The sequence below is a fragment of the Urtica dioica genome, chromosome 1 (genome assembly GCF_054948205.1).
Source record: "Urtica dioica subsp. dioica isolate 48M chromosome 1, U.dioica_male_clone48M_v1_H2, whole genome shotgun sequence".
NCBI lineage: Eukaryota > Viridiplantae > Streptophyta > Magnoliopsida > Rosales > Urticaceae > Urtica > Urtica dioica.
Genome location: NC_142756.1, coordinates 6,298,353 through 6,367,621, shown reverse-complemented (window position 1 = coordinate 6,367,621; position 69,269 = coordinate 6,298,353). Strand labels below are relative to the sequence as shown.

The following is a 69,269-nucleotide window of genomic DNA, read 5'->3' as shown; positions in this document are numbered from 1 at the left end:
AAATATTTTTTAATATTATATTTTTGGTTGGGAAGTACCTGTAACAAGCTAAGTTGAAAACACTCATCATCATAACTCGCTGAAAGAGAAAGGCATCACAATCAGATTGAATTTGTTCTAATCAAGTCTTCCAATTCCATCCACAGCCAAGCCAAAGACTCTTCTCTCAACTCCTCAGAAATCTGATGTCAGTCTCATGCGGCGTGGAATGCGTGTTGATTCTCGGCTGCCTCCGATGGGCGTGGAAGCGCTGTACGTACATCGGCTCCGACGACAGCAAAAACTGGCCCTTCGCCACCGCCGACGAAGTCTCTCCGATCCCCCGCCTCTGCCGCATCATCCTCGCCGTCAACGAGCCCGATCTCCGGCGTCCTCTCTACCCTCCCCTCGGCGGCTACCGGCTCAACCCCGACTTCGTCGTCAAGCGCGTCACCTACGAGCAAGCCGACGGCCGATCGCCGCCGTACCTGATCTACGCAGACCACGACAACCGCGAGATCGTCCTCGCGATCCGAGGCCTCAACCTCGTCAAGGAAAGCGATTACAAGCTCCTCCTCAACAACCGTCTAGGGAGGCAGATGTTCGACGGAGGTTACGTCCATCACGGTCTGCTCAAGTCCGCCATTTGGCTGCTCAACCAGGAGTCTGATCTTCTCCGGCGGCTCTGGACGGAGGCTGGATGCCAGTACCGGATGGTCTTTGCCGGTCACTCTCTTGGCTCCGGCGTTGCTGCTTTGCTTGCTGTCATTGCTGTTAACCATGGCGATAGGCTTGGTGGAATCCCGAGGAGCCTTGTCCGGTGCTACGCGGTGGCTCCGGCGAGGTGTATGTCGCTTAATTTGGCGGTTAAGTATGCCGATGTTATTCAGTCCGTTGTGTTGCAGGTATTGAAATCGGTTGGGATTGGATTGTGTGTTAGGTGTTTGTGGAATTGACCGACTGAAATTTCAGTTCGTTATGTTTTAGTTAGATTCTTTCCTTGTGCCAAAAGATGGTTCTTATTTCTCCGGATCAAATTGTTATATTATGTAGAGATAGCTGAAATGTCAAATGAATAACAAAGAAGACTGACTAGATTGTTTAGCTATTGAGTTTAACAAAATTAAAGATTTAATGAGTGTGGCTGAGGAGAGGGAAATGGTATCTGATGCGATCTTGATATGATTACCAATAGAACAAAACTAAGGTTCAGATCGAATTTATTGTTACGCGTTTGTTGAATTGACTGACTGAAAGTTTAATTCATTACGGTTCACTTAGATTTTTTGCTTGTGCTGTGATTTGTTTCTAGCTACTTGTAGTGCCAAATGTTCTTTATTTCTCCGGATCAGATTGTTATTATGTAGATTTTTTTTAATATAGGTGAAATGTCAATCGATATCGATTAGATTGTTAAGCGATCGATTTGAACAAAACAAATATTCTAATGAGTGTGGCTGAGTAGAGGGAAATGGTATCTGATGCGATCTTGCTATGATCACAGGATGATTTCCTGCCAAGAACAGCCACTCCGTTGGAAGACATTTTCCAGTCGATATTCTGGTTAATACGCTGCACTCTTATTCACTAATTTCCTCTACTCAAGAACACCACACGAGTTTTAGATTTGCGTGAGTGGACTGTTACTCTACTATTGATATCTTTTAATTCAGGCCTTGATGGTTTGGACAGCTTGCCGTGCTTGCTATTTTTGGTCTGTTTGAGGGATACATTTATACCCGAAGGTAGGAAGCTTCGAGATAAAAGGAGACTTTATGCTCCTGGGAGAATGTATCACATTGTGGAGCGTAAATTTTGCAGGTACTGAGCACTAAACTTTGATCTTTTTAAGATTTGGACCAGAGGTTGACGATGATAAGTGTTCTTTTTAAATGAAAATTCCCAGAATTTTGCTCTGTCTGTTATTTACATAATTTTATTAATACATATGATATGAGCATGCTGTAGATTTTTCGTAAAGGTACTTCCCATTGTTAGTTGGTGTTATTATGGCCATAATGTGGTCTTAGTATGCTTTATTAAAAGTAGTTCGCCGTGTTATTTGACATGCGACGTCTACGATTAGATATATAATGAACCAAGTATCCTAGTGTTAACCTTAGTTTTCCACTTCTTGATGAGTAAAAGAGTAGTCATGTAGAGAAGAAATAATCTGCAAGTGAGAGTATTGTGCTCTCTCTCTCTCTCTCTCACATTAATTGTGAGCTTGTGGTATTATTGCGAAAAGACTTACTGATCAATATCAGGCAAGAGAAAAGAGGAAATTGGTAAGAGGGAAAAACTGTCTTGGGTTTTTCCTCACTTGAAGGTAGAAAATAGCTCAGGTGCATTTGGCTTGATTGGTATATAGGACATCAATAGATAATTATTTCTCATTTCATCATAACCATGTATATTTGTGGGATGAAAATCAGATACCTTTTCTACGCTATTGGCACATCGTGTCATCTTTATAAAATAAGAATAGGAATTTCATCCCATTCACCTCCGAGAAGCTTCACACACTTAATCGCGTGCATTTGTAGTTTAAGATCCTAGAAGTACAGATGATTGGATAAACAAGTTTTTTTAGCAGCTGAACTCATGTTACCACTATTTCAAAGATACCAATCATGCTCTTTGGATACACAGATGCGGGAGATATCCTCCAGAGGTCAGAACTGCGATTCCTGTCGATGGGAGATTCGAACATATCGTCTTGTCATGCAATGCCACATCAGATCACGGCCTTCTTTGGATAGAAAGGGAAGCAGAAAAAGCTTTACAAGTAAGTCAAACCACTGAATCGATTTATGTCTCCGAACAGCTGCTTTATGAATTTGATGGGAGCTAGTTGGTATTTGGAAAGAAAAAAAAAATACAGATTTCTTGAACTCGGGTCTCTAGTTTTCAAAACCCAAATCTGTCTAATAGCTGAAAGTGATTTTCTTGCTCTTTAGATGATGAAGGAAATCCGTCCCGAGACCATAACAACTCCTCCGAAAGTACAAAAGCTTGAGAGACTGCAGACTATTGAAAGAGAGCACAAGGATGCCCTAGAAAGAGCCGTGAGTTTGAACGTACCTCATGCTTTTACTGGCGATGAAGATGAAGAACCTCTCGATGATCAACAAACCGAAGTTTCGATTAGTATTGCAGATGAGGATGCCCTGGAAAGCTCCTCGGGCTCCGATCCGGGAAGGACAAACTGGGATGAAGTGGTAAAGAAGCTTTTCAAGAAAAATAAGTCGGAAAATCTACAACCAAATGCGGATACCACTGATTCCCCAAAACAATAGCCATCTAATTCCAATCTGGTTTGGCTCTAAGGCTGGGTTTTTGTCTGAGTGTCACTTACTGGTTATAGGATACAATTATGTAAGAGTAATCATACGCAAGTACATGGATTGGAACAATGAATATAGTATCAAATTATTGATTTGAGTATTGTCCTAACGATGATTGAGTGGGAGAATAACAAATTATGTAATTATATATGTATAAATGATCCAACTTGTGTTTCACTTTTCTCTGTCTTGGATTGGTATTCTAATAAATGTTAGCAAAATTGTGTAGTAAAATAGAATTTTAAATACAAACATGTAATTTTCTCTAAATGCAGTTAAATTTATATATGTTCTTATATGCCGGTTAACTTCAGGCGTCATTAAAAAAAATAAATAAATAAAGAAAAAATAAAAAATAATTTAGCCACCGCGCTCTCTCTTCCAAAAAACAAGAATTGATTTTTCAATCTTCGGCGTTATCGCTTCCCCTGAGACACGAAGACTTCGGTGGTCTTGACCAACGGAGGACTCTCGACGTAGGGGAAGATACATTTTCTCTTTATTTTATGCCTCATGTTTTTTTTTTTTCAATTATGTTTCAATAATTCAAGTTTACTAGATATGGCTTTTATATTGGCGATTTTTAATCGGATTGTTTATTTTTTTTTTCATATCTGAATCTCGGATCTAAGATATGATTTTCTTTTGGTGCAGATCACAATTGGAAAAGACTCTTATACCCGCAATCTGCAACAGGCGAACACCGGCGTTTTCACTCGTGATTCGTGTAGTAATTTGATAATGGCTTATTACCTGTATATAGAGGGGGTAATTCACATGTTATTTTTTTGTATTTATGATTGTTTGTGATCCACTTTTCATCTTCTTTATGTAGAAGCTTTTTTGAATTTCTTTTGCTATATTCTTATAATCTAAACATTTTGGATTTTATAAATATATTCATTTGAGGAGTCATTTATCAAAAAAAAAAAACTTTTTTTAAGCTAACTTTTTTTAAGCCACTTTTAGATTAACTGCAACCCATAACATTATTTTGGTGTCAATTTCACAGAACAAATATTATGTATCACATCAATAATACTTCGATCTTTTAACTAAATTCTCTATTTTTAACTCCAACCTAATATTTTATCTATCGATTCTGTATTTGATTAACGAAGCTGATTATTATTTGCACGGCGACGAACAATTGCATCCACTTATACATCAATCTCAGTTGCAGTAGCCGCTAACAAATCAAATTTATCAATGTCAATTTGAAACTCGAGTATGAAAAATAAGAAACATCTCACATAGTGAAACTCATTTTGGAAAGTGAGAAAGAGTATGGGCTATGACCAATATTCTCTTAAAAGGGAAGAAAAACAGTGGTATAAAGGTTAAAATAAACTCATATTGTAGGCATTGGATTCCAAAATATTACAAAATACTTATTTGGCTTAGCATGTCATGTGATTCATATTCCCAACTATTGACATTCTATGACATATCACCTTATGGGGTTTTTTTTACTTGACCTAAGAAAATTTGGGAAACTGAAAACACTAACAGTTGCTAGATAAGTACTTATATGTTTGGTGAGAATCGAATTCATGACCTCTTGGAAATAAACCAACGGCCTGACTATTCGACCATAAACACTTAGATAATAGTTGTAAAACATATTATCTCACCATGTCTACAATTGCTCAATTTAATTTCTCGCTTATACAAAATAAAATTTGTTTTACACTCATATTTTTACGTTTATGAAAAAAATTGATCTTGCACTTGTATTTTTACGCTTTGCACTCTCTTTTTGCTATTTTTTCGTGTATATTAGTATAATTATTATTTGGTAGGTACTTGTATTTTTATTAGTGTAAGTTTGTTGTATTTTATGTAGTATATAATGTGTGTAGAAAATTAAGTATGCTAACTAATGTTATTTATTTATTTATTTATTTTTCTTTATTGATATCTAATTTATTTATCAAACAATAATTAGGGCCGATTTATTGATATCTAATTAACCGGGTAAACCACAAAATAAAAGGCTTGCTTAGGGGGTTTTCATGACAAATAAATACAAAATAAATTATAAATTAATATCAACATACAAAAAATGAAATTACTAATATACTCATATAGTATTTATAAATTTGAAGGAAACTACAAATATTATATTTTTTAAAAACAACTATAAATATTATCTTCAATATTTAAGTACAAAATTATCTTCAACATTTAACTTTTCACATAATAATCTAAATAGGTTTGTCTATAGAAATTTCTTTTATTATCCAATGGAAAAACAAAAATAAAACAAAAAATTAAGAAAATAGCCAACTTAAACATTTGACATTATTAAATAACTAATGTTTGGTAAATCTTAGGTAAATAGCCGTAAATAATGACATGGCCTAATATATGGAAATGACTATTTATCTCAGATTTACGTCTGTAAATACATGAAAATGGCTATATACCTAAGATTTATCAAACGTTGGCTAGCAATGTCAAACATTTAAGTTGACTATTTTCCTAATGGACCCAAAATAAAATCCTATCATATGGTTCATTATATCATTAACACATGTACTCATATTGTAGCTGCTAATTGAGAGTAATTGGAAACAGATTAACATATTAAGATTTTAAAATTAATTTAACAGGGTTAACCTCGATAAAAACAATTGAATGTATAAAAGGAGGGAATTCATTGAGGGTAAAATTGGTAGTTCAACTTTTAGTTTAAAAAATCAACAAAATCTTATAAAAAGGGGTTTTGATATGTAAACATGTTTTAAAATATACAATTGATATTAATAGGAATGTGAAGGGATACTTCTGATATTTTAGAAACTGTATGAATAAACGCAATATTTTGATTAAAAACTGGAGAGACATATGATATTTTTCCAAAATAAGACGATAACACTCCTTGCACGTTTTTATATAAGACAATCAAATTATACAAGTAATATTAATTGTAATTCATTATAATATTTTATTCCCATGGTGTAACTTATAGAATTATTACAGTATAGATTACTGCAAATGCAGAACTTAATATTGAGTTGTTGCGATATTTCCTCGCACATGCAAGTGCATGTGGTCGCAATAGTAATAAATCGCAAGTGCGAGTCGATCCCACGAGGACTAGTTAAATTTAGATTCTAGTTTTACTTATACAAAGAGAACCCAGAGGAATTGAGGAAGGGGTGTCACAAACTTTTCAACAAGCAATTAAATAAACAAATTAATAAAAGTAACAGGTTTAACGGATAGAGAGAGGCAGGACTATGGCTTCACTAGTTCAATCTTCGGTTCGAATTCAAGGGAATTCACGCACGATTATTATTATTCATACATTACTACTCATATTCACGCTAATTATATCACTAAATCTATCTCGAGCATCTAGCAACCTAAACCTATGCCAGAATTTTATCTCTCGATCTCAATCCCTAAAAAGCACGGCAAGCATTAAACAAAAGAGTATTCACACTAGTCGATAACATCCTAGATATATCTAGCCTAGGAATGTATTACCGTAATTCAAATCAAGCACACTAACAACCTAGCCTTTCTCCAGCACCAAGTGAAATTAAAGATCATGCCTAAGTTAGCTATTCTTACACAAGCAATAGCAAAGCAGTAAGAATAATAACAATTCAAAAATATATCAAAGGGAATCCATCACCGATTCATGAACTCCCTACACCATAGCCCTTGAGGGACTTAGTGCATGGTGACGAAAAGGACAGACATAAGAAATGAGGGAGAAATAATCAAGAGCAAATAAACAAACGACATAATTTTTTCTAATAAAAACTGGAGTTCAAGAGTTTACAGGAAGAAGAATAAAACTGTGATTATTGATGAACGCGGTTCTCTAATCTCTTTTCTCTCCAAAAGCTCCAAAGCAAAAGTAGAAAATAAAACTAAAAGTCAAAAGTGTTTGATTTAGGTTACAAAAAGTGTTTTTATAACTGAAAGGGCTGTTTTCGGAGTCATCTGAACCTTTCAATTAGATCCAATGGCCAAGATCTTCTAAAAAACGTCAATTTCCCATTCCAAATTTCCGAAGGCGCACGGCACGCGACACGGGGTAGCGTTTTCGGCGTATGTGCGCTCCGCGCGTAAGATTCTGTGATTTTTTGGCGCAAGTTTTGCAGTCCGCGCGGCGCGCACTCTCGAATTTTAATGTCCCTGCGGAGCGTGCGTACAACTCTGGGACTCATCGACACTTCTGCGCAGCGCGTGGGGTGGGGCTCGCAGCGCACGGTAGACAAATTATTTTCACCGTTTGTTTTGAACTCCGTATCGACCTGTTTTGTGTCCAAATTGCGTCTTCTTCCATGGAATTGAATCTGAACACTGTTGCTACTTTGAACCTGTAACTAATCGAAAAAACACTAAAAAAACATCAAAACACCCGAGGACTCGTCGGTTTTACGTCTGAAAAGTAAGAGTTTTACGCGTGATTATCGCACTATCAGTTGTCTATATGTATGTATGTTAGTCTAAGGAAATAAATAACTGTATGCTTCTTTCTTTACCATGTTGTGCTAACAGTAGACACAAGGTAAAGAAGACTCAAAGTCACATTCCAATATTAAGGTTGGTATAATAAAAACAAAAACAAAAACAAAAACAAAAACGTTGGAGTATGTTGGAGTTGGACTAGAGAATTCTCGAGTTTAGTTCACTATTGAAAAGTACCACATGGATAAAAGAGTTTAAAAAAATGGAAGTCGTACAACTACATATAAACATAAGTACTAGGGATATAGACAAGAAAATTAGTAGCTAAGAATATTTTTTACCAAAATTAAACTAATACTATAATCACGACAAAATTCATGGTAGGTTAGTACTCGAATAACACCTTAAGAGTATGTTTGGTTGGTGACTTTTTAAAGAAATGGAATGGAATGGATTCTTAAAATTTATCATTCTTTTGTTTGGTTCACCTTTAAATGGTGTAATCATCATTATATAGAATGACCATTACATTGATTTGATTCTTTGTAAAATGGGATGAATGAGTCATTCCATCTGGTAATGAAATATTATCCCCAAATTGACTTTATCTCTAATTTAACTAATATTTGTTATGACCAAGCAAAAAACCCCAGACGAAGGAATACCAACCGACTCCGCCGGGCCTTGCCATCCCCTCGCCGCGACCGCCAAATTCTTCCGTGGAACCATCACCGGCGCATCGTCCTCCTTCTCCGGCGCTTTTCTGGTTCATTGCTTCTCCGATCTTCTTGGTTTTAGGTAGTTGAGTTGGGGAAGAGGAGAGCATTTTCGTCACTTCATAATACATTTTATTTCTACTTTTATAACAATTTAAAAAATAAACCAAACAACTGAATACTTTTGTTATTACATTCCATTCTCGTTACGTTTCTTATTCCCATTCTCATTCACATTATCTTTTGCAACCAAACATGCCCTAAGACTCCACGTAGACTCGAGTGAAACTAGAGATACGATTTCGAAACGGAATTTTGACGTTTACTGATCATAATAAAAAAAATTCATGGGTCAATTCGATGAGAGAAAAGCTTGGAGGTGTGGAAGAGAAATCGGAAATCCAATTTGTGAAGGCGAGTTAAGATGATGTGTCAAATAAGACTTGTAAAGCGAACCAGAGGCGAGCTTAGAGAATGACAGTCCGATTTCTCGAATGACGAGAACGACGAGGTAGCTCAGCCAAAGAGGATAAAAGCCATTTATTGATGAGCCTGTATTTTTTTTTTTAATAATTATGTTTATCTTTATATTTATTTTTCTTTTACTTTTTATTTAGAGTTTTATAAGCAACTAGGCCACCTAAAACGTTAGGTTTGGGATCTAGCCTATGTTTGGAGTTTTTTAGGCAAATAGCCAAACGTAATAGGTGGCAAATTATGTTTTACTTTTTTGTCCTCAGTTTTTTAATTAGCATATTTTTTTTTTCCTTTTTTTGTGCGTTAATTGTTAGGCAGTTATTTTTCTTTTGAATTAGTATCCACGTTCAATATATCTCTCTCTCTCACTCTCTCTCTCTCCAGTCACTCCACAAAAAAACTCTGGGCGTTCTCTCTCTCTCTCTCTCTCTCTCTCTCTCTCTCTCTCTCTCTCTCTCTCTCTCTCTCTCTCTCCAACCCGAGCGTGGCTGCGCCCGGCGAGATCGGCACCGGGTGGCGTTGGCCTAGGAGCGCCGGGGAGAGCCGAGTCGACCGGCGTGGAGGCGTGCTCGGCGAGGCGGGCCCGGGCGAAGGTGCGCCGGCCCTCGTCGGCGCTGTCTGCGCCGGAAGCATCGCCAGAGGAGACCCAGGCGGCTCTGGGGGCGCGCGCGGCCTGGGTGGAGTCGCGCAGGTCGGGCCGGGCGCTGGGATGGGGGCGCGCGTGGCCTGGGTGGAGTCGCGCAGGTCGAGCCGGGCGCTGAGATGGTCGTGTCGGCCCTGGGCGGCGACGCCGGGACTGTTTGGCAGGCGAGCGGCGGCGATGGAGGCCCGGGCAGCCTGGGCCCGGCCTTCCCCGAGGGGAGGCGCACCTTACAATTAAGCTTCTGTAGTATATTATTTACAATTATTTCCATTTATTTCGAAACCAGATCTGAGTTTTTTTTAACCCAGATCTCAGATCTGGTTTTTAAAAAAATAGTACAGACTGTGTTGTTACAGATGATTTATTTACAGTTATTTCCATTTATTTCCATTCAAGAATGAGATAATTTCCAGTAATTTACGTTTATTATCTGTGTTGACAGGTTCTCAATAGTAACGCCAATCTTGGTGAGCCGTTCTAGATTAGCGTGCCACGTATAACTATTTTGAAATTTTCTGTTATTTTATATTATTATTGCCTATTATTTAATATAAATATATTCATTATTTCCATTTGATTAAGTAAAAGGGCAAATTAGTCTATTAATTATTGACACCTAAACAAGTTGGCTATTTCCCTAAAAGTTATGAAACATAGGCTAAAAACAAAATCTATAGTTTCAAAGTGGCTATTTTGCTACAATGCCCTTTTATTTAATTTTTATTTGTTAATTTTTTATGGGTTCATACTTCATATAGCCTTAAACATAATACAATTGTTATATAACCAAAACCTTTGGTTAATTATAATTAAATTGCCATACATTTTTATTAACATGGCCAAATTGACATAAATACCTAAATACACATAGAAAAATTATACAAAATAGCAATATAAAACTAATTAATTATCAAAATAGCAAATTTTTTGAACTTTCAGCAAAGTAGCCAAAATTACATTGTCAAATATTTTTATAGACTAAGATTAAAAATTTTGACGATTATTCTAAGCAATTTATTGCTTAAAAAAAAATAATCAGGGTCAATTTTTTTTTTTTTTTTTTTGAAATCTGGTTATTGCACATTTTGTATATTTCACTAATTTTAGATAAACTTTGGTTATTTAACAAATCTATTACATAATACACAAAAAAAAGTATACGTGGAATGCTCAAATTTTCCACGTGTGATGTCACAAAAGTTTGCTATTAGCAATTCACAAATTTATAGTGGCTTTACTTAAAAATTTGAATAAATAAAACCCAAATTCCATTAGACTACATCGTAATTAGTTCAAAAACGTCTTTTGAGTCGACTCGATGACTTCAGAACAATAAGAAATGCAATTGATTAGAATCTGTTTATATCTAAGCCTCCACTGAATAGCCAATCTCCACCTATCCATTGCTAGTTTGACTTTTGCACTCGAGAGAGGTCCAACCCCCGAGTCACCATCTCTCAGACAATGTGCTCTAAAGAAACTTCGAATCTCGTCACTAGAAGACGCCAACATTTTCCCAAGCTCGGAATCTTGTAATTTATCGATAGAATCCAAAACCAGACTGTCTTCTTCGCTTGATGTTGGCAAGCCCTTCAAGAGAGCATTGCAATTCTCGGAGATCCGTTTCGCTACGAGTATCTCGTTTTCGGGCGAGAGTTGGGATCCCGAATAAGCAAGGTGGGCGAGTGATCTCCGGAGGTTTTGTGGGGTTGTCAGTATTCGCAAAGCGGAGAGTAAGGCAAACGAAGGCTTCCCGTTTCCGTGGATATACATCGACTCCTTGGGCCATGTATTTGAGGAGTACATTTCGGGTTCCAATGGAATGAAAACCTTTTCATTTGGGTTTTCATTCAGCATGAATCCATAGTGCTCAAGAAGCTCTAAGTTAGTGTACATTCCATAAGCCAATAGTACCTGCAAAATAATAAAACAAACGAGGAATGTACTCAAACTCTCTATTTACCGGTTTTGGTTACAGTGAAATCTATTGCGCCAAAGAGATAATAGCTCTCAATGCATTGAGAGTAAACCACTATAAATATGCGTTATTTTATTCTTGGCTTTATTGATTGTTCTCTGGATAGATTGGATTAGGGGCTCTATAATCCTAAATAGTATGTCGAGATTCAATTTTACAAAGAATCCTTCTATTATTACCTGCTCTCCTTTTTTATAATGCCTCCGAGCATAGATGCAATAAGAATCGGTATCTTCCTCGAAGCCACCATCGGTGAGCCTTTGCGAATGAGAATCAGTCTGCTCCTCCATAGCATCATCATCATCGGTACCCTCATTTGAATCGGGAGCAGCGTAATTAAACAAGTCTCCGATGGGGCATAAACACCCAGCTTTGTCCCACGGTACATGTAACGTCCGCGAGGATATCTAAAACCGGAATCAAAATCAGAAAAATCGATAACAAAAAAAAAAAAAAAAAAAAAAGTAAATAATACCCAGCACAATAACACAAACTAAATTAAACCCTTGCTAGAATCAACATTACAAGAATAGTATAATGAAAGTGTCAATCCTTTCAAGATAGAAACTTTAAACACCGAAGATAAAATTTGTATACACACTATCATACGCAATTTCCACAATATCAACTCACAGTTGCAGAAGCCCAAAGCCAAGCCCTAAACCCCACAAGCCGGGGCTTAAGCTTCAACTCTTTCATCAGCGCCCGAGCTTCTTTCCACTCCGATTTGGCCTTCGAAACAGCCTTTTCCACTTCCCACACTGCCTCTTCAACCTAAGAGCCGCACAATAATTTGAACCGCATAAAAAATAAACAAACAAACAAAAAAAAAGCACGCGAAACGCTGTGTTCGAAGAATCACCAAACTTGCATAGCTCGCTTCTCGAATTCACCGAAAGTCGAAAAAACGCTGTAACTCGGCGGAAGATTCATCAGAAACGGGTACCAAAACGAACCTCTTCCTTTGCCCATTTCATACAATAAACAAACAGCCAATATCTGTGCAAAAGACACTGTAATTAATATTTTTTTTCCACCTAACGGAGAATCAAAGAGGAAAAAACAGAACACCTGAACTGGAGAGAGAGAAGAAGAGTGAGCTGTGAGAGCTTGATGAAGCCTCTGGTCTTTCGAAGCCGCGCTTTGACTGGTCAACAGAGCTGATCTTGGCACTCTTAAAATTAGCTCTCCGCGTCTCAGATCACGCTCGGCTGCCAAACCCCTTCTGCGATAATACCAAAGACGATAACTTTATTACATAAATAAATAAAAAGAGAGGGAAAATGAGGAGTGGGGTTTCTTGGGCTTACCCGCCGGCGTCGGGAAAATATGAAACGGAGAGAGAGCGGCCGAGACATGAAGAGAGATTCTGGTCGGAGTACGTTTGCGGAGAATCGGAAATTCCGTTTTCCGTAGCCCATTTCAAAAGGGTTTCTAGGTTTTCTTCTTCTTCTTCTGGCTCCATTTGTTGTTCTTTTCTTTTAGAAAATGGCTAATCACGCAAATTGTTGAATTCGAAGTGTGCAACACACTTGCAGAACCATGTATGAAAATGGAGTAAATTACAGATTAATGACCTTACGTTTTTTTTTCAAAAATATACCCACAATTTTCAATTATACAAAATAATATCCTACCATTTTAAATTTCTGCAAATAATAACCTCATTATCTAATTGTACAAATTTATACTCACATTTTTTACTTTTTAAATTTATGCATAATTGTAGCTTATTCTAATTTAACTATGTGATAATTAATACTATTTAATAAGTAATTAAGAAGCACAATAAAGTTTTTTTTCTTAAACTTACATGTATTTTTTTTTTATCATTTGCGAAGATTTATCTATCCTACTATTATTTATAATTATTTGGGTTTAATCTTAATTACTCTTCAGATAAAAATAATAGTATTAATTGTCAAATAATAATTATTAATTTTTTTAAAAATATTAAAAATAGAATTCGTATACATGCAAAATATCGTCTACTCAATGTCCATGTCCATATTAGCCAGAAACTAAAATACCACTAGATAATAATAATAATAATTAATCACGAACTATTTACACTAAAAAAATTCCATTACTCCATCATTTCAAAAAAAACGACGTTCCAGAAACGTGTAATTGAAAAAATTTAGGAGCTTTAAAGCCAACTACTTGTATTTGCATATTTGCAAAATACCCATACCCAAATTCAATCTAGGCAATAATTTGTGATTGCTTCCACGAATACTCTTTTTCTACCTTCTTTTTTACAGCATAGACAAGGAAATTTATAAACTATATTTCGCGAAATACTAGAGAATCTCAACAAGTTCATCCCGGTTTAAACCACGAAAGCGAAGAACACAACCCCAACATAAATCTCAAACCAAGACTGCTTAAAAATTCTTCGCTACACCTAACTCTCTCTAACATAGAAGAAAAAAAAAATAACAAGGCATTTCTAACCCAAAGCAAAAGGAAGAACAGCAACGAAAAAAAAAGTCGAAAGGAATATCAATCTCCGCAGCAACTTTTGTACATGCTTTAAAATACTGATCTGCGTCCACGGATTCAGTGGGGCTTTTATGTTTGCATTGCCTCAGCGTGATAGTTATCGAGATCTTTGTCGAGATCATCGGCCGACTTTTCCACAAGGTTCTTCCTTCCGCGGCCGCGACCTCCGCGACCGCGTCCACGCCCAGCCACTCCCATACTGCCACCTCTGCCTCCGCCTCCGCCTCCACCTCGGCCCCGACCTTCTCTCACTCCACCACGGCCTCTTTGACTCGCAAACCTTGCACCACTAACAAAAAAAAAAAAACAAAAAAAAACAAAACTGACTCAAAATTTATGATCCATTCAGTTTTTTAGAAACTGCCGATTGTTATGCTTTGTGATATGGACTCTTAGACAAGCCAGAAATCAGCAACTCTACAAGTGCTTTGACCAATTAACTGAAGCTGGAACGACATGATTAACTAGTCAGGTGAGCCAAATTCAAGAAGAGAATGATTTAGATCAGAAAATAAATCGTTTTATTACCCTTAATCTGGATGGGTCAATTTGGGGTTATTTCGTTGGGCTGTGGCTATAGAATGGGGCAGAGGGATTAGGGAGTCATTCGGTCAATTAGTCACGTTACCCTTTGTACTCCATTTTTATCAATACAAAGTCATTTTACTTTCATTCATCCTCTGTTATTACCAGTCAGTTATCTAAAAAGTCTATTGGCGAACACTCTTTACTTTGTTTCTTGCTTTTTTGCGTTTAACCAAGACTTTCCTTCTTAATTTATTTAATTCAGTTCTTTTCTAAAAATAAAATTATCTTTCAAGTATTCTAGGAAAAGGAAGTCTCGTGGGTATAGGTACTAACGAAAAAAATTATCTTTCGAGTATGCTGGGAAAAGGAAGTCTCATGGGTATAGGTACTAATGAGAAAGCAAAAATGAAGCATTTTAAGGAAATCTATTAGCCTCACCTAAGCAAAGTCGTCATGTTATTAGCCATCAAAAATTGAGAATCGTAAAATTATATATTCTTTTTAAGAAATAGAGCATGAGAGTTACCCAGAGCCGCGATTAACCATAGGCGGGCCACCAATGCCACCGGGTCTAGTCCTGCACAGAACCAAATAAGACCACTTATTTTCCAGCCAAATGAAGTACGTCATTTCATGTAAAGCGCAACCTCAAGTGCTTATATATTAACAATAAGTTGAGACAAAACCGGATATTACCAAACACGTAGCTACTCTCATACAAGAAATTATCTCATGGATCACTAACTCCATTTGGCTAAAGAGATAAGGTATCTAATATTTCGAGTTCAACTGTGAAAGACAGTCCTCGTGTCTATAAAGTAAAAGACCTATGCAGATAAATCCTAGTCTTGAAGAACCATTTAAGGCAAGACCGAAATTGAAACCACGACACACAGTTTACTAAGAAACCTCCAAATCTTCAGGAAGAATCCTATCTAGTATCGCATGATAACTTAAATTTAATTATAGAACCTTTAGCCTCAGCATTTGCAAAATTACAAACAGAAGTATTACTAGTTCAGAGGTATGAACAATAGATATAAAGGTAGTAAATCCTGTTAAGATTCTCACTAAAAATGATTCACCAAACAAGATAACGAAACCCGTAAATAAATTATAAAAAAAATAAAAAATCAAGCATGTCCGTGAGATTGTCATCGCATTTTCAAGAAGATGTGCAAGCAAGAAACTTATACATATCCGCCAGGTTTTTGTATAGAACAAGAAGATAAAAGTACGTACGTCATAGTCACAGTCCTCTTCCTCCTTCCATTTGTTCCAGCTACACTCACACGAGCAGAAACAGGAATTTCTGAAGTGGCACCAACAACCTCAATCTTCATTGGTTTCCCGTCTAACAGAACATTATTATACCGCTTCAGTGCTAGAAATGCATCACTTCTCCTAGTATACACCACTTCAGCTGAGCCCTGCAGGAAAAATAATTAGATTATTATCGCAATAAAATAACAATTACGATAAACAGAAGGAAAAAAAATGGAGGAAATAAACAAAACAGTAATTGGATTAAAATAAACAGACTATATGCAGAGCACATAACAAATACACCACATTACACATACACAAAAAACAATGTCCCAAACGTTAATAGTTTTGTGAATGTTAGATAGTTTATATTGACAAGTTAATGTGGTATAAAAGAATTGTAAAGGTACTCAAATAAAGTACTAGCAATGCACGATACAGTACTCGTGATTCATAACTAAGCTTATGTTATAAAAAATTAATTGAAAAACTACTCAAGTCCTGAAGAATTTTACAACAGAATATTTGGATAGAAGATTCAATGAAGTGGGTGACTGATTCAAAAATCCATACTACAAATTCAGTGATCTGCGAGTGTAAGTTTCTCAAACCTCATTACAGAATATTCAAAAAGTTAATTTAGAAACTACTAGTCTTGAAACTGTCCTTGATTTACAAACTGCTAAAGCCCTGGAATTACAAAAGAATTTTGCAGCATTAAATTCATATTGAAGATTCGATAGAATAGGTGACCAGTTTCAAAAACCAATAGCACATATTCAGTGATCTGCAAATGAGTTTCTTAACCTTGATATAAAATATCACCGACAAAAGAAACTCCATACAACTCTTTATGCAAAATTTAAGATACTTAAAACTATTACTCCAAGAGAGAAACAGAACATTTATGAAAAATATATCATATTCATACCAAACCCATAAACTGCAGATGAGAAAGAACACGTTGTCTAATTAAAAAAAATACGGAGCGAGCTTCTAAACCTTAACATCAAACTTCCATCAACATTGCCATATCAAAACGCATAAATTCAAAACCCATTCACAGATGTGATACATGAAAACAAATTATACTAAGATGTGAAAGTACTTACATTTGACCGGCCTGTTTTGTTGTAGTGAACAGCATATCTTTTAACGTCCCCGATCTCAGAGAAAAGTTCCTGAGTTGAACGTCACGTTTCAGCACAAGGTAACGACAAATTCCGTATAGAAAGCTCTAAGACGAAAATTTACGAGGCTCAAACTGTACCCTTATATCCTCATTTGTCACTCCATTTGCCAAGTTGGAAACAAACAACTTTGTTCCAATTTCAATGCCTGTTATACCAGAAGCTCTAATACTGTCCTCAAATAAATCATGCTGCAATGGGAAAGCCTTGGGTCTGCGGAAACGCTGATGAAAGAATGCAGAAAAGATTCCAGATTGGCAAAAGAAGAAACGTCAGCTTATGAACACATATCAAGATAATTCTCCACTCCTCAAAGTGCTCAGAAAAATAATCCACTAGAAAGATTAATCGCGAGGACTAGCTACACTGGACGTCCTCAGCGCTTTACTTGATGAGAGACAAATTGAGTTTTCTCCGTGGATTACACCCTCTTTGTGTTGCGTAGGGATTTCTTTTATAATATAAAAGCGTTTCAGAGTGTCTTAGCTTATCATAAAACATCTACAGTTTTGAGCTTGCCTTAGCAATGATGTGAGGTGATTGTTGAGCATTCACTGATAGTGGGCCTCTACGGCCAGAACCCATCGTTCTGCCACCAGCACCACCACTAAACGACCCGCGGGCCCCACGGCCGCGGCGGTTTTTAACCCTTTCCCTAATCCTTTCTCGGTTACCACCGCGGCTACTTTTTATAACATCATCGAGAGACATATCCAAAGGAGTAGACATCGATAGATGATTCAAGTACAGATCTTCGGATCACAGAGAAAAGCTCGTAAAACCTGCCACACATAAAGCACAAACATCAGTAAAGCACACGAGCTGTAAATGTTGAGATAAATACCCGGGAAACGAAATACGTTTTATATCAGTGTACCCCCAACCCCAAACATAAATATGATAAAGTCATGGATCAGATATGGAAGAAAAAAAAATGACTAATTTCCCTAAAACTAAAAGAAAATATGAACTTTGGGTCGAAACATCAACGGAGATTCACGGTTTTTAAGATCCAGAATATTATTTTAAGATCGACGCAACTAGATCAGCCAACAAAGCACCGAAACCCTAATAAATTCGTTTCCATAACCGTTTAAGGAACCACACAGACAATAAATAAAAAAAGCATAAATTATAATTGAACCGCAAATTTCAGATCTGAAGCTCAAAATAAAGTAAATCAAAGCCCCAATCGCAATACCACTAGTGAAAACAACAACAAAAAAGGCTTAAACTACTCAATATTGAATCGATAAAGCACTAGCAACAAGCGAATTCAGAAAGAAAACCAGTAAATTATATAAACATATCTAAAGGCTATAGAGAAGCAAAGTACCTGAGTCAAGATAAGCGAAGAAGAAAAGAGAAACGCGATAACAAAAATAATTAGGGTTTTGGAGATGGTGACGGCGGAGGAGTGGTGTAGGGCTTTTTAACTGGTTTCTTTTTCTTTCTTTTTTGCGGAGTCGGTGTTTTGAAGGGATTTTTTTTTTTTCTTTCGTTTCCTTGTTATTTATCTTGAGATATCAAAGAAGAGAGAGAGAGAGAGAGAGAGAGAGAGAGAATAAAGAGTCTTCGTCAGATTCAAACTTTAATCGCTATATTTATCTTGTTGGTGGGGTCGAGTCGAGAGACCGACGTATACGCTTTAATAAGATATTTAAGGCAGAGGTTTATTTTTTTTAATAAATTGTTTATGGTGGATACGGCTGGCATTGAAATAATCGAGCTGGATTTACCATTACACCCCTCTCCTCTCAATTATTCCAAGTATACTTTTTTTTTTTTTTGAGGAAAACATTTGTATTAAAGCTCTCTGGGAGCAAGGGCCAAGTCGGGCCATGAGAAGATCCGAAATACAGGGAGGGGGGGTATCCAGCCACATAGAGGAGTGCTGGGTTTTGGCCCCCATTGAGGCAAGTCGATCGGCCACACAGTTTCCGGTTCGCCGGATAAAATTGAAAGAAAAAATACAATGATGATTGATGGTAAAGATGTCTTCAACAATCAACCCTTCTTCTTTAGCATTTTTGGATCTGTCGCGGAGTAGCATAACAACAGCCACGGAGTCCGTCTCCAGCTCACAGGAGGAGAAGCCGTACCTGGTCGCGATGATGAGACCTTCCCGGATAGCCATCAGCTCAGCCGCAAGCACCGAGGAGGTGTGGCTGATTTGGCTACAGAAGGCAAGGCAAAAGGCGCCATCAACATCTCTGATACATCCGCCTACGCCACCGGAGCCGGAATCTTGGTTAAGCGATGCATCGGTGTTGAGCTTCCATCGCCTGGTGGTGGATGGGGACCATGTGGCTGGCCGAGTAGGGCCAGGTTGCCGAGGAGGGGATGGGTTAAAGAGCGCATAGTCCTCGGAGAGACCTACCGCTTTGTTGAAGACAGCTGCCATGTCGGGTTTTCTTTCTTCGTGGACGAGCTTGTTCCGGCAAGACCAAATCTCCCAGGCCATGATGGCCAACAGTCCCAGGTTGTCTAGGGACATGGTTTTCGTAGCGCGTGTGATCGTCTCCCAAGGGTCCTGGTCTTAGCGTTGCTCCAGGATGTTCTCGAACGGGGAGTTGACCCAAGCCGCCTCTACCAATGGGCAGAAGATGAGGCTATGGGTTGTATTCTCGGTCTCGAAGCCACAGAAGCGGCAGCTGGGATCGACCGGTATATGCCTCCTAGCCAGGTTCCCTCTTGTGGGGATGAAGTTTCGGCATGCTCGCCAGAGGAAAATCCTGATCTTGGGGGGGGGGGGGGCCTTAATCTTCCAGAGGGGCGCCCACAATGCATTTGGCGGGGCGGAGGAGGAGGCTGTAGACGTTGAGGCAATTTCCATCGCAATCCGGTAGCCATTCTTGACCGTATAGATGTCGTTCTCCTCAAAGTGCCAGATTATGGAGTCTTCACGCCATTGGAGAGACCGCGGAAGCGCAAGGATCGTCTCAGCCTCAAAGGGGAGGAAAGTCGCCCGGATTTTAGCGGCATTCCACTCGCCTGGGCCGAGAATGAGCTCTTGGACTTTGGCGTTCGCATGGAGCCCCGGTGGAGATTGGGTTGTGAAGCTTGAGGGAGAAGGCAGCCACCTGTCACCGTAAATGCCAATTTTCGAGCCCGTTCCCACTCTCCATCTCCAGCCTTTGTCGATGACACCGCGGCCCCATAATAGGCTCTGCCAGACATAAGAGGATCCATGTTTTGGGGTAGCCCGGAGTATGGAAGTATGGGGGTGGTACTTACCGGCGATAACTCGTGCCACGAGCGAGGTGGGGTTACGAGCAAGACGCCAAACCTGCTTAGCAAGAAGCGCCCGATTGAATTCCCGGAGCCTCCGGAATCCAAGACCGCCGTCACATTTCGATTGGCAAAGAAGTTCCCAACGAGCCCAGTGCATTTTCTTGGCATCTTCATTTGACCCGACCCAGAAGTCTGCACAAAGTTTCTCAATGGCCTCGGAGATGGCCACCGGAACCATAAAAGTGCCAATCGTGTAGGTGGGGATCGACTGGATGACTGCCTTGATCAAAGTCTCTCTTCCCCCGGCCGAGAAGCATCTAGACCCCCAAGTATTGAGGCGTTTCACTACTCTTGACCGAAGGAAGCCAAATTGGATGTGTTTGGCACGGAGAGTGAATGTGGGTATGCCCAGGTACAGGTCAATTCCGGGTCGGATCGGCACCCCGAGAAGGTTTTGAATCGTCCCTTGCAACGAGCTGTCGGTATTTGGGGAGAAGGTCGAGGACGACTTGTCAAAATTGACGAGCTGCCCCGAAGCTTTCGAGTATCTCTCAATGCAACCTATCAGGTTCCGACACTCGTCAGTGGTAGCTTGAAAGAAGACCAAACTGTCGTCGGCAAAGAAGAGGTGAGAGATGGTCGGGCTAGCCCGTGCGATACTGATCCCGTGAATGGCGTTCTCGTTGACTTGGTGGTGAATCAGAGACGAGAAGCCTTGGGCACAGAGGATGAAGATGTAGGGCGAGATTGGGTCGCCTTGGCGAATCCCACGGGAGGGCCGAAACTCTGTCGAAATGTTGCCGTTGACGAGCACGGAGAAGCTGACAGTAGATATACAATCCATGACCCGGGAGATCCAGCGACTCCCAAATCACATACTTTCCATGATCCGCTGGATGTAGGGCCACTCAATACGGTCATACGCCTTACTCATGTCGAGCTTGAGCGCGCAGTAGCCAAGCTGACCCTTACTTCGAGCCCGGAGCCAGTGGTTACACTCGAAGCCAAGAAGGATGTTGTCGTTGATTTGTCTCCCCGCAACAACGGCACTCTGGTTCTCGTCAACGACCTCCGCGAGGAAAGGCTTGAGGCGGTTGGCAAGAGCCTTAGAGACGATCTTGTAGATGACATTGCAGAGAGCAATCGGACGGAAGTCTTTCAAATTCTCAGCTTTCTCCACCTTCGGGATGAGGTTGATGAGTGTTTTGTTCCACTCGACGACGCTGGCTCCATCATTCAAAACCCGCAAGCACGTATCAGTGACACTCTCTCCCCTATGGTTTCCCAGTATTTCTGGAAGAATATGGCTGGCATGCCGTCCGAGCCCGGAGACTTGGTAGGGTTCATAGAGAAGACAGCCTCCTCAATCTCTTTCCTAGAGAAGTCGGCTTCAAGCAGTGACGATGAGGAGGGCGCGAGTTTTGGTAGACATCCGGGAATGCCCTCTCGGAAGTCCTCCGGGGACGGCGATGAGCTAGTAAAAAGGCTGCTGAAGAAAGCCAGAAAAGCGTTGGTGATGTCCGGGAGAGAAGTTAATCTTGTGCCCCTCATGTCAATGACCGAGTGGATCGTGTTGTTCCGTCTCCTACTGTTGGCATGGGAGTGGAAGAATTTCATGTTCTTGTCTCCATGGGCAAGCCAATTAGCCCGGGATCGTTGCTTCCAATGGATCTCCTCCGCGGAACGAAGCTTGTCTAGCTTGGCGGATAGGGACCGGATCATCGGGATATTAGCCTTGTGGGTCGTGTCTCGCCTTGCGCAGTCAATCTCCATTTGGATGGCTTTGATCTTCCGCGGGATATCTCCGAACTTATCTCTTCCCCAACAGCTGAGGGCTAGGTTGGTTTCATGGATACCCTCAACAATATGACTTGTGGAGGATCCAGACATCAATTTTCGGTTAGCCCGGATTATGTCTTCGCACCCCTTGTCATGAGTCCATTTTTCCTCAAAGAAAAGCCGCCGCTTAGTAGGTCTCGTGCCTCCGGCAAGAGTATGGTTCTCGTAGTTCGTTCGGAGAAGAATTGGTCTATGATCAGAGCGTCTATAAGGGAGGTTCAACACCTTGGTTCTAGGGAAGATGGCGAGCCACTCGTCGTTGCCACAGAATCTATCCAGGCGCTGCTGAATGAAATTGGCGGCGAGCTGCTTGTTTGCCCACGTGAAGCGTTGGCCCTCGTAGCCAAGGTCCGTCAATAGGCAGTCGGACAGGGTGAGGTTGAAGTCCGCCAGAGCCGAGAGGCTTTTAGGAGAGCCTCCCTCTTTTTCCTCATCCACCAGGACTTCGTTCCAGTCACCTCCGACGACCCAAGGAACTGCCATTATGTTCATGTTCGCGAGTTGCCGGAGAAGTTCCCACGTGAACCTTCGCTTTTCAGGCAGGGGGTTACCATAAAACCCTGTGAATCGTCAAGAGAAACCGTGTACAGTTATAAGGGAATCAATATGGCCAACAGAGTAGGATTTTATAATAACATTAGCATTTTTATTCCAAAACAAAAGTAGGCCTCCTTTCCGCCCAACGCAGTTAACTACAAAAAGTCTCTCGAAACCGAGGGTATATTTCCAGTTGGTACATTGGTGAGAACGGAGACGAGATTCAGAGACGAAGAGAACATCAGGTTGAACATCTTTCACTAGGCTGCAAAGATCCTTGAACGCGCCAGGGCTGCCCAGGCCCTGGGCGTTCTAGGCCAGGAGATTCATGGCGCCCGGCGGGTCTGGCTCGACCTGCCAGTACCCGCCGATCCCGGGGAGATGATCTCCTCCGCAAAGCTATCGTCCTTCCCCATATCAATATTCATCTCCCCGTCCATGGCCTCACAGACCATGGTCCCATCGTTGGTCGTCCCCGAGCCTTCCTCCTTCTCTTCGGCATCGCCATGGGTCGATTTTCCTTTACTCAGTGTGTCTTCAAGTAGGAGCACGGTCTGTTTAGCACGAGCTGCCTTCTTCAGCGATATGAGGTCCCGGCCCCCAGTCACCGGCAGGATCGCGAGCTCGAGAGCCTCGCCTTATTCCCCAACTGGATTGGCTTTTCTCTTTTTCCCTTGGATGGAGTCGCCGGGTTCTTCAATCGAGTCGTTGGTCGTCGTAGCTTCTGTCAAGGAGGCTGGGGGGTTTCTCGCTTGGGAACCTGGGTTTGGGTCTTTACGGGCTTGTTTGCTTTTCTTGGCAGCTGGGCGAGATTTTAGGCCCGTCTTCATTTTTAGAGGCCCATTAGGGTGTGGGCTTGCTTTCCTTTCCTCACGTGCGCCAGCTGATGTGGGTATTTGAGGGTTTCTGCTTCCCTCACGTGGGGGATAAGATGGAGCGGGTAGGTTTTGGTACTTCTCTAACACGAGTACTGGGTTGGGGAAAGTCCCAGGAATTTCGTCTGATTCGGTAAGGTCAGGATCCGGGGATTCCTCGTTAGGTGTCTGACGCGACGTGGTGGGTATGGGTTTAGGTGAGGTAGGGGTTTCTCGGGAGACGCTCTTTTCTGCACTTCCGTCAAAGCAGGGGAAGACTCGGGATTCCGCCCTAATCCACAGGCCCATGGTCTGCCTGGTTTTCCCGGCCTCATCGGATACCATCACCACATTTCTTTTGCACTCCCTCTGATCGTGGCCTAGTTTTCCACATCCATAGCACATCCCTGGCAGCTTTTTATACTTAAAGGTCACCCAGTGCTATTTTCCGGCCACCGAGATGTAGCGGCCTGAAAATATGGGGGCGTTGATGTTGATTGAAATTTTACATCTGAAGAATTCTTTGAGGACAGAGCAAAATGATCCATCCCACTTTAGCTCCACGACCTCACCTCCAGAGGAGGCCAGCCGAGAGATGTTTTTTTTTCAGTTCTGGCTTGCAATGGGATTCCATACATATGAACCCAGAGCTCTAGAGTGTCGAACTTACAGTCCCTCCACGCCTCAGATTCAGGCCAAGGTTTCAGGAGGAGCATCCCCCCGTTGATCACCCAAGGTCCTTTCTCTAGCACTCGATTACACGAGTCCTTCGTCGAAAATTCAAAGCCAATGAAAAAGGCCCCCTATTCTCTAGATAGAAGTTTCATTTTCCAGCCCTTCACGTCTCACCACATTCTCTGCACGATGGAGTTGAGGAGTTTCAAGGAGCCAATCTTTGGTACTATGGCTTTTCCGACCAGCGCTGCGATCCTTGGATTCTGCGCCGAGTCCTCGCCCTCATTTGCAAAGGCGTCTTCCCAATCATCATCGTCCACGTTGAGTGCCTCAGTGAGGTCCACCAAGGAATCAACATCATCTTCTTTTGGATATTTCGTCTCCATTCTTCATTACTGTGGGGAGGTGCGATGGAGAGTCCACGGCGTGGATGGCTCACCTAGAGAGAATGGAGCATATCAAATATTCCAAGTATACTTTTATATTGCTTCTAATATGCAATTTGATCGAATATGATAAATGTTAACCGCGTTTTTGGATTAACACTAAGAACCGTCTGTGGTTCGATCTAGGGCCGGACCCTATGACCGCACGTAGGTTGGGTTTGGTGAAATTCTTCTCTTCTTGTCCTATTCATGTTATTCAGATCTTCGGGTCTTTGATGGTGACCTTCGGTTGGAAATCCACCCCATACTCTCCAAGCTCTTGGGACCATACGGCCATTCTCGATGATGATCACTTTTGAAGGGCTTTTCGAATTGGATACTCCGTTCTCACCACAATTTGGTGTGCTTGAAAATATTGACGGAGCTTCCTAGATGCTGTTGCTAATGCCAAGGCGAGCTTCTCGATCTCGGGGTATCGAGTCTCGGCGTCTAGCAATGTCTTGCTTACGTAATAAATTGGCCATTGTACTCTTCCTTCTTCCCGTACTAAGACCGTGCTTACCGCCCTTGTAGATACCGAAAGGTATAGGTATAGCGTCTCCCTCTCCTTGGGCTTGACGAGAAAATGGGGAGATCCGAAGTAGGTCTTCAACTCTTGGAATGCACTCTCGCACTCGTCATCCCACTTAAAGTCCTTGCCGCCTTTCAAGGCTTGAAAAAATGGTTGACAGCGATCGGTTGCTTTGGAGACAAACCAGCTCAGAGCGGCGACTCGCCCCGTCAAACTCTGCACATCTTTCACCCTCCTTGGGGATTTGAACAGCTCAGAGCAGCGATCGGTTCCTCCCAAGTTCATCCGGTCGAGAGCCGTTTTGAACATGACATCAGCTGAGCTCCTGTTATCGATCAAAATTCGTCTCATCATGTTGTTGGCAACCTGGGTCTCGATGACTATCGCGTCATTGTGAGGATGCATCACCCGAACGACATCCTCCTCTGTGAAATGGATTGCCTCGCACGGGGTGGTTGGCCAATTCTCCTCAACGAGGTTGACGTGGTGAGAGAAATCAAACTTGAGTGCTGCCCGGGAGTAGTTCTTTCGGACCTTGTTAGAATCCCCCGTTTCCGGACCACCGAATATAGTTGATACAATGTTGAGTGGGGCGGTCACGGTGTTCCCTCGGGCATTGTCACGGTTGTCATTGCTGGCGGAGGTTCCTCTAACACCTCGTTGCTGGTGGTTGGCGGGTGGGGCTTGTCGGCTCGAGGAGGCGTTCCCCGTTGCTACCATGGCTAATACAAATTCTTTTAGTTTTCCATTCTGAATCAAACTTTCGATCTGTCTTCTTAAGTGGACGCAGTCGACGGTCACATGTCCATGATCTTTGTGGAATTCACAATATTTATTTTTGTCTCGCTTGGCGGGGTCATTCTTCATAGGAACTGGCTCGGTAAACTTGCTTCCATGGAGAGCGAGAATCCTATCCGGCGGGGTGTTGAGCGGGGTAAAATGCGATTGCTTTCGAAATCTCTCCACCAAATGGGATCTTCCTTCAACGAGAGGATGGACGTGTGGGATTGGAACATTTCTACTCCTCTTCTTTCGCGAGTCGTTGTTATCATGGTGATCACCTTCTCTATTCCGGTTTCCTCGTTCGCTGGTTCTTCGACTTTCGAGATACTCTTCAACAGAGATATGTTGGGCTGCGCGGGCCATGAGTTCGGTCATCGAGGATGGTCTCTCTTTGACTAAGGATATAAGGAATTCGCCTGTCCAGAGCCCGTTCATGAGGGCAACAATCGCGTCGCCGTCATCGTAATCACCCACTTTATTTGACTAATCGGTGAATCGAGTGAGATACTTCTGAAGAGATTCGTCTCTCCCTTGCTTGATTGACCACAAGTGAGATTTCTCCTTCTTTCGAACTCGCGACGCGGCAAAACGTGTGAGGAATCGGCCTTGTAGGTCTTCGAATGTGGAAACGGTTCATTTGCCAAGTCTTTGGAACCACTCAAAGGCGGTGCCTGTAAGTGTGAGACAAAACGCTTGACACATCGCCGCCGGAGACAATCTCTTCATTCTCATTGCCGTCTGGTACTGGGTTATATGGTAGGACGGGTCACTCGTTCCATCATAAAGAGGAAAATTCGGTAGGCGGAAGTCGCCCATGATTTCTTCTTCGAGTATGTTTGCGGTAAATGGGGAAGCCGTACTCTCTACTAAGTTTCGGACCGCAGGCGTGAAAGTTCGTTCCGCTCTTAGCTCCTGAACTTCATCCCTTAGCCCTTGAATCATTCTTGCCAGGTCGACATCGCAGTCGGCGTTCCTATAGGAGCGGGTCGCGCCGTGCGACCCCTTTCGTTGGATTCCTGGTTGACCAGAGCGATTTGCGGAGGAGGAGGATTTGCTATGAACGGTTCTGTCGCGTACAATGGCTCTGTGTTCACTTGCTCATTGTTGCGGCGATGGATTTCCCATTGTGCGTTGAGGTGTTGCCTCAAATCTAGGTTACGCGTGGGTGGTCTCGGAACATCTACTCGCCGTGGTTGTGAGAATCTCCGAATGTCTCCACTATCCGCCACTTCTTATCCTCGACCTAGGCGAGCGAAGACGGAGCGACGGGAAGGTTCTGCCCTAGGAGCAGACGTCGAGTGGACGCTCCGGGGTTGGTTGTGGTTTGGTCGCCTCGGCGGCTCACGAGGGCGAGCTTCCGAATGTCGGGGTGCTCGGCCTTCTTGGCGTCGGTCTTCGTCGTGGCCGTTCCTTTCGTTTCAGCGTTCGCCGCGGTCTATATCTCGGATACTTGGGTCGGGGGCATCACCTTGCGCGTCATGGTCAACGTATTGGTTTCCTTCGTACCCCTCGGCGGCCTCTTCCAGCTCTTGTCCTTCATGCTCCGGTAGGGCTTCCACCGGATCTTCGTATTCACCATAGATCTCGCCTAGGGTGTCTCCTTCTCCTCTCATCCTCGCGATCATTCCGGTCAAACGAAAGAAATTATTCTCAAGACGCTCCATTCGAGCATCTCTTTCGGGGTGGATGGGTCAAGAGGTTACACTCGCTCGGGGAGCGTCTTCGATTTGATTTTGTCGGGCTTGGAGTTGAGCCCTCGTGCGGTGAGCAACGTTTCCTCCTTGGCGGGGTGCTCCGCTCTCGGAGACGGTTACTCGGTTAAGCATCTCGTAAGGATGTCGTCTAGTATGGTCACGCGAAGTGATCTTCCGCTGGTAGTTCCGAAGCTCTACTTGTGGAGAGGAGAAATTTGTCGTTGGGAATTCGTGGTTGTACTCGAGAACCCACTCCTTCTAGCGCCAAAATGTTAACCGCGTTTTTGGATTAACACTAAGAACCGTCCGTGGTTCGATCTAGGGCCGGACCCTATGACCGCACGTAGGTTGAGTTTGGTGAAATTCTTCTCTTCTTGTCCTATTCATGTTATTCGGATCTTCGGGTCTTCGAGTTTCCGGGTCTTCGAATCTTCAAGTCTCCGGGTCTTTTGATCTTCTACGTTCTTCGTGTTCTTCACCGAGTCTTCGAATCCTTGCACCTTCACCTAACCACAAATGAATGTGAATCTAGAGGGACGCGAAGGGTTTTCCCTCGGCGCGTTCTCCGACGCTCAACATTAGTCGTGTTATAGTGTGTTTTTGATAAACGATTTGTACTTGTCTCTATGTTTTCTAGAGAGAGAAAGTGGTGGTGTGATTTTTGTAGAGTTTTGACAAGTTGAGAGAAACTTACCTTGTGTTGTGAATGAGTGGGGTATTTATAGGGACCAAGGAGTTTGGTGGAGAATGCTTGGTTGAGTGGTGGAGATGACCGGGTGGTCTTGGCCGAGTGAAGACAACCGGGTGATTTTGACCGAGTGAAGATGACCGGGTGATCTTGGCCGAATGAAGACGACCGGGTGATCTTGGCCGAGTGAAGACGACCGGGTGATCTCAGCCGAGTGAAGATGACCGGGTGATCTTGGCCGAGTGAAGACGACCGGGTGATCTTGGCCGAGTGAAGACGACCGGGTGATCTCAGCCGAGTGAAGACGACCGGGTGATCTCAGCCGAGTGAAGACGACCGGGTGATCTCAGCCGAGTGAAGACGACCGGGTGATCTTGGCCGAGTGAAGACGACCGGGTGATCTCAGCCGAGTGAAGACGACCGGGTGATCTTGGCCGAGTGAAGACGACCGGGTGGTCTTGGCCGGGCGAAGACGACCGGGTGATCTTGGCCGAGTGAAGATGACCGGGTGATTTTGACCGAGTGAAGACGACCGGGTGGTCTTGGCCGGGCGAAGACGACCGGGTGGTCTTGGCCGGGTGAAAAATGACCGGGTGGTCTTCTTTTTTGACCGACCGGGTGGTCATTCTTGTGATTTTGTCTTGAAGATTTCTCAAGGAGCCTAGTTTGAAAAAATTATTTACAAGTCTTTTGAAAGACATTTCATGAGAATTAGACTTGGGTTTCGACTTCATACGCTATGTTCATCGGTTTGGCCCTTGTGCATTGACTTGACGTGTCGTTTCTTATTTTAGGGTGTCGTTTTTACCTCGCGAAAATATCGTCGTAACAATAAATACATACACAAAACACATTGATTGTAAAATACATATGTTTAAGGCTTAATGGCTATATCTTTCGATTCAAAACATATATCTTTTACTTCTAAAAATCATTAATGGCTATATCTTTCTATTTAAAACATATATCTTTTACTTCTAACAATCATAATCCGACAACGACAGCTCACCTAGTACACTCTCATCCCTAAATAAAGAGATATGTTTGAGTAATTACAAATTTCAAATCAAAATCTATTTTTGAGCTAAGAAGTGGAGTTTGAATATATTTTGTTCTGGGGTTTAAAGTTAATGAAGCAGTTAACGAGTCTTTGACCAGAATAAGTTAACCTCAACTTTGAGCTCTCATCACTCATTGAAGATCGCCACTAACTTGCCACTGGGTAAATTACCCAATATGCATCAACCAGACCAAGAAAATAAATATTACAAAACATAAACTATGTATTAAGCTTAGTAGTCCCAAATTATATTTAAGAAAACGATTATGGTAATAATCGAACCACTCAAAAACTCACAATTTATTTCATTGTGCGCCTATATAAAGTTCAATCCACATAGTGAAACGCTTGATATTCTCACACCCTCCATTGATATTCTATTGAACTTGTTTTAAAACCTTGAATGAGAGAGACTCGGTTTGACTTGGCCATAAACAACCCTCGATTTTGTAGGTTTCACGTCGTAGTTAATCAATTCATCTTCTTACCTGTGTGATATTCTTGTTGTAAAATTTACAGGGACAACATGTTCAAATATCGTTTCAACCTTACATGCAGAGTCTTTTAATGTTTTATTTGAAGTAAGAAAAAGTGAACAAGGTGTTTGCATATTTCGAATTGTTGTGTGAAACACTAAATAAGTTGTTCACCTGAAATTCACATTTTTCATATTGATAATTTCTTATGTTCGATTTCATATTTTTTTCATATTTTTAGAGCATATATATATATATATATATATATATATATATATATATATATATATATATATATATATATGTGTGTATGTATGAAACCATCTTAACCTATCTGAAAAAAAATTTTATAATTTTTCATATTTTTAAATGGATTTTATTAGTATCAATGAACATAAATGCCCGTGCTTTGCTATTGAGAGTTTTTTTTTCATAAATAAATTTATAAATAAGCTAGTGCATGATAATATTTATATACCTAGAAAAAAAAATATGGTATATTTTATACTAATATATTATGCATTTTAAGAAAACATATGTTAGTGTACACATACGTATACACAACATGAGTTTGCTTTTGGAGACTAACAAATTTGACTCTTTATTTCGTAATCAAATAAATTATTTGCGAATTTTTTATTTTTATTTTTTTTTTTTTTACTTACTCTTCCGCCGCACCGTGATTGTATGAGTATGGATAAAAGGGAAATAAATTAATAAAAGCATGCCGATAATTTAGATAATATTTAAATTTATGATTATAACTTACATTTTGTCAATATGTTTAAATTATATTTACAAACATTTCATATATATCGTTTTGCGTATAACATAAATATGGGTATTTATGTAAATTTGGCCATACTAATAAAAAAAATTAATGATTATTTACTTATAATTAACGAACGATTGACTATATAGGAATTTTATTATGTTCATAAGGTTATATATCAAGCAAACCCATGTATTTTAATACACGTGTTATGTATTTATATGCATTTTTTATAAATGAATCTATTAGTTACTCAAAATGTCATTATATTTCCTCATATTTTTTTTTATAAAGAGACTAAACTATTACATTACTTATCTATTAATAATAATCGTCCATACACTTTTTTTTTTAGAAGTGGCATTATTGACAAAGATTACATGAAATATTAGCAGTGCAAAGCGCAGTTGACACTATTGACCAAGATTACTGTTGTCGCACGAAAATGAACAACTATTTAAAACCTCGGGCGGTTCGATCCAAGGCCGGACCAAGTGATCGCACCCGGGCCAAGAGTGTGAACTCGATAGTCTCGAGCTAGGGTTTTCTCCGATCAACCCGCCTCTCGGGAGAGGTAAGGGGTGAGGAGGAGGAGTGACCGTGCCTTAGTTGTCGGCTGCCTACGTACCCGTGCGTGGGATCAGGTCAGAACGTAGTTCAAGCATGAAAGACGCAGTATGAGGCGTAGAACCTTGGTGGAGAGGCGTGCTCGACGAAGGAGACGGGGCGCGAGGAGTCCTCTGTAGCGTCTCAGAACTTCGGAGATCGCGTACGCGTCTAGCGTGTTAGACGCGCGAGGGAAACTCTAGTCGAGAACCCTAGGGGCGTGCTTGAGCACTGGAGAACGTTCGGTCAAAGGGAGCGACGTCCGGGAAGTCCCCGTGAGTGCTTCGGAACCTTTGAGAACGGGGAAGAGAGAAGAGAGTCTGCTTCAGGCCAAATATGGCATCCAGAGAAGCATAGAAGAGTAAGAAATCGAGCGTGTCGATAGGAGATGAAGAGAATTTCTTGAATTGAATAGGATTCAATGGGATATTATGGGATGGCTTTCCCCTCAATGGGAAAGGGTTTATATAGGTGTTTGGGAGCCTTAGAAGGTCCCTTTTTCGTCCATGTGGGACTATGAACGCGCATGCCATCAAGTGGAGGCGCATGGCGCGTGCGGCGCACAAAGCGCGGCGCGCGGCGCAGGGAGAGCGGCGCGCGGGCCACCGGGCGCGGCCCAGGTCACGCGGCGCATAGAGCGCGCGGCGCGCCGTCTGCTGCACGGCTAGCCGGCGTAGCGTGTTGTGCGCGTGATGAACGGCTCGTCTTGCCGGGCTCTTGCGGGCCTTCGAATATCATTCTTCCTACGCGACATATGAAGATTTCCACTTGACGAGAGTGACTCGATTCGAGGAGCAAGGCTCAACTCGACGAGAGCGACTAGCGACTTGACTCGAGGAGCGACTCGAGAATGACTCGAGGCTCGACTCGAGGAACAATTCAAGGCTCGACTCGAGGAGCGAAGCTCGACTCGAGGGGATTGACTCGAGGCTCGACTCGAGGAGCGAAGCTCGACTTGGGGAGATTGACTCAAGGCTCGACTCGAGGAGCGAAGCTCGACTCAATGAGTCAAGAGTTGGGCGAGGGCTTGAAGACCTGCCGCTCTTCAGGACCTCCGGCCTGACCATCGGCCCTTTGAGCGACGTGCCTTCTCGGCGTCTCGGGTTTTCCGAAAACGACCGACAACATTAGCCCCCCAAGTTCGTCGCTCGGGAGGCGTCCCAGCGATGAACTTTTTGTTCTTCTAGTTGGGTGTTTGAGGAAAATATTTCCCGTGTCTTGTGACCCCGAGGAAAAAATCTTTTCCTCTCTTTTTTCTTCTTTTTTTTTTTTTTTAAGGGGGCCGCGCGGCGCGCGGTGTGTGCAGCGTGACCCGCGCGGGGCTGGTTCGCCTTGCGCGGGAGAACTCCGACTTTTTGGAGCTTTTTCTCCGATTTTGCTCCTTGTGGGAGTAGGATTTCGACTCCTACCCCCTAGAAGTCTATAAATAGGCCTCCCCCTTCTCTTTATTCATCACTTTATTTTTTCCTCTTCTCTACGTTTGTTTTCTCTTTTTTTTTTTTACGCTTGCATTATGGGTGTCCCTCCCCTTTTCTCAGCTGAGAGTCCCGAGATTGATTTCTCTCTCTTGTTTTAGGGTTCTGAACACGCAGAGGATGATCTCTTCGCGGGATTAAGGGAAGTTCCTCTGCACGTGGAAGAAAATCCAAGCGGAGTAGAGCAGTGGTTGGAGGAAGGCGAGCTGGGTGCGCCCGTGCCCGCTGCTCAGCCTCTCAAAGAGTGCGCGCCAGCTGGGCGTGATACAGGTGGGGAGCTTGATCATCTCGTGTCCGGGGAGCCTGCCCCTCGCCTCGTGATCAACTTAGTTGGCGAGGGGGTTCGTGACAAAGCCCGTCTCGACGTGCCGCAGTCCGACTTGGACTTTCAAGGCGTGCCGGGGGATGTTACGGACGCGGATGCGGTGACTCCGCTAGAGTCGGTTCTCGACGAGATAGACTGCGTGGACGACTTTGGTCCCGAGTCTGAAGATCCCGGAGGTGAGTCAGAGACATGTCCGGGGGCCGAAGGCCTCGCATCGGAGCGTCCCGAGGTACCGTCGGCAGCTGCCGCGGTCGTGTCGGAGGGCAGGGACCCTTCCGCGGAGCCAGGGGGTTCTCAGCCCGAGACCCCTGACGCAGAGGCGTTAGTATCGGCGAGGTCGCTTGCTAGGACGGAGTGGTATCCCGAGGAGGGCCTTGCTCCTCCCGAGGACTTCGATTGTTCGGGGGTCGATGCTTCGAGCTCGCTCACCTACCGGACATTCGTCGGTCTCCGGGAGGCATTCGCCATTCCGTCGTCCGTGGCGCTTCTCCGTCCTTTACAGGGCGACCGTCCTTTCCGGCCTCGTCGTGGATTTGCCGCAGTTTCAGTTGCAAGTCTCAACTGCGGGTTGCGGCTGCCGTTTCAACCCATCATTCAGCAGCTTCTCGCCCGTCTGGGGGTGCACGCATGTCAGATGAGCCCGGCATTCTACCGCATAGTGGCGATGTGCCACATGGAGTGGCATTGCCAGACTGAGCGGGTAATGACCGTGAGTGATTTTCGCAATCTCATCGCGGTCTTCCCTGCGCCCGGGCAACCCAGTTTCTTTGTGGCCCGCGATCGCCGGAATACTAAGTTGATCGTCGACTCAGAGAAGTATAATCGACGACCATGGGTGTGGGTCTCGGCGGAGGCTTTTGGCGACGCGCCGCTCCGGTTCGGCCCCTTGGCCGAGTTTTCTGCTAACGTGGGGGCCGATGACCTCGACTTTGTGAAGGAGATCCGGGGAATGTCGGAGGCTCGGAAAGCCGTCGAACGATTTCGTTCCCCTGAGCTGATGGCTTCCACCGGGTGGTTCCCGCCATTTCCACCTAGCCAGCGGACCGAGAGTGTCCTCAATGCCGCATCATCTCTCTCGAGTGGCGATTTGCGAGGTATGTCGATGTTTCACACTTCTTGCTCTTGTTTTTGGCTTAGGTTTTTGACTTTGGTTGCTTTTGTAGTCTTTTCGGCTAGGGCGAGGGCTCGAGCGCGCCTAGCGAAGGCTTCTCGGGACCCGAAGTCGTTGGCGGCGGTCCGTTGTCGGATTGCCGCTCGGAACGGTCGGGAGAAACCCGATACCGATCATCGGACGGGGAATGGTCCTTGCGCTTCTTTGAAGCGACCCTCCTCCTCGGCTTTACCCGACACGTCTTCGGACTCCAAGCGCGTAAACTCGATGGTTGACGTGGAGGTTGCGGAGGTTAGGGGGGAATGTTCCCTGGGCCTCGCTCAATCTTCGATGAAGATGTGGAAGAGCGTCGTGGCCAGCAGCGACGTGGAGTTCTTTCGTCACGGCGTTTCCGATGCACAGAGAGTAAGTTTCCCTTGCCTCGTTTGTGATGAACCTTTCTTTTGCTAAATTATCTTTTTGCCTTCTCAGGTGCTTGCTCGAGCGACCCGGGGCGAGAAGATCCTTCACGATCTCATCAGGCGGATGAGCCGTGCCCAGGAAGAGCTTGCTCAAGCGAAGTCTCAGCTGGCCCACGCCGAGCAAGGTTCTCACTCAAAGGCGGAGTTTGCGAGTCTCCGCGAGCAGCTTCAGGAGGCTCGCGTAGAATTGGGAGTTACCCGCGGCAAGTGCGACCGTGCTCAGGCGGCGGTGGCGAAGATGGCTGAGGAGCTAACGACGGAACGTCAAGCCCTTGAAGTGGCGACTCGATCGACGGAGGTCTTCCGGAGCGAAGCGCGGGACCTTCGACGTCAGTTGGAATCGCGCACAGAAGAAGTTGGCATTCTTCAGGGTCAGCTTACATCGAGTGAGGCTGCCCGTGTTCGTGCGGAGCGTAAACGCGACTCCTTGGCGGATGAGGTGGTTCGGGTCACCGAGGAGAAAGCCGCGGCGGAACAGCTTGCGTCCGACCTTCAAGACGACTTTGATGTCGGAGTCGAGGAGGCAAGACATGCGGCGGCGGTGGAGTGTCGGGACGCCACAGCTACCGAGAATGTTTCTCGGGGGGTCACCTTCCACTTCTTCGACTCGCTGTTCCCATCACTCGACGGGGCCGATCCTGTAGGCGACGCTCCCGCCGAGTGACCTTTTCCTTTCTTTATTTTTCTCGCGCAAGTGTTTAGCGCATGCTTTTTAGGTTTTTCCATTCAGCGCACCTGTCTTAGCGCTTGCTTACTAGGATTTTTCCCTTTAGCGCACTTGTCTTAGCGCACCTGTCTTTTATGAGACGTTATTCATTTATTCTTATGAATGTTTTCGCACATCCATCTTTTACGGCGTGCTTAGATGGTCAATTGTTTGTGTCAATGGTTTTGCCCATCCTTTTACTTCAGCAGGATACCTTTTCAAACACGACAGTCACTTGGATGGTTTGCGTTCTTAAGTATTTTCAACTGCGAATCAGCCATGCTACGTAAACGCCTTACGTGTGCCGGATTGTGCCAAGTGGACGTATCAGGCCGCGCTAGGTAGGCGTTTTAAGCGCGCCATGCATGCGTCTTGGATTGCGCCATGTAGGCGTCTTAGGTTGCGCCATGTAGGCGTCTTGAGTGCGCCATGTAGGCGTCTTAAGTGCGCCATGTAGGCGTCTTACAGGTTGCGCCTTTACGCGTCTTACGTGCGCCATGTAGGCGTCTTAGGTTGCGCCATGTAGGCGTCTTACGGGTTGCGCCTTTACGCGTCTTACGTGCGCCATGTAGGTGTCTTTGGTTGCGCCATGTAGGCGTCTTACGGGCTGCGCCTTTACGCGTCTTACGTGCGCCATGTAGGCGTCTTTAGTTGCGCCATGTAGGCGTCTTACGGGCTGCGCCTTTACGCGTCTTACGTGCGCCATGTAGGCGTCTTAGGTTGCGCCATGTAGGTGTCTTACGGGTTGCGCCTTTACGCGTCTTACGTGCGCCATGTAGGCGTCTTAGGTTGCGCCATGTAGGCGTCTTACGGGTTGCGCCTTTATGCGTCTTACGTGCGCCATGTAGGCGTCTTAGGTTGCGCCATGTAGGCGTCTTACGGGTTGCGCCATGTAGGCGTCTTAAGTGCGCCATGTAGGCGTCTTAGGTGCGCCATGTAGGCGTCTTACGGGCTGCGCCTTTACGCGTCTTACGTGCGCCATGTAGGCGTCTTAGGTTGCGCCATGTAGGCGTCTTACGGGCTGTGCCTTTATGCGTCTTACGTGCGCCATGTAGGCGTCTTACGGGTTGCGCCTTTACGCGTCTTACGTGTGCCATGTAGGCGTCTTACGGGCTGCGCCTTTACGTGTCTTACGTGCGCCATGTAGGCGTCTTAGGTTGCGCCATGTAGGCGTCTTACAGGCTGCGCCTTTATGCGTCTTACGTGCGCCATGTAGGCGTCTTAAGTTGCGCCATGTAGGCGTCTTACGGGTTGCGCCTTTACGCGTCTTACGGGTTGCGCCTTTACGCGTCTTACGTGCGCCATGTAGGCGTCTTAAGATTTTTTGGTGGAGCGTGTTTTTTTTAGAGTTTCCTTACCATAGCTAGCCCCCCAAGTTTTTTGGGTTATAAGTTAATTGTTGATAACCAGAAAACTTGCATATAACGGAATTTGAAACGGAGAACTCGAGTTTTATTACTTTTGCGAAAAACTTTCGAGAAAATTAAAATTCTAAAACATTGGCTCGTAGGCCTTATTGAAAATGGGAAATAAAAGCGATAAAAAATGCGGGGGACGCTTGCTACTGGTAGTACTGCCTCAAGTGTTCCGCGTTCCACGGGTGGCGAATCGGAGTTCCGTCCGTGTGCTCGATGTAGTATGTTCCGTCGTGAATGACTTTGCGGACTCTGTAAGGGCCTTCCCAGTTCGGGCCTAGGACGCCGGCGCCTTGGACTTGTGTGTTCTGGAACACTCGTCTGAGGACGAGGCTTCCGACGGCAAAGGTCCGCCTTTTGATCTTGGAGTTGTAGTACCTTTCGACCTTGCGCTTCTGTGCGGCGAGGCGTTTGAATGCTTCTGCTCTCTTTTCATCGATCAGGTCCAACTCAAGGCGCATGGCCTCGTCATTGTCCGCTTCGTCGAATGTATCGACTCGGAACGTGAGTACCTCGGTTTCAATTGGAACCACGGCCTCGACCCTATATGCAAGGGAAAATGGCGTCTCGCCGGTGGCGTTTCGCGCGGTTGTCCTATACGCCCATAGGACGAATGGCAATTCCTCGGCCCAGGCGTCTTTCTTGTCTTCGAGCTTATTTTTCAGGTTGCTTTTGATAGTCTTGTTGACTGCCTCGACTTGGCCGTTGGCCTGAGGATGACGCGGCGAGGAGAAGGTCTTGCTGATCTTCAGTTGATCGCAGATATCTCTTACTCGCGCGTTGTCAAATTGTGCTCCGTTGTCGGTCACAATCGAGGCGGGGATACCGTGCCTGCATATGATGTTTTTCCATATGAAGTTTGTCGTGTTTGCTTCAGTTATTCTGGCAAGCGGCTCGGCCTTTACCCACTTAGTGAAGTAGTCGATGGCGATAATGGCGTACTCGTATTGCCTTGGCGCTCTAGGGAGCTTGCCAATGATGTCCACGCCCCACTTAGTAAAGGGACGTGGGACAACGATGCTGCTTAATGGGGTCGGGGGCTGTCGCGGAATTTCCGCGAAGCGCTGGCATTTATCGCAACGCCTTGCCCATTCGCAAGCATCTCGCTTCATGGTAGGCCAGAAATAGCCTTGCTTAAGTGCTTTGAGCGCAAGGGAAGTTCCAACGGCGTGGTTCCCGCAGATGCCCTCATGGATTTCGCGGAGGACCTTGGTCGACTCAACGCTATCGAGGCACCGGAGCAGCGGTGTCGAGTAACCGCGCTTATAGAGTATGCCCTCACGGAGCGTGTATTTGGATGCTAAGGCCCTCAGTTTATCGGCTTCCTTGCGGTCTTCGGGGAGTTCACCTCTTCGTAAAAACTCGACAATTGAGTCCATCCAAGTGGGCTGAGATGCCATCTCTATGGTCCCGACTTCGTCTCGGGAGACGGATGGTCGTGGGAGAGATTCAATGGGTACGGTCCCCAATCCGTCTTCGTCGATGCCAGATCCGAGGCGAGCAAGCGCGTCAGCCTCCGAATTTTGTTCTCTCGGGATTTGGTGAATCTCAAACCAAGAGAAGGCATCGAGTTTGGAGTTTGTCTTAGCCAGGTACACGATCATGTTGGGTTCCTTGGCGGTGTAATCTCCTCTAACCTGGTTTACGATCAACTGCGAGTCGCAGTGTATTCGTAGGTTATGGGAGCCGAGTTTCTGTGCCAGCTCTATCCCTACAATGAGCGCTTCGTATTCAGCTTCATTGTTGGAGGCTTGGAAGCCGTAGTGAAGGGCGTATCGCAGCTTTTCCCCGTCGGGGTTAATCAGGATTATTCCGGCGCCAGCCCCCCGAGCATTAGACGCTTCGTCTACGTATAACTCCCAGATGGGACCCGTTGGGTCTACCTTCCTTTTCCGAGTTAGCTCATTGTCGCTTAGGTCGGCTTCCGCTCTTCCCATATCGGGAGCATATGAGAATTCTGCCACGAAGTCGGCTAAGGCCTGCCCCTTTATAGCCGTTCTTGGGTGGAACTCAATCCCGTACTCGCTCAATTCTTGGGACCAGATCGCCATGCGAGTCGATGTTCCCTTTTGAAGAGCTTTACCGATTGGATGCTCAGTTCGCACCGCAATTGGGTGAGCTTGGAAGTACGGTCGTAGCTTCTTTGCTGCCGTTACGAGAGCCAGAGAAAGTTTCTCAATCTCGGTGTAGCGCGTCTCCGCGTCGAGTAAGACTTTGCTTACGTAGTAGATCGGCCACTGGACCTTGTTTTCTTCGCGGACAAGGACAGCACTTACAGCTCTTTCAGAGACGGTGAGATACACGTATAGCATCTCGCCCTCTCTCGGTTTAGAGAGGAATGGTGGGGGACCCAAAGTAAGCCTTCATTTCTTGGAAGGCATTTTCGCATTCGTCCGTCCACTCAAAGCCGTCCGTCTTCTTCAGAGCTTTGAAGAACGGTTGACACTTGTCGGTGGCTTTAGACACGAAGCGTGTCAGAGCGGCAATCCGACCGGTCAGGCTTTGTACCTCTTTGACTCGTCTTGGCGACTTCATTTCAAGGAGTGCCTTGATTTTTTCCGGGTTCGCCTCTACGCCTCGTCGGCTGACGATATAACCGAGGAACTTTCCGGATTCAACCCCGAATACGCATTTGTTGGGGTTGAGCTTCATTTTATATCGGCGGAGGATTGTGAACATCTCCCTTAGGTCGCGTACGTGATTGGTTGCCAGTAGGCTTTTAACGAGCATGTCGTCCACGTACACTTCCATCGTCTTGCCGATTTGATCGGCGAAGATCCGATTTACCAAGCGTTGGTACGTTGCTCCCGCGTTCTTAAGGCCGAAAGGCATGACCTTGTAACAGTAGAGACCTCGATCGGTGACAAAGGTCGTCTTAATTTGATCGGGCTCGTGCATTCGAATTTGGTTGTAACCTGAATAGGCGTCCATGAAGCTTAGAAGTTCATGGCCGGCCGTGGCGTCCACCAGTTGTTCGATGCGCGGGAGTGGAAAACAGTCCTTAGGGTAGGCTTTGTTAAGATCTTTGTAGTCTATACAAATTCGCCACTTTCCGTTGGGCTTTTTTACCATTACCACGTTGGCGACCCACTTGGGGTACTTAGCCTCTCGAATGAAGTTTGCGGTGAAGAGTTTCTCGACCTCTTCATTTATGGCTAGGTATCGTTCTGGATTGAACGTCCGTCTAGCCTGCACCTTTTCGGCGACCTTTGGGTCGTCGTTCAATCGGTGCACTATTACCTCGGGATCGATTCCGGGCATGTCCGCATGAGTCCATGCAAAAACATCCTTGAACTCCCTAAGGAAGGCAGTAAGCTGAGTTTTGATGGCGAGTGGAAGTCGGGTGTCGACCTTTACAACCTGATCAGGCTTAGACTCGTCCAGGACGATTGGCACAAGATCATCGGAGGTTTCCACCTTGAGTCTTTCGACTTCATCACGGGGGTCAAGTTCTCCGAACTTCCTTGCATCCCTTGGGTTGCATGGGTAATCGTCTTCCAGTTGGAAGATTATGTTGACCACTTTTCCCGCGGATTTGTCATCAACTCCTTGCACGTAGCATATTCTGGCTTGGGATTGGTCTCCAGCCATAATGCCAATTCCCCATTCGGTGGGGAATTTCACCAATAGGTGATACGTGGAAGTGATTGCCCTTAGCCGATTCAACGTGGGTCGCCCGATGATTAAGTTATAAGGCGACTCCTGATCGACCACTAGGAATGGGACCATGTGAACGGCCTCGATTCCTCCAGGGGTTCCAAAGGTGACCGACAGGTCGATAATGCCCTCGGTCATAACCTTTTCCCCAGTGAACCCAAACAATGGTGTTTGGGTCGGAGTCGGGCGCAGCCCCCCGAGCTTCATGCGCTCTAGGGTAGACTTGAAAATTATATCGGCAGCGCTGCCGTTATCGATGAGAACCCTTTTCACTAAGTTATTGGCCACTTGGGCTTTGAGCACGATCGCGTCATTGTGTGGATGCACAACTCGCTTGGCCTCTTCATTGGTGAAATACATCGTCTCGTGAGGCACGGACGGAGGTTCTTCATATGTGAAGTTGACGTGCATAGCAGCGTCTTCCTGAGACACGGCCCTAAGGAATTTCTTCCGTTGTCGGGCTGAATCTCCATCTTGTGGACCTCCCAGTATGGTGGTTACCACGTGCAGTTGTGGGTTGGTGTTGGCAGTAGCCGTGGTTCGGTCGGCAGAAGCGGCTGTTCCTCCTCCTTGACCAGACTGTTGTCTGTTCGCGGTGGGGCCCGCAGCGCCAATCATGCGCAACACGAACTCCTTCAGCTCACCCCGTTGGATCAAAGCCTCGATTTGCCTTTTGAGGTTGTAGCATTCGTATTCCCAATGGAACTCACAATACCTGGATCGATCGCGAGTTGCGGGATCCTTCTTCATTGGAGCCGGGGGCGTGAACTTGTCACGTGCCAGAGCCAAGATCCTTTCCGGCGCTGTGTTCAGCGGCGTGAATGACGAGTACCCTTTGAAGTTTTCCGCAAGTCGCGGTTTCTGAGGTACATGGGGTTGGTTGCTAGGAACCTGGTTCCCATTGTTTCGCCTTTTACGAGGTTCGTTCTGCTCGCGGCTAGGTTCTTCTCGGCGGCGAGAGCTTTGATTAGTGCTCTTGCGGCTGTCGAGGTAATCTTCGACTCCCATGAAGGTCTTAGCTCGAGTCATTAACTCGGCCATGGTGGAAGGGACACGGCCGACGACAGACTTGAGGAAGTCACTTGTGCGCAAGCCTTCTATGATAGCGGCAATTGCGTCACTGTCGTCAAAGCGGTCGACCTTGTTTGACTCTTCAGTGAATCGGGCGAGGTATCGTCTAAGAGTCTCGCCACTCTCTTGCCTGATTGACCACAGGTACATCTTGGTCTTCTTTTGGACCATAGACGTAGCGAACCGTGCTAGGAACATGTCCTTCAGGTCTTTGAACGAGTGGATGCTTCCTGGCTTTAAGTTCTTGAACCACTCAAAACCGGGTCCGGCGAGGGTCAAACTAAAAGCTTGGCACATGGCACCAGGAGAAACACCCTGCATCGTCATCCAGGTTTCATAGTGCTGGATGTGGTAAGCAGGATCTGCTTTCCCATCATATGGAGCGAGGTTCGGGAGCTTGAAATTCCCCGTACAAACCTCAACCAGTATCTGAGTAGTGAAAGGTGATGAATTCTCCTCAACGACCCCATAGGCACTTCCACCTATTCCGTATTCTCGGAGATCTCGTACCTCATTTCGAAGGTTGTGGATCATAGTGACCACATCAAGACCGGTCGTTGGAGTAACCCCTTGATCGGGAGGAGTCACCTGCAGCCTCTCGTTAGACCCCTGTCCTGCGCGGCGGTTCCCGTTAGTTGGGACTGCCAGCGGGATATTGGGTCTAAAGCTTAGTCGCTCTCTCAGATCATTGCCACGCCCAATGCGTTGAGCAGTGAGGTGGTCCCTAAGATCAGGGCTGGCAGTACGGAGGCGCCGGCTTTGCTTGCGACGGTGCGCTCTCCGCGCGCCCTGACTGTCCGCAACATTCTCTCTCGGACCTAGTCGGTCGAGAGCCGAACGTCGGGAATTCCCCTCTTGAGAAGCTGCCGGCGCATCGCCTGTTCGGGGTAAGGGATTCGATGGACCGGCTTCAAACACGGCGGGGAGTCCCCCGTCCTTCGTGAGAGAAGTCTCGATATCCTCCGACTCACCAGTACCCTCGTAATCAGGGTCGCGGTCGCGGCTTTCCTCGTTGAGGTTCTCAGGATCCCCGTTGGGGATCGTCGTGCCCCGCATAGGTTGCTTCGCAGCCAGTCGGCTATGGTACCTTGCGTTCCTCGCCTTCAGTCGGCGGATACTCTCCTCTAACTCCACGATGCGGTTGTCCCTGCTATCAGGAGATGGAGATGGTGAGCGGGTCGAGCTCTCTTCGTGGAGCGACTCTTCGTCACCATGCGCTCGGGAGCGCAAGAAGTATTTCTTGGTCCCAGTGACGTTTTCGGGGTTGTTCACGCCCTCAGAACGTACGGGTGGTTGGCTACTCATCGTTTCTCAAGTTCGAGAAGGTTGAGTTCGCAGAAGAAAAGAAGAAGATGAACAGAAGGGATTTCGGACTGAATAGGTCGTGAAGTCCCCTCCTTCTAGCGCCAAAATGTTGTCGACTCAAGGCTCGACTCGAGGAGCGAAGCTCGACTCGAGGAGTCAAGAGTTGGGCGAGGGCTTGAAGACCTGCCGCTCTTCAGGACCTCCGGCCTGACCATCGGCCCTTTGAGCGACGTGCCTTTTCGGCGTCTCGGGTTTTCCGAAAACGACCGACAACAATTACATAATTTAGAATAAATCATAGGGGGCATGCCCATGGAGGCTTGAACCCATGACCTCTCCGTCGAGGTATGTGTGGGATTACCACTAGACCAAACTAACTACCACAATCGTCCATACACTTTTAAAGACACACAAAATGCATAAGCTAGTAGTACAACACCTTAGACATTGTAACACCATGACTTTAAATTAAATAAGTTCTTATAGATATTCCGTAATATTGTACACAACAATTATGATAATCAAATAATGTATATTATACTATCTTCAATTGCATCTTTCTCAATACATTTCATTGTCGATGTAATATTTAGTTAAGAAAAAAACTAGTTCGTAGATTAAATTTAAGGAAAATTAGAAAGAGAGATAAGTAACACTATTGAGTTTAAGTTTAGTTAGTAATGATATATTATACTAACTACTATATCAATCATAACCGTTAACCAAAATAATTGTGATTAGGTTAACCTAAACTAGTTGAATTCAATATACAATTGGATTTTAGAAATTTATACCTATAGTCCAAATTTATGATATCAATAAATTAATTACTATAATTCAAACATATACTTTTAATTATTTAAAATTTATTAATTTTTTTTCCATCACTTTGCAATAATTTGATATAGGCTATGTTTGGTTCAGCTTATTAAGCTTGATTTTAGTTTTTTCTAAAAATTAAATCACATTTAAGTGTTTGGTAAAATTGCTTTTTCTAAAAGCTAAAAAGTGTTTTTGAATATTTTAACTAAAAAACCAAAAGCTACAATTTGTAGCTTTTATACGTAGCTTTAGTTTTTGGATTGTAATTTCTCTCTCTTAACTTTTTTTTTCTCTTACACTAACTTTTAATTCTAATTATCTTTATATGCTTTTATCAAATAATTTTTTTGACGTCACCAAAATTTATAATTTATTTTTTACATTCTATAGACACCCACTTTGATATATTTTTTATATAACAAAATATATCTTATTATTATTATTAATTACATTTTATATAAATAATTATCACTTATAAATATTAATATATATTTTACCAAACACTAAATCAGCTTTTGTTAACAGCTACAGCTATTTTACAATAGTTTACCAAACACTCATCTGTTTTTTAAAACAACAGTTTTTTCGTACAGCTATTTTAAAATCACTTTTTTAAAAAGCAAAGCTATGCCAAACACAGCCATAATCGCATGGAGAGGTATTATTTAAGGATTATTTAAATTTTTAAATAGCTTATAACAGTTGAATTTATTGTTAACCATAATCTTTTATAAGATTTATAAGAATTTTTCAATGATGACAAATATATATATATGTCAAGAAAACATTTAGAAGCTAGTTGGCAATTATAGTGAGAACCACATTTAACATCCTTGAAAGAATTTTCTGTCAAAATTTTATATACAAAATTTCTATTAATGTTTTTATTGTTTGAACTGCTATGTGAACAAGGTAGATAGACATTAGTAATGATCTAGAGTGACTCGATATATACCGATCCAATTCCACAGTTTTATCTCTTATTAACTCATACATGCCCTCAGAAACCTGTAGCAAATGGTGGTTAATGTTGCAGACGGCACGCACTAGACTCATCAAACTCCCATAGTCGTAGTTCCTCTCTGACAAACGGTTCTTGTATTCTAGATCGAATTTCACCTTCCACTTTCTTGTAAAGACGTACTTTTTTCTTAAATCAAATGCTTTTTGTACTGACTCCTCAGCCAAATGTAGACAGTCGCTAATATATATATATATATATATATATATATATATAATTATAATCTTGATTTTTAATCCCAAAAGAATGGATGCTTTAGAATCTCCTTAGTTGTAAAACCGGTACATATATTGAGGATCAAGATTCATAAAGCGATTCACAAAGCGTCTAACAAAATCTTTTGCCTCAAAATGTTTATCGAGCATATAAAGGTTTTGGAAATTATTGGTCTTGATGTTATAGTCGCAATCACTTTAGTCACCAAAAGGGTGATTTCCCTGAGCCATATAATAGTTAAATAAACATCCAAAACTAAACTTATCGCAATCTCCACCAAAAGTATACTTGATCCTAGCCAAAATGCTCGGGCAAGAATAGTTTGCTCATTCGTTTCATTTTCATTATATATCTACATTCCTCTCTCACAATTTAGCTTATGTTTTGATGTGGGACAAATCATAGCCTCACTTTTTTACTCACAAACTTGAGACTATGATATACTTTTGAATGTTGACATAGGAATAGGCATCTGAAGGGTAGATAAGTAAAAAAAAAAAACCTCAATATCTATGCCATTTATGTTTTACCCTTTAAAACGACATGTAAATTAATGAAAAGACGCAAGCAATAATCAATCATAAAAAATTTAGTCTATCTCAAAAGAGGGAAAGTTAAACTCGATGAAAAATTGGCGAAGCTCTCGTTTCGAGATCGAATCCCTAGGTGTAACAATTTTGGTGTATTAGAGCCGATCAAGATGGGAGTTAATTAAAAATTTCTTTATTTTATTTTAACATTTAAAGTATGCAAAATGCTAAAATCCAAATTGTTTTCGGAATGAGAATAATATATGGATATTCGGTGTGAGAAATATCAACCATCTGCTTATTTCAAGTTTATTAGGACAAATTGTTAGAAAGTTGATGTTTTGTATAAAAATATTTATGAAAGAATGTCATCATTTGACATCAACTTACGGTTCTTCTTAATATTTCGTGCTGCCATAAGTGCGCTAAGAATTCATACAAGAGACTTATCTATATATAAATTGTAACAAGAAACTTCAAAGGAACCCATTATAATGTTAGCAAAAAAAAAAAAAAAAAAAAAGAACGAACCCATTATAAAATTTCAAGTACTCATTATATATCTACATTGTGATATTCTATGACTGAAGCCTAAAAATATAATCCCTAAGCTGTTAACAATACTAAAATTCCCGAGAAATTAAGAAAGTAAAGATACTTATGAAAGACAATTTTAGTAAGATGATTATTTTTTGGGAGAATTTTTTGGAAATTCCAAAGCCCCGTTATATTATATATATGCGCATAATTTATACAATTTTAAATAATCAAGATCTTAAAATTATATAATTTTTACATATCATTAGAGATCAAGAAAACTTACATCGATCCATGACAGTGGCAGAATTATCAAAATTAATTTATCTCTCTTGACCCTTTTAGACTTAGAAATTTTTGTTGATGGCAAATGAAAACTACACAATGAGTTGAAAGATGACTAATTCTTAGAATTTCTCATATTTATATAGATACATCATCAGAATAAGGATAAAAAAATTACTTTTATTTTAATTAATCAATATAATTTAATCTAATTATACATTAGACTCACTGATTGATATTACTGTTATCACACTTGGACCATATATATATATGTGGACTTTATAAAATAAAGTCTAACAATATACACAATTAAAAAAGTGCATTAATACTGTAGCATCCCATAGTAACTCTCGCCAACTATCAAAAGCCATAGTATTCTCTTCTCCAACTATCAAAAGCCACGTTGCGTTACCTTTTTTTTTTCTCTCAATGTTTAAACTTTAAATATTGAAGCTATGTGTAACCGTCTATCTGCATTGTGGGCTATAGAAAAAAAAAATTAAGTAAATTATCTAACCAAAAATAAATAAAGGGAGAAAGAAAAAAAAATATAAAAAGAAAAAAATGTTAATTACAGAGCAACCCACATCTCTTATTGGACTTTTATTTTTTTTTTTGGTTGTTCTCTTTATTTATTTATTTTTTTAGGGAAGTTCTCTTTAATTTTGGTTTTACTGTTTTTTGTTTACCTAAGAGCTAATAAACTAAGCCCAAAAAAGCGAAAACTAAAAAAAAAAAAAAAAAAGAGAAAAGAAGGCACACAAGTATATAATGCTTTAGAAAGGAACATATAGTTTTATTTAATATATATTGGTTCTTTATTATTATTAGAAAAAACTAAGACCGTAATTAATTTATATAAACATATGAACGTTTTTTTATCCCCATATTGCTGACTTTAATATATATATATATATATATATATATATATATATATTAAAAAATGTTTTGTTTAAAGTCTAACAATATGCATATTGCTGACTAATTTTATGTTTCGTTTTTTATGTATATTGTTGAAGAATATATTAATAATATATACATAGATTTTTCAATTTTTAAATGTTGAAGAATACATTAAAAACCAACTCATTTCGTTGTTTGTTTTAAAAAAAATAAAATAGACATACATAACCTAACCTCCTTTCAGGGCCGATCCAAACTCATCGGGGGCTCTAGGCGATTCAATATTTTGGGGCCCTATAATATTAATAAAAATTTAAATTTTCAGGATAAAAATGTAAATTTTTTAGAAAATTGACCAAAAGTATAAATTTTTAGGGTAAAAAATGTAAATTTTCTTAAAAATAGGTAAAAAGTGTAAAATAATTTTTTTGATGCCCAACCCAATTGGGTACCCAAGGCACAAACCTTGCCCGCCTTAGATCAGGGCCGGCCTGCCTCCTTCCCTCTTATACATTTGTTTTGTTGTTGACAAATTATCTGATAAAAAACAAAAACAAAAAATAACTAAAAAATGGTTGGTATTGTTAATATTCATATCCTTTATCTACTTCTCTTATTTCATGCTTATCTATGGCTTATTTTTAACATATATTTTCCATTTAATTATTATGCAGGAAAATCAGATGTAGTAAATACATTTTCTTCAATGTACTTAAGTGGTTAATATATAGCCGTATATCCCTTTTATATGTCTTTATTTGTTGTTGCCAAAGATCAGTATAAAACTTGATTGTAAATTAGTTTTTTTTAATACATATTTGTAATTCAATATTCTTAACTTATAAATAGTAAAGTATTTTAAAATATATTTACTATCTTTATGATTATGACCATTTTGCACTAATAGTTCCCGACCTTTGAAAACTTGAAAATCATGATCATTTTGCTTATTTTTGTCAATTTTTGGATGAAATATAAAGTGTATGATCATACGAAGTTCAATTAGCTTCGAAGATGATGGATTCGAGTGTAAAATCACACGGGCTAGCATTTTTATATAAAAAAAAAATAGTGCCACGAGATCAAATTTTCAAATGTTCAAGATACTATTGGTGCCAAAACATAAAGATTACGAGCCAATCTTTCGAATTCGTAAAGTTTATGGGCCGTGGTGCTAAAAATCTTTTTTTTTTTTTTGAGAGACAATATATATTATAGCAACCGCTGCGAGAAAGGCTAAAATCCAGACCAAGTTTTAGGCGCCATTTTTACTGTTCATATTACCCCTTTGCAATTACCTCTTTCCGACGAACAAAAAACCGAAACCTCCATTGAAATGAGAACCAGGAACGGCTCTGTGCCCCGAAACGTTCCATCACCCGGTAAACCGCTCTCTCTCTCTCTCTCAGTGTTTCTGGGATCGTTTTGGCGATGCAGAGCTAGGTTATGTTGTGTGTGTTCTGTGTAATACACGGTCTCTGTAAAAAAGACGTCGCTTTGATTCTTGCATTTTGGGGCGTAGGGTTAGAAGATCATACGTTTTGCTGTTGCCGCTCCACTTGTTTTTTTTTTTGTTTTTTGTTTGTTGGAAGCTTTGTTAAATCTTAACGAATTTGAAAAGTTTTCTGGGAGCTATATTTTGTTCTAAAGATAATCACTTTAATAATCTCGACGAGGTGAGAATCTTCGTGATTGTCGTGATCGATATTTAACTGAGTTTGTTGACAAAGTTCCAATTATATTTTAGGGATTTTCCAATTGATTTTCTATAGAAATGTAAAATATTTGTATCAGGAACGCTTGCTGAAGAGTCCCGAGAGGCTGTTAGTAAGCTTCTGAGTCGTTCCGATAAGCGCGGTTCTCGGGGACGGAAGAAAAACGATAAAAATGTTCAGCATAGCGATTCAAGTAGCGTGGTAATGTATATATACAAGTTATGCTCAAATATCAATCGTATCGTATGACTCGATTTTCTTTTTGAATTATCTCCATTCAGTGCAAAATTTATTTGCGTCGTAACGCAAACACGTCAAGTCTATGGCCACTTTTTTTCAGGCTGTGAATCAGTCAGAGAGAAACAACGAACAAGATGTAGATGTGAGGGAAGATTCAGTCAATTATGACGCTGAAGGTATCAATGGGTACGGAATAGGAGATGCGATTATGGAAGAGAAAGTTGACGAGGGAACCACTGAGAAAAGGGAAGATATGGATGATTCAGACTGGGAAGATGGAACGATTCCCATTTTAGATTCAGCCGACGTTAATCAAGTGACGATAGAATTGGGCGAGGCAGAAGATTCCCCGAAGAGGAAACCTGTTCGCCGTGCTACTGCAGAAGAAAAGGTGAATTTTTTTTATTTTTTATTATATACAAATTATATGACTGATTATTTTTCCGGCAGGAAGTTGCGGAGCTCGTTCATAAGGTTCATTTGCTTTGCTTACTTGGGCGGGGAAGAGTTGTTGATAGAGCGTGTGACGATCCTCTGATACAGGTTAATTGTGAGAAATATTCCCTTTTGCCACGCTCGGGTGGACTGTTAAAGTGACTATAAATATTCTTCCAATTTATGACATTGCTGTCATATCGGGTATGAATTCTCTGCAAAGAGATTCAAGAAATTGAATTTACCGTTCAACATGGCATTCTGTCTTCTATCTTTCTGGTCGTGGAAAAGCAAAAATGGAACGTAATTTAAATTGAATTTCGGCGAACTTTTTTTTCAGGCTGTTCTGGTTTCTCTTCTTCCGAAAGAGTTGCTTAGCTTATCAGACGTTGAAAAGCTAACAGTGAAGGATTTGCATCCTCTTCTCACTTGGGTATGCTTTCTCAAACTTTATATTCTTAGTCATGCTCAAGGTGACGAGACTTGTTCATACTCTGAAACTTTTGATGAGAACACATATCAAGACTTAAAAATAGTAATACTTTAACATGATTTAGTACTATGAAATATCAATTTAACACTAGAATGTACTTTCTATCGAGTGATGCCAAACACGTGTTGATAAGTTACAACCTTTAGCCTCTCTTCGTCAACTTTCTCGTGATTCTTTCGTGTGCAAACCTTGCAGTTTCGGGATAGTTTTCATGTCAGACCTCCAGAAATTGAAAATAGGTCTTTTCGCTCAGCTTTGGCATTCGCAGTTGAAACTCGTGAAGGCAGTGCAGATGAGGTAACTTTTGGCAAATGTCACGAGGGACTTTCTGATATAGTAATTTAAGTATCAGCTGACAGAATTATGCATTTCTCTTCCCACCCATATAATACATCTTGATAATTTAAAATTTCGATTAAGTGTACTATTCTATTGACACCGTTTGAAAGGCAACACCTGACACGAAAACTTTGAAAACTTCATTTTTCTCTTTGCAGATTGCTGCACTTTCTATCGCATTGTTTAGAGCCTTGGGACTTACAACCCGGTATGAGAATTCTTTCGTGCATTATTTGAAATATTTATACTTTATGGACGCCAAATGAATCATTATCAGGTGAGATATAGCATGACAATGAAATTTGTATATATAACTAAGACGCCATTGAGGTTTTGTATATTGCTTTGGCTTTTCCAATGCTTTTGTTTTTCTTTTCTTTTAGATTCATGGAGTTTCCTTATTAACATGTATGTGACAGATAACATGCATAGCTGTGTTTTGTACTAAACGTGGAAATCGATTCAGGTTTGTTTCCATTTTGGATGTATCCTCTTTGAAACCAGACGGAGAAAAAAATGATGGTTTCGCTCGAGATACAAGCAGCTCGATATTCAGTACTTTGACACCTATGGTGACTAAACAAAATGAGGTTTCTGAATCAGCATCTCCCAAATTTACACCCAAGGAAAGAGACCATGTTTGCGAAACTTCACGTGTGGCTTTACCCAAGAGTGAAGGGAACTTAAGAAGAAGCGCTCGACAAAAGAAATCCCCTTCAGCCTCCGAGTCGAAAGATAAACAACCATGTCCAATATTGGCCGAGGCGAATCATGACTCTTCGGAGGAAAGCGTTGCCGAGAAATCTCAAGGACCGAAGAGAAAAGGTGATATCGAGTTCGAGTTGCAGATGGCAATGGCTCTTTCTACAACAGCCCTGGAAGTTCCCGTTACTGCCGATGGTAAATCGGGACCGATTGCAAACAACTCAGACAGTAATTTATCAAACTTATCTTCGCCTCTGAAGAGAGTGAGAAGAATTGTAAGCGAAGGATCGTCATCCTCTCATGGTGTCTCCACTGCTATCGGGTCGAAAAGAGCAGGTTCTCCGCTTTATTGGGCAGAAGTGTATTGCTGTGGAGAGAACTTGACGGGAAAGTGGGTCCACGTGGATGCCGTTAATGGTGTTGTTGATGGAGAATTGAAGGTCGAAGCAGTGGCTTCTGCTTGCAAGACATCTTTGAGATACGTGGTTGCTTTTGCTGGAAATGGAGCTAAAGACATTACTCGAAGGTTTTTCCTATTTCCATTAATGTTTCCAAATATCCTTTGTTTCTTTCCCTTTCTTCGTATCTATGTTTAATCATCTTCTTACATTCACATGACATTTACTATATAAAAATATACAAAAAACGTGTTGTTGGATCTGAACGCGAGTTTAGTCAGTTGAAATATATCATTTTGATGTCCACGCTTTCATGTTTCTACTAGAGTTTCTAGAAAAGCTGATTCCGTAACTCGTGTAACTAAAATCCAACATGGTAGAATTGTACTTTTGGAAGTAATCACTTGCGATCTACAAGTAGGTTGTTAAAGATGTGAGCTTTCTCTTTTTGTGTACCCGTCAAAGTAAATAGAGATTATCAATCAGAATTTAGCAAAGGATTGGTCTCTTTGGGTCTTCCAGTTCACCCTCTTCTTGTAGTTTTCTTCCCCTTTTATGGGGCTCATCAATAATACGCTCCGTTTTTATTATGAAAAATAAATAATAAAAAATGATGGTACAGGTACTGTACACAATGGCACAAGATAGCCTCGAAACGTGTTAACCCAATTTGGTGGGATATGGTCTTAGCCCCACTGAGAGATCTCGAGTCAAGAGCAACGAGTGGTGAGCTTAACTTGGATCGCAAGATTCAGAATGACCAGAAGTCTCAAAACAAGCCTGCATTTCCAGAGAGTCCCGACCCTGAAGCCTCGAAAGTTTCTGGTAAGAAGATTTCCGAGGAGTCTTCTTCAAGAAACCTTTTGATGGCTTCAAGAAGTGCTCTGGAGGACATGGAATTGGAAACTAGAGCTTTGACTGAGCCGCTTCCGAAAAATCAACAGGTGTTGGTCTATAATTGGGGTATTGAATGAATGCAAATAAATCGAGACTACTGTCTATGAAACAACCTCTTTATTTAATTTTTTTTGTTGCAAAAAACAGGCTTATAGAACCCATCAGCTATATGCCATTGAAAAGTGGCTCACCAAGAATCAGGTCCTTTATCCTAAGGGTCCGGTTCTCGGTTTTTGTTCTGGCCACGCAGTGTATCCTCGGACATGTGTGAAAACACTCAAAACAAAAGAAAGATGGCTCCGAGAGGCATTACAAGTCAAAGAAGGCGAGCTTCCTGTAAAGGTTCGGGTCTACTAATTATCAGCTTTGTGAACATTTTTTTTTTCATTTTCTATCTTTTACATATCTTTTTTTTTTTTCATTTTAATTTTTTTTATGTGCCTCATGGTTTTTCAGGAAGTGAAACATCCTCGAAAGGTTGAGAAGGTAAAATCTTTTGAGGATGATAATAATTCTGAAGGAACTCTCAAGCTTTTCGGGAAGTGGCAACTTGAGCCATTACAGCTTCCTCATGCTGTCGATGGTAAAGTTCCGAAGGTACTTCATGTCAACTCCTTCGTTTTGTGATTCTTACAAATATCTAACGGATTGAAAAATTTACGTGTTTTTTTTTTATCTCACCGTGACTTGTAGAATGAGCGTGGCCAAGTGGATGTGTGGTCCGAGAAGTGTCTCCCTATCGGGACCGTGCATTTGCGGTTCCCGAGGGTGTTTTCCGTTGCTAAGAAGCTTGGAATCGATTACGCGCCTGCCATGGTTGGTTTTGAATACAGGAACGGTCAATCTTATCCTGTGTATGAAGGAATTGTGGTGTGCGCTGAGTTCAAAGAAGTCATACTAGAGGTAATCTCATACTTGCTATGATCTTAGAATTGTGTCTCCCTATTTCACCACAAACAATCGACATTTCATTCACCAGACAAACACCAATTCGAGGTCGTGGATTTGAGCCACAACTGAGAGAATGTTCCCCTTGAAAAGAAAAAAATAAAAACACATTTCTCCTTATTTCACACTATACTCTAATGAAAAAGATTAAGCATGCTATTGTTAAAATCTGAATACAATTTACTATTCCATACACTTGGTTCACAATTGCGAGGTGAACCGATCACTCCTCCGATTACACTACAGTGTCACTACTCTACGGCTAAAGAAAGTAAATAATTAACTCAATAACTCTTCTTATAACATTCATGACCCCTCTATTGGTTTTTTATGATTAAATAATTAAAATAAAGTTAAATTAATGAACAATTCACCCTTCCTACATTTTTACTTTATTTTGACACTGCATTATAATCCTCCAATATTTTGATTTTTTTCTTAATTAATTTTTTCTTGACACCCGTTAACTACTTTTGCTGAGTTTTAGGTTGTGCGTGTCGAAATACCCTTTTACTAAAGAATATCAATAAAAATATTTAAAAATTTTAAATATAAAAAATGAGAGATGGGAAATAGTGAATTGTTGTTATCATGATATAGCAATAAATTAATTGTGATCAAAATTAAAAAATAAATGTTGATCCTAAAATAAATTATTTCAATGATTTGCATATTCAACTAATGACTAGAAGTCTAAGACCCTATTTTTTTTTTTTAAATATTTCCAGGCTTATATAGAAGAACAAAAACAACGAGAGGCCGAGGAGAAAAAAAAGAACGAAGCACAGGCGATTAGTCGATGGTACCAACTTCTTTCGTCCATTGTGACCCGACAGAGAATAAGTAACCGTTATGGGGAAGGATCATCCACGTCCCTTGCATCAACCGTCACCAAATCAACGATGAATGAGTCAATCCCTCGAGTTACTGGAAATCATGATGATAACTCAGAATCAATCGAACCCGAGAAAGGAAACAAACTCAAAAATAAGAAGAGTGCACTGTTGACTGAGCCGGAAGGTGATCACAAACACGTTTACGTGACAGTGGACCAGTTTTCGGACGAGGATGACGGTTTAGTCCTTGTTAAAAGATGTCATTGTGGGTTCTCAATCCAAGTGGAAGATTTATGAACTGTGTTATTGGGACTTAGGTTTTGAAAACGGTGGTGATGGTGGTCGGTCGTTCATGTTGTTAGGTGGTACCGAGAGTTTTGTAGCAGACGTACTAGGACGGTTTGAGCTAGTGAGCTAAGTAATATATGAAAATGAATATAAATATAAAGAATCTTCTACATGTTGATCCTATTCGTCTAAGAAATTGTGCTTCATGCATTGAAGTACATAGGAAAAGAAAGATACCTCCACAATAATAAGTAAAAAAAATAATAAGATTCCTCAGCTGATTTACTTAAAAAAACAGAGCATATATAAGATAACATTAACTTAATTTTGCTAAGAAAAATTAGATAAACTTATTGTAAAAGATGAAAGTGGTGGAAACTGGTAAGTTATTTACTTAATTAGTGACCATATGGGATCATGCGGATCCCATTTCCCGTATTATTGATATCATATGGGAAATGAAAAAAAACTGTATTATGAGATGTGGTACCAGGATTTTTATCCCAAAACCATCAAGGAAATGGGAGGGAACTGAAATCTCCGTTTAGTACCATATTTTTAAGTTGTATTTTTTAATTAAAAATATATGATTTTTTTTAAAATGCATAATGATTAAAATAAAGTAAAAATAAATAAATATAAGAATCCTGGAACCGCGAAATATGGTACTAGGAATTCCCGGTACCGTGTAAAATGGTTCCGGGATTTCCCGGTACCATTTTTTACAGTTTCAGGAGTCCCATTTTCCATAGAATATGGGACGGGACCAGGAAATTTCATTTTCCGGATTCCATATGACCAGCTTTAATTATATTTAGTGACGATCTAGTTTTTAATATATTTGTATTTATCAGTTCTCCTCTTGTAGTACCTCAATAATAACACCTAATAATTTCTTAAATTTGTTTAATGAGAAGAATTGACTAGGTTTTGGCTGTAGGAGTTTCAAGGGAATGAAATTCCAGCGTCCTCACGTCACGAATATGGTGTCCCATGTATGTATAGAAGAATCAGAGAGCTATAATAAATAGCGTTTGCTATAATAGGAGAACTATAAATAGACTGAAGTCATTTCTCCACTCTTCTTGGCTAGATTTTGGCATATTCAAAGCCGTATTAAAGCGACACCATGTGAACACAGCGCAGTAGAGTTTACAAAGTAGCTTTCCCATTTCAGAACATTGTTTTCTCGGACGCTTTATATATAACATTAAGCTTTTACTTTAACACTGGGCCTACACAATGATCTCTATTCTATCCTCAGATCAGGTCATCATTCTTAGATCAAGAAAAACCTAATCATACACCTGTATAAAACTATATCATCAACAATGAAACCCCCGTCACTATAATAATAATAATGCCAAATAAAGACCATTACAACGAGACATTCAACAAGAGTCAAAAGTCAAAACAAATTAAACAGTGAACACAACTAACTAACTAAACTCAACTCGAGTCGTCCACTAATCTTCACCATCATTAGATTCAGACCCAACTGTCTAATTAACAACAAACAACAAATAAAAAACCCCAACAACAACTAATAGAACCCAAATCATCGCTGTCAAAGTCAAATACAACAACAACACTTACAACAAAACCAACCACCAGATTTTACAAAACACACACACACACACGCATTCACAGAGAAAAAAAAAAAGCCTACCAATCCAATCCAATCCAATCCAATCCATGGATCACTGAACGCTAACCTCGGTATTATACCGAGGCTCCTCCTTCTCCTTCGGAGGCCTCCCGCGGCCACGTGGCGGCTGCTGATTGGCGGGCCCGGCGTCCATCGCCACCTGGCCCTCCTCCTCCTCCTCGGGCCCGCCCAGCCCTCCGGCGGGGCGGGCCATCTTCCTCGGCCGGCCTCTCGGCTTTCCGCTACTCTTGACCTTGGGCGGGGCACCGGGGTCCTTCGAGGGGCGGCCCCGGGGCCGGGGTGGGCCCGAATCCGGGCCCGCATCGGGCGAGGACGATGACGACATCGTCATCGGGCCCTTGGGCTTGGGAGGCCTGCCTCGGCCGCGCCTCGGAGGGGCGTTGGGGTCGGCTTTGGTGTAGTTGTTCTTCCAGAAGACGAGCTCGCCGCTGTCTTTCATCCGAGCGAGGTGGTGAGAGAGGAGCGCCGAGTGGCCCGCCGGAACATCGCCGTACATCGACTCGATGTATTTCGAGATCGAGGATTTGTTCGACCCGTTTGGCTCGTCCAGCGCCGCGATCGCCCTCAGAATCATCTGCGTCAATCACACCAAACCCCAAACTTGTAGCCCGAACTGTGCTTTATCATCACTGGATTCTTTCTTATGCTTTTCATATGTGTATGTATATCTTTATCGTGTGTGGTTAAATTGGGAACTACAGAAACTAATTCTAAGTGTAGTTATACAAGTTGTTAGAAATGTCGTACGAATTGAGAGGTTTGAACGCAGATGGATCCGAACTTTTATCAACAGACCATTGATAAAGAACTATAATCATTCAACGAAGTGAAGGGAAACAAAAAAAATCAAGAAAGATCAATCGAGATCAAGTTTCAAATGAACACTGATATTTGAGGTTACCTCATTACTTTTTCCCTCCGATAAGAATTTCTCCGAAGAATAAAGAATCTCTGGATCTTAATAATTCTTTGATTTTTTTTTATTATTTTGAATCCGGATACGAGAGAGGCTTAAAACAAAAACAAATCTACCACGATTTCTCAAAAAGAAAAAAAGTTGGTGAAATTCGCTAATGACAAGAAAGATAATACCTCTGGATAAGGAGGGAGTGACCGAGATTTACTAACTTCTTCATTCGCCATTGAAGTCGAAGAGAGAGAATCTGAGCTCAACCAAACCCCAAGGAAAGAAAATAGAAAAAAGAAAACAATAAATTTTAAAACCTCAAAGCTTTATACGAAACGATATAGGGACTTTTCCTACTAAGTGACTTCAGTCTCACAGTCTTTGAAAGACCCCACAAACAACCCTATTCGCTTCTTTGTGCTAATTTCAGCGTTCAGAGTCTATACACTGTTCGCGGAGAGGTATGATCTAATTAAGCCAAAAAGAAAAAATTAATCGAAAATAAAAAAAATAAAAGTTATGTGCTCTCCATCTACTTTTTCATTTCTTTATTGTATAATGGACGGCTGGGAATGAAGAACAAGAAGGCAACGGACGGTAAATATCTGGCCTTACTGAGATCCCGCGGATTGATGACGTGGATTGTAATTAGCTTTTTTTTATATAAAATTTAAGAGTTGGAATGACGAGTTTATCCCCGACAGTTTGGGATGAGGTGGTGGGGTTGAAATCAGCTGGTCCCAAATCTACGAATAGAGACAGTAGGATCGAGGCAAAATCATATCTTTAATTAAAACGTACGGTCGTAATGCGTCGCAGGTTTATCCTGTCGCCTCGTACCTGCTTGTTCGCACGTGCTACTTGTTTAGATGGTCAGCTCGTTTGACATGTCACATCAATGTGTTTGCTCTAAGAATAATGGTTTAAATTAAAAAAAAAAAAAAAAACTTAATTCATTTCTGGCTTTTTTTTTTTAACATTCATTTGTGGCTCTTTTTTTTTTAAGAGAAATTGCCACATTTGTCACAAATTTCATAATATTTTTCCATTTTTCACCAAAAGATTAATTTTTCCCAAAATACCACCATCTATGTCAACAATGTTGACATCTCGGTGGCATTTTGGGAAAAATTAGTCTTTCAGTGAAAAATGAGAAAATATTATGAAATTGGTGGCAAATGGGACAATTTCTCTTTTTTTAAACATTCATTTCTGGCTTTTGAATGGTGAATTTTTTTTAGAGAAATTGTCTCATTTGTCACCAATTTCATAACATTTTCCCACTTTCCACCAAAACACTAATTTGTCCCAAAATGCCACCGAGATGTCAACATTGTTGACATTTATGTCAACAATGTTGACATCTCATAGTTAAAGGAAAAAAATAGATGTCAATATTGTTGATATGGATGGTGGCATTTTGAGACAAATTAGTGTTTTGGTGGAAATTGAGAAAATGTTATAAAATTTGTGATAAATAGGGCAATTTCTCTTTTTTTTAACACATTTACTCAAATATGAAAAAGACTTTGGACGGAGTAGAAACGGGTTAATATGTAAAAAAAAAAATGAAAAAGACATTTATAAAAATTTTAGAGTAAAAAATGATAATTTTTTATCTGTTTAAATGTAGGCAAAAAGTGTAAAGTAAAAAAAATTGAGGGGGGGTTAAAAGCCTCCACTAAACCCACTGTAGTTACGTCACTGAAAACACTGGAGTTTTATTTTGAGCCCAAATATGCACAAAGATTTCTCACTTCAAAACATTATTGAGACATAAGAAGAAAAGAAATGATATCGAGAAAGAAGAAAGATAAGGATTAGATGATGCATGAGCACTTATGAAAATTAGATCATTGGTTTACTTTCTCAAACTTGTTGGAGGAGATTTGGTTGTCTCAAAGATCAAATCAAAATTATTGGAATACTTATTCAAGCCATGTTTCGTGATAGAGGATGTGATTTTTACTTTGGTCAAGGTTTCAACATGAATTTGAGGATGCAATATCAAGTGTATGGTAAAATGGGTCATTTAGTCATCGTGTATGATATACTAAATAGAAGGCTCGTTCGTATTTAGTAGATGAAACGAATTCAAAATTATAGCACAAACTAAATTGTTAGAACTAAACTGACAAAAAAGAGCACGAATACATAAATTATTAACTATGAACATGAGAATTGGGATAAGAAGATCATCGAGTTACTATACATAAAACTTACATATAAACCAATAGCTGAAAAAACTTCTTCTACATTCTTCTTAATTTTTTAATCATTTTTTTTTTCTTGGAGTGTAGCGGCGAGAAAGACTCTTGGTGATGAAATCAATACCACGGTCTTCCACGACTTAGTTCACAATAAATTTGTAAATAATAATAGAATGCGAAACCTTTGAATTTATAATGCAAGCAAATGTTTTGCTATACTATTGTTGTATATCAATCCAACAAAGGGAGAGACTATCAATCTATATTATTTCCTCGTTGACTTTTTTTTTTTGGTGAACTATAATTATCAAATGTTTTTAAATCTTGGATTATATATATTTATACCAATTTATTAAAATAAATCAATATCACCAAGAAAACCTTACTCCCAAACCGTCCTGAATCCGAATTATATGCAAAACCCCTAAAACATGGATACAAGCAAATCGCGTCCAAATAAGAGCCAAAATACCCATTGCAAAACTAAATGGCCCCAAATATTCACAATTCTCACGATTTTCACATACTAAAATTTACTAAATAAAGTGTAATGGTGATTATTAAGCCGTTTTTCGGATGCAACACTTGTGAGCACGTGACGTGGGCGGATTTGATCACGTGTCTTGCCTCGATAGGATTATGAGTGTGTTGGTGGTTGCTCTTCGCTTAAATTCACGTCGGAAGCGAGTTTGCTCTTCTCTCGGCTCCACGTCGAGAGTGAGTGTTGCGAAATAACTCGCGCACGTGTGTCACTCAAGTAATATAGAATGTAAATTCGAGTATCGTACCCACAGAGACTAGTGAAACATCGATTTCCTAAAACTTGATGCTAATTAACTCCAAATAAAATTAAGAAGATGTTTGTAGCAATAATAATAATAAAACAAAAGCAGAGAAAAATATATGAGTTTTGCAAGATGAGAAGGTAGGGGTCGCGATTTCACCGGAGCTAACTAGGCCGGGGGTTTCGAGTTTGAACAACAAAATCTACTCCTATGGATGCTAATCTCACTCTATCAAAATTATTCACTAGCCTCTCTCGAGTGTTCTAGCAAACCTATGTAATTAACCGATTATTATCCTCTCGACATCTAATCCTATTAAAACAATCACACGCAATGAAACAAGAGTTCAAACGATTACATAAATTGCCTAGATTTTCTAACCTAGGATCAACTATGAAGACATGAACAAAAGCACGATTATTTACTCTCTCTCGAGTAGCTAAACAATCCTAGATAACAGTTCTAATGGTGATCAAGCACTAGAAAGCATAAGGAACAATTCATATCAAGCAATCCATAATAATGAAGCAAACAATAATTATCTAACCCTAACGAGCCCCCCCAACCATTATCAATCCCGGCTACATCGCAACCCCATGAGAAACTTAGCCTCTAATGGTGTTCATAGTCAACGCTAAACACAACAGAATAATTAAAAGCACTAAAATAAAGATTGAAACCAACATAGAATTCATATTAAATAAAATTGATGTTCAACAATAAATTAGAACGATGAAATAAATAAAAATAAGAAAAGAAAGAAGAACGAATGAATTCGGAGAAGGAGAACTCGTCGGATTGTCAATTCCGTTGAAGAACGCCTTTTTTCCTCTTTCAAAAGATCTCCAGAACAACCAAACGATAAAAGAAAAATTTAAACAAAAGGGAAAGATGTGTTTTTGAGAGCTTAAAGTCGTATATATAGGTCAATGGATGATTTTCGGAGTTATCTGGGCCTTCCAATTCAATCTAAGGGTCAAAAATCTTCAGAAAACGTTAATTTCCTATTCCAGTAATCCGGAGGCGAGCGGCGCGCGGTCGTCGATGCGCGGCGCGCGGACCCAGCTCCACGTTATGCGCGCTCCGCACATGACTCTGTGCGATTTCACGGTTTATGCCCCCGTATGTGCGGCGCGCGACCAGAAGCACGCGGCGCGCAGTCTCGAAGTCTGTCTTCGCGCGGCGCGCGATGGAAGGCGTGCGGGGCGCGTAGTCGCCAATTTTCTTGCTTATCGCTTTTTGACTCTATTTCGACCGTTTTGTCTCCAAATCCCACCATTTTTCCATGAAATTGACTGTAGACGCTCTATTTCTCCTCTGAACCTGAAACTACTAAAAAACCTACTAAAAACCATTAAAATACTTGAGGACTCGTCGGTTTTTTGGTTCGGGAAATAGGAGTTTTACGCGCGATTAACGCACCTATCAGTGAGTTTGCCATCGTGATTTCAGTAAGAAAATATAAAACGTGAAGTGTGTGGTGAGATATTCATCTTATTAAGTGAAGAACATGAGAATCGATTAATTTCTCAATCTCTTGAACACCTTTATAGTGTGAATATAATTTGGCTTGTTTAGCCATGGTTTGTGAGAAAAAGTGTTTGAGAGAGAGTAAATATTTGTTCTCCCATTCTATAGAGAATGAAAGTGAATTATTATTATTTGTATTTTGTCTCAAATGTTCTCGTGGGAGAAGAATCAAGAGAGAGAAGTGAGAGAGAATTTTGGCATGAGTTTATCTTAGTGAGAGAAAAGTTCGAGAGAAAATGGAGTGAATAGAGTTTTTTTAGGTATTTTGTGGGTCCCAACCAAGTTATGTGTTTTGGGCGATCAAATATCTGGGTGGGTAGATTTTTGGCATGCAATTCACTTTGGCGAGGAAAAACTCTCTTGGGCAGGAAGAAACTCACTTGGGCGAGAAGCCCATTTGATTTGAGAAGGAAATGGTCCATCAGGGCGAGAAGAAATGCTCAAGGCGGAAGCACTGGGCCATTCAGGAAGGTAACATGGGCGGAAAATGGGTGAGAGGGGCGCAAGGCGAGTATTCATCACGGGCGCGGGAAGAAGTGGCGCGGCTGGGCGGACGCGTGAGGAAGTGTGTCGCCATGTGAAGGGGAGCTGAAGCAAGCTGGCGGGTTGGTGAGCTGGGCTTCTGTGTTTTCAGAGTGGGCCTTCTCTCTAGGCTTCGAAAATTTGTGCCCAACAGTGGTAAGAAACATCTTTGATTAAAAATGAGTTTAGATGAAGAGGTGGCTTGATAACATGAAGTACAAGAATGTATTTAGCCACTCGAAATATTGTAACTATAAAATAGTTGATCTTCTAAGGTTCTTATAATAAATAGCCAAAATATGTTCAGCTGAAAATTCTATAAAATAACTTCACGATTTTAACTTTTCTTTTTTTGATTTTTGGATTTTCCTCCCCAAATATCGGTATGTTGATTTAATTATATTTTTTTTTCGTCTTCAAGAATTTGTTGTAACTAGCTACTTTTTTTAGTTCCTTTTAAGATTCTAACCAAAACTTCATTTTACTAAAAAAAAGAGTCCACAAAGCTTGCAGTAAATTAATTAACTAAAGAATAACTTAAATTTTATATTTAGTTAGTTAATTTATTTTTTAATTAATTAATTTTCTGCGAGTCTGATGAGCTACTTTTTTTTTTTTTTTTTTTTTTTTTTTTTTTTTTTAATAAAATGAAATTTGGTTTACTTTTCAAAAGAAGGGTGACTATTCGACTACTGACCTAATTGCCCTTTTATTTTTAATGACTTTCCATGTTACTTTGTATTTACTTATCCTCCAAAAATTTGAATTGATCTGAATAATACTTTTTTTTTCTTCATGTTATGGCCGTAATTGGCATCAATGGTTTTCTCCAACATCTCCAATTTCTTTGTAATACGAAACAACATGTTCACCTACATAAATCTCATTAACATCAATTAATACCAATTAACAACATAAATAAATTTACTATTTCTTCGACATCTTCAATCCCACTTCACCGTGATTCAAACAACATGTTCATAATAAAACGTCATTGACATTTATTAATACCAATTAACAAGAGAAATAAATTTAGGACAACATATTTACGTTCATCAAATAACAACTATCAAATTTGATATTAAATGAAGCCATTCAATCAAACATCTATCTATATATATATCAAATTGCGACATATAATAACCATAGCTAACATCAACTTATACACCATTAAAACTTAAATCAACAACAATAACGGTGTATGCAAAATTACAAAGATTCAATTTCACAATTGTTACTGCCGAAAAATGGATCAACACTTAATACCCACGTAATTTGATCTAAACCCGGACCTTATGACCGCACGTGAGCCGAATAGTGATGGAATTCTCTATGTTGTCGTCTTTGCCTTGTCATAAAGTGGTTTCCGAATCTCGACACTAAAAAAAAGAGAGAAAAAAGTGAACAAAGAGGATTCATAATTTTTCTCTACGCACTCTCCGACGTCCAACATTAATCTTTTGACTATATGTGAGGTGGGACGTCTCATTTCGTCTCCAGAGTTAGAGAGATATAGTATGTTTAGAGAGAGAGAGAGAACATTTTTCCAAGTCGAGAGAACTTACTTCGCGCTTGTGTGGAATTAGGTATATATTGGAGCCCAGAGGCCTAAAGTGCGCTTGAACAAACATAAAAAGCAAGTGTTTGGCCTATTGGAATCAGCGGCCTAAAGTAGTCGTCTACACTTGGGCCAAAATGGAGTCCTTGACCAAAATGGATTCCTCGACCAAATGGGAGTCGTCAGCCAAAATAGAATCGTTGATCAAATGGAGTCCTCGGAAAAAAATGGAGTACTCAACAAAAAAGGAGTCCACGGGCAAATGAGAATCTTCGGCTAAATGGAGTCCTCGGCCAAAATGGGATTCCTCGGCAAAAAGTAATCCTCATTAAAATTGAGTCATCGGCCAAAATAATGTCCCTAGACTGTCAAGTGTCATTTTTTCACGATATAAAAATGACGCTATAACATATACAAATAACGATGAACAACAATTAACCCGAATGAACATCAATAAAAGATAATTAATCAGGTAGTGCTGAACAAATAATCACATCTTAAAACTGTTAAACACATTGTTAAAACTTTTAATCCATTAAGGAACACGAGAAATCCTAATTTCAGTATTCATGGATGCGATTAACCCTAGCTAGAAACACTTGGTTTAAATCAAAATAGTACTTTATGAATAAATTCTCTTGAATTTCCTTAAAATTCTTCTCCATTTCTGTTATTTTTTTTCCTTGGGTTTGAGAGCTGGAAACGTTTGTTTCGTGTTTATTTGGATATTCATTTTTTTAAAATTTGATTTATTAGTCTGATTGGGTGTATTTCTCTTGAATGTAGAGATCTGAATTTTATACGTGTATTATGGTCTCCCTAATTATTTTTTCTTTTTGAGTTTAATTTACAATAATCAGTTAATTGCAAAGTTATTTGGTCAGGACTCAGGACTACCTTTTTTATTTTTTTTATTTTTTTATATATAAACGTACAAAAATTAAGGACTACTGATATATATACAGTTCAGTAGGGAATTGAAAATGATCCGGTATGTCAACTATCACCTTATACGGCCAAATTACCAAAAAGTGGCGCGCGAGTGAAAAAATCGTTCTGATTACATCACTCCCATCAACTCCAAAAGAACAAACTATGACCGACAGAAAAAAAAAAAAAAAAAAAAACAGCACCGTGAAATCCCCTCTACACACTCTTTCGTTTTTTTTTACATGTCGATCCACAATCCGAGTACGTTCACACCTCACACGCCGTGATGATGATCCTCCGGACCAATCTGCAAAAAGCTTTTTAAGTCATGACTGAATCGATACATAACAAGTGGACACACACACACACACATTTGACACAATATGTATATTAATTAACCTCAACTTGTTGCTCAAGAGTCCTGAGGTCCCTCAAGTTCTGCAAGATCTCCTGCAAGAGATCGACCCCTTTATCTCCTCTCTTGACGGAGCTCACGCAGTTCTTCAGAAACTCCCGGTCCGCCTCGAGCGCTTCGAGCCTCTCGTACACATGTCCGACTTCCTCCTCGATGACCGCCGTTCCCTTATCCCCGTCCTCCTCCGCCGCTTCATCGAGAAACGGAAGAAGCTTCTTCGCCATCGACCCGAGCGTAGTAATATCACCACCGTCCCCCTCGAACCCCTCGTCCCCGTCCAACCCCTCCAACTTCCCTTCCAAAGCCCTGAGCTGGTCGAGAATCGAGAGCCTCTCTTCCTCGAACTCGTTCAGCGACTCGTCCAACGCCCCGACGTGTCCCACGCACTCCATCGCCATCGCCTCCAAATCATCATCATCATCATCGTCATCGTCAATGTGTCGGTTTTGCTCCTCGTAGCGGGCGAGTTTTTCTCGGCAGAGGTCGAGGTCTCGCTCGAGTTCGCGTTTCTCGTTCTCGCGTTTGAGGATGAGGTCGTTGAGGAGGTGGAGGGCTTCTTGGTCGTACTCGGACTGCTCCTCCATCATGCGCTGGTACTGGAGGGCCTCCATCTGGACGGCGGCCTTCTCCTCCTGGAGACGGGTGATCATGGCCATCGTCTGGTTCGCCGCCACCGCCGACGCGCTCCGTTCCTCCTCAAGCTCCGCGTACACCGCCCGGAGGACCTTCCTCAGCTCCTCCGCCGACAGCTGGCACCCCTGGCTTAGGCTCTCCATCGAAGTCGGTGTGTCCGGTAGCTTCGCCTCCTCCGCGCTCTCTCTCCTCGCCTCCGTCTCCGTCTCCTTCTCTGACATTATTTTATTTATTTATTTTGTTAGATTCACGCGTTTAGCTGTTTTATCTGATTGTCAATTGATTTTGAGATGGAATATGATAATACTTTTCAGAGGGGGCTTAAGATTTTTATTTTTCTTTATATGTATATAATATCCATTAGATACATAGACTTATTTACATATCTTGTTTGTTATTTAGTCTAACGTTTAGTAAGTTTTTGGTAAATAGTCGCGAGCCGTTATTTACACGTTCAAAAAGCTTAACTGCAACAACAAAAACGAAATTAGAAATGTGTAAATACGTCAAGTCTGTGGCTATTTACCTAATATTTACTGAAAGTTAGCTAAACAACAATTTCGAAAATCTAAGTGGGTTAATAGTATAAGATTTATAAACTAGTATAAGCTAGTCTAGTCCCCTGGTAAAATACTTCACATTAGCCCTCCTTAAACTATAGGAGTCTGGCTCCGTCGGTGCTTATGAGTATGGTATCAGAGTCAACAAAGTATAAAAGAGTAGTGATAAGATTTATAAATTTGGCTGGTTATTTGATTGCCAACTGATAATGAGATGGAACAGAGTAGTACTTAAAGACTAAAGAGTATGGTATAGTGAACAAAGCATAAATTAGTATTGATATAAAAATAAGAAAAATTAGTCGATCTAAGCCACATCAAACGTTGCAATTGTAATCTAGCCAACGTTTCGTTTAATTTTCGAATCTAGCCAAATTTGATGACGTGTCATTTTTATGTAAGATGGTATTTGCTATATTAGCCTTGGTTTGGTTTCAAAAATACTAGTCCACGTTTTGAAACTTGGTTTTGTAGCCGAATTTGTTATATTCGGTTTATATTTCGAATTTTAAAAAAAATTCTATACTTGGCAAAGTTGGTTATTGAGCGTTTTTTTCTTTAATGAACATTATAGCCGTGTAAGCAAATACAGTGTAAATGTTCGTAAATTTTTGTTAAACTCCGTTGCTTTGTTAATTTCTGTTAATTATGGTAAATTTACATATGTGCAGGTAGAGCCGATTTCTTTCTTTTCCTTTAATACGCATTTAATACGGTATTTTTGTTTTCCAAATTTATTTTCTAATTTTGAATGAGATTTTATCATAATTACGTATATTCATTATCTTGTTTGACTTATTCAATCAAATAAATATTTCTTTTCCCTTTTAATTACATCACCGAATCTCATATTATGAATTCAAAAAGCTGAAATTATAGCCGTGTAAGCAAATACAGTGTAAATGTTTGTTAATCTCCGCTGATTTGTTAATTTCTGTTAATTATGGTAATTTTTTTGTGCATTTATTGCATTAAATTTTCTCTTTTAATTACATCACCGAATCTCCTATTAAATTAGCTAAATATCCAATTAAATTGCGAAAAAATATGAAATTAATTGGCTGTATACAATTCAAACCGGTCAAACGTGGGCTAGTGTTTTGATCAAGTAAGTATAAGAAAAAGGGTAGATTAGATATTTTATATCCGTAAATTTCAGTAAATGGCTAGATTGCAAAATTTACCAAACGTTGACTAGATTCCAAAAACCATGTTTCAAAATGGCTACGTTGCTAGTTTACCCTAAAAATAATGAGATCCGGCAAAAAATGAGTCAATATAAACAGTCACCATCTTGAGAGGGCATGTTCAGAGACTCGGAATCCTTAAAATAATGTGATTTAGGAATCCTAATCCTATGATAACAAGGTGTTTAAAATGATATTTTGGATTTGTGCTGGGCTTACCAGGATTCTTATAAGATTCAGAGTCACATTCGCGCAATTGATTGCTCACCAAAGTCCGTTTCTCCTCCTCGGATTCTGTCACTGGTCAGCACGTCAAACACAGTTTTACATGAATACCATCATATAAAGAAAATTACAGATTACTATAAAGAAAGAAATCGAATTTCGTACCGGGAATGTGAATGAGTTTGGTCATCACTGCTTTCTTGACATTGATCTGCAAGGCTCGAACTTCGCCGGCAGTTAGAACTTGTTCACTTCCTTTGCTCGCAAAATCCTGTTTCTTCTCTTCTTCGCTATCTCTGCATATCGCCATTTCCGCCGCTAAACTCTCACTCGACTCAATCACATTGCTCGGCGATGGTAATTTTCCGCGATCAGCGACGGTGGACGAATCAATCAACTCGACCGGGATCAACCGACGATCATCATCATCATCACCTCTCTCCGATGAGCACTCGATATCCACATCCACGATCAAGTCCTCTTTCACCGGAGGGACAAAGTCTCCGCTCCCATTATTCGACCCTGCCTTGCTGTCCTCCATCGCTTCTTTCTCGTAGCATATGAACATCGACGACGAGCTCAAATGATCTTCTTCGTCTTCTTCGTCCAAAACATCTCGAGAGTCGAAACTGCAGTGCTCTAATAACCCGACCGAGTTCGAGTTCGAGTTCAAGTTCAGTTTCTTATTATTCTCCGACACGATTTTCCTCCGAAACTCGGTTCCGGTGTTGAGCCCCAACATCAGATAAGGATCCAATCTGTCTTCTTCTCCAAAAGCGAACCTCGCGTGATTCGAGATCTCGAGGGCGTGGTTTTCGCAGAAGAGATCTGCGTAGGAGTACTTGTTGTCGATGGGCTTGTTTCCCCAGAAGTGATCGACTCTGGAGCACCAAATGCAGGGCTTTTGGAGGCCGAAATGGCCGGCAAACTTGGCGATCAAGTAACCGAAGAGAGAGTTCAAGAGAAGAAGCGCTATCAAGACCCATTCCAGGAAGGCGTGGATCAGAACTAGGACCAACTTGTGACCTCTGTTCTTATTCACCATTGTTGTTGTTTCTGTGATATCTATCTCCCTCCTCTAGAGAGAGAAGAAGAAGAAGAAGAAGAAGAAGAAAAAAGATGCTTCAAACTATTTAGTTGTATTTATGGTATTAAATTGCCATGATGTTGGTTTCATGATTATTGTTAGGTTGGAAAAAAGAAGAAGCTATGATGGAAAGTGGCGAATTGATTAATTAGGTGCTGAAAAAGAATTAATTAGAAATTATTCGTATTATACGTGAAAAAAGGAAGAAATAAAAAGAAATATAAAAAAGAAAAAGCTAATTGATAACGGTTAGTGGCGCGTACATTATTTGAAGGTGGTGGGGTCAACGAGTACTGACTTTGTGGTGGTATGAACTGTACAGTAACAATCTGGCTGTAAAGTACTAAATTTTTCTGATACCGTATTGTATAATTATTAATTATTATTACTAATATACTTAAGAAAATTGAAAAAAAAAATCGTATGATAAATGAAAGGCTACAGTTGACATGATAAACACAAACTTGATATCATCAACAAATGACAACACCAATATAACTAATTGAGTTTTTAGCCAAATTATTAATTGTGTATTATATTGTGGTCCCGTTTGACATAGCTTTGTTTTTTTTTTAAAAAGTGCTTTTAGATTCAATTTTTAAATTTTTTTTTTTTCAAAAACTGACAGGCGTTTGGTAAACTGTTTAAACAGTCGTTGCTGGTAACAAAAGCTGATTTAGCG

General features: G+C 41.3%; 7 protein-coding genes across 9 annotated transcripts; 2 read left to right on the top strand and 5 right to left on the bottom strand.

Moving 5' to 3' along the window:
* Window positions 1-8: 8 nt before the first annotated feature.
* On the top strand, window positions 9-3,552 carry LOC149406795 (alpha/beta-Hydrolases superfamily protein). Its single transcript, XM_089608842.1, has 5 exons — window positions 9-884; window positions 1,484-1,542; window positions 1,672-1,800; window positions 2,632-2,767; window positions 2,940-3,552. The coding sequence occupies exons 1-5, from the start codon at window positions 186-188 to the stop codon at window positions 3,276-3,278; spliced, it is 1,362 nt and encodes a 453-aa protein (XP_089464968.1). The 5' UTR covers window positions 9-185; the 3' UTR covers window positions 3,279-3,552.
* Window positions 3,553-10,778: 7,226 nt separating this feature from the next.
* SDG40 (SET domain group 40) lies at window positions 10,779-13,141 on the bottom strand. Of its 2 annotated transcripts, XM_089608823.1 has the most exons (6): window positions 12,882-13,140; window positions 12,643-12,796; window positions 12,439-12,570; window positions 12,205-12,345; window positions 11,751-11,978; window positions 10,779-11,507 (listed from the first exon to the last, which is right to left on the bottom strand). In XM_089608823.1, the coding sequence occupies exons 1-6, from the start codon at window positions 13,034-13,036 to the stop codon at window positions 10,881-10,883; spliced, it is 1,437 nt and encodes a 478-aa protein (XP_089464949.1). In that variant the 5' UTR covers window positions 13,037-13,140; the 3' UTR covers window positions 10,779-10,880. The 2 variants fall into 2 exon arrangements, with proteins under 2 accessions (XP_089464949.1, XP_089464941.1); XM_089608815.1 differs by having other exon boundaries at window positions 12,439-12,796; window positions 12,882-13,141.
* Window positions 13,142-13,839: 698 nt separating this feature from the next.
* LOC149406793 (THO complex subunit 4C-like) lies at window positions 13,840-18,597 on the bottom strand. The gene is made up of 7 exons (XM_089608832.1): window positions 18,397-18,597; window positions 17,580-17,842; window positions 17,141-17,284; window positions 16,983-17,051; window positions 15,847-16,034; window positions 15,131-15,181; window positions 13,840-14,365 (listed from the first exon to the last, which is right to left on the bottom strand). Exons 2-7 carry the CDS (start codon window positions 17,787-17,789, stop codon window positions 14,146-14,148), a joined length of 882 nt encoding a protein of 293 aa, XP_089464958.1. The 5' UTR covers window positions 17,790-17,842; window positions 18,397-18,597; the 3' UTR covers window positions 13,840-14,145.
* On the bottom strand, window positions 17,820-19,557 carry LOC149406792 (uncharacterized). Its single transcript, XM_089617733.1, has 2 exons — window positions 19,035-19,557; window positions 17,820-17,842 (listed from the first exon to the last, which is right to left on the bottom strand). The coding sequence occupies exons 1-2, from the start codon at window positions 19,555-19,557 to the stop codon at window positions 17,820-17,822; spliced, it is 546 nt and encodes a 181-aa protein (XP_089473859.1).
* Window positions 19,558-48,297: 28,740 nt separating this feature from the next.
* On the top strand, window positions 48,298-54,637 carry RAD4 (DNA repair protein Rad4 family). Its single transcript, XM_089608806.1, has 13 exons — window positions 48,298-48,457; window positions 48,870-48,991; window positions 49,131-49,421; window positions 49,481-49,573; window positions 49,806-49,898; window positions 50,154-50,255; window positions 50,456-50,505; window positions 50,764-51,528; window positions 52,023-52,344; window positions 52,445-52,639; window positions 52,754-52,894; window positions 52,991-53,200; window positions 53,974-54,637. The coding sequence occupies exons 1-13, from the start codon at window positions 48,412-48,414 to the stop codon at window positions 54,376-54,378; spliced, it is 2,835 nt and encodes a 944-aa protein (XP_089464932.1). The 5' UTR covers window positions 48,298-48,411; the 3' UTR covers window positions 54,379-54,637.
* Window positions 54,638-55,671: 1,034 nt separating this feature from the next.
* On the bottom strand, window positions 55,672-57,469 carry LOC149406790 (HMG-Y-related protein A-like). The gene is made up of 2 exons (XM_089608796.1): window positions 57,131-57,469; window positions 55,672-56,612 (listed from the first exon to the last, which is right to left on the bottom strand). Exons 1-2 carry the CDS (start codon window positions 57,179-57,181, stop codon window positions 56,070-56,072), a joined length of 594 nt encoding a protein of 197 aa, XP_089464922.1. The 5' UTR covers window positions 57,182-57,469; the 3' UTR covers window positions 55,672-56,069.
* A 7,055-nt stretch (window positions 57,470-64,524) lies between these two features.
* Window positions 64,525-68,730, bottom strand: LOC149406789 (caldesmon-like protein (Protein of unknown function, DUF593)). 2 transcript variants are annotated; one of them, XM_089608787.1, is made up of 4 exons: window positions 67,666-68,730; window positions 67,496-67,575; window positions 64,880-65,731; window positions 64,525-64,787 (listed from the first exon to the last, which is right to left on the bottom strand). In XM_089608787.1, exons 1-4 carry the CDS (start codon window positions 68,543-68,545, stop codon window positions 64,755-64,757), a joined length of 1,845 nt encoding a protein of 614 aa, XP_089464913.1. In that variant the 5' UTR covers window positions 68,546-68,730; the 3' UTR covers window positions 64,525-64,754. The 2 variants fall into 2 exon arrangements, with proteins under 2 accessions (XP_089464913.1, XP_089464905.1); XM_089608779.1 differs by having other exon boundaries at window positions 64,880-65,742; window positions 67,495-67,575; window positions 67,666-68,719.
* Between the last annotated feature and the right edge of the window lie 539 nt (window positions 68,731-69,269).

Excerpts from the sequence above, each read along its gene's own strand:
- LOC149406793 (XM_089608832.1), bottom strand. The coding sequence starts at position 17,789 with ATGTCTACTCCTTTGGATATGTCTCTCGATGATGTTATAAAAAGTAGC. Across the intron at positions 17,052-17,140 it reads TGACAAATGAGGATATAAGG|GAACTTTTCTCTGAGATCGG; the intron begins GTACAGTTTGAG and ends CGTTCAACTCAG. Across the intron at positions 14,366-15,130 it reads ATGGTTAATCGCGGCTCTGG|TGGTGCAAGGTTTGCGAGTC; the intron begins GTAACTCTCATG and ends TTTTTTTGTTAG.
- SDG40 (XM_089608815.1), bottom strand. The coding sequence starts at position 13,036 with ATGGAGCCAGAAGAAGAAGAAGAAAACCTAGAAACCCTTTTGAAATGG. Across the intron at positions 12,346-12,438 it reads TCGAGAAGCGAGCTATGCAA|GTTGAAGAGGCAGTGTGGGA; the intron begins GTTTGGTGATTC and ends TGCGGCTCTTAG. Across the intron at positions 11,508-11,750 it reads ATTATAAAAAAGGAGAGCAG|GTACTATTGGCTTATGGAAT; the intron begins GTAATAATAGAA and ends ATTATTTTGCAG.
- LOC149406789 (XM_089608779.1), bottom strand. The coding sequence starts at position 68,545 with ATGGTGAATAAGAACAGAGGTCACAAGTTGGTCCTAGTTCTGATCCAC. Across the intron at positions 67,576-67,665 it reads CAAACTCATTCACATTCCCG|TGACAGAATCCGAGGAGGAG; the intron begins GTACGAAATTCG and ends CGTGCTGACCAG. Across the intron at positions 65,743-67,494 it reads TGAATCTTATAAGAATCCTG|AGAAGGAGACGGAGACGGAG; the intron begins GTAAGCCCAGCA and ends AAATAATGTCAG.
- RAD4 (XM_089608806.1), top strand. The coding sequence starts at position 48,412 with ATGAGAACCAGGAACGGCTCTGTGCCCCGAAACGTTCCATCACCCG. Across the intron at positions 49,574-49,805 it reads GTGACGATCCTCTGATACAG|GCTGTTCTGGTTTCTCTTCT; the intron begins GTTAATTGTGAG and ends CTTTTTTTTCAG. Across the intron at positions 49,899-50,153 it reads TGCATCCTCTTCTCACTTGG|TTTCGGGATAGTTTTCATGT; the intron begins GTATGCTTTCTC and ends CAAACCTTGCAG.
- LOC149406795 (XM_089608842.1), top strand. The coding sequence starts at position 186 with ATGTCAGTCTCATGCGGCGTGGAATGCGTGTTGATTCTCGGCTGCCTC. Across the intron at positions 1,543-1,671 it reads ATTTTCCAGTCGATATTCTG|CTTGCCGTGCTTGCTATTTT; the intron begins GTTAATACGCTG and ends TGGTTTGGACAG. Across the intron at positions 2,768-2,939 it reads AAGCAGAAAAAGCTTTACAA|ATGATGAAGGAAATCCGTCC; the intron begins GTAAGTCAAACC and ends CTTGCTCTTTAG.
- LOC149406792 (XM_089617733.1), bottom strand. The coding sequence starts at position 19,557 with ATGTCCCTAGACAACCTGGGACTGTTGGCCATCATGGCCTGGGAGATT. Across the intron at positions 17,843-19,034 it reads CTTTACCATCAATCATCATT|GTTTTACGAGCTTTTCTCTG; the intron begins GTATTTTTTCTT and ends TATGTGTGGCAG.
- LOC149406790 (XM_089608796.1), bottom strand. The coding sequence starts at position 57,181 with ATGGCGAATGAAGAAGTTAGTAAATCTCGGTCACTCCCTCCTTATCCA. Across the intron at positions 56,613-57,130 it reads CACTCCCTCCTTATCCAGAG|ATGATTCTGAGGGCGATCGC; the intron begins GTATTATCTTTC and ends TGATTGACGCAG.